General features: G+C 39.2%; 3 protein-coding genes across 13 annotated transcripts in view; all 3 read right to left on the bottom strand.

Moving 5' to 3' along the window:
- Positions 1 to 8747, bottom strand: part of cars2 (cysteinyl-tRNA synthetase 2, mitochondrial) — a 9396-nt gene extending 649 nt beyond the window's left edge. Inside the window, exons 1-14 of one of the 2 annotated variants that reach the window (XM_056739806.1) lie at positions 8081 to 8747; positions 7958 to 8008; positions 7741 to 7858; positions 6227 to 6298; positions 6042 to 6147; positions 5885 to 5965; positions 5491 to 5620; positions 4567 to 4700; positions 4343 to 4410; positions 4177 to 4243; positions 1166 to 1304; positions 913 to 1036; positions 659 to 754; positions 1 to 221 (exon numbers count right to left, since the gene is read on the bottom strand). The exon at positions 1 to 221 is cut by the window's left edge and continues 4 nt beyond it. In XM_056739806.1, coding sequence (XP_056595784.1) covers positions 1 to 221; positions 659 to 754; positions 913 to 1036; positions 1166 to 1304; positions 4177 to 4243; positions 4343 to 4410; positions 4567 to 4700; positions 5491 to 5620; positions 5885 to 5965; positions 6042 to 6147; positions 6227 to 6298; positions 7741 to 7858; positions 7958 to 8008; positions 8081 to 8364 — 1691 coding nt within the window. In that variant the 5' untranslated portion in view covers positions 8365 to 8747. The remainder of the gene's footprint in view (positions 222 to 658; positions 755 to 912; positions 1037 to 1165; positions 1305 to 4176; positions 4244 to 4342; positions 4411 to 4566; positions 4701 to 5490; positions 5621 to 5884; positions 5966 to 6041; positions 6148 to 6226; positions 6299 to 7740; positions 7859 to 7957; positions 8009 to 8080) is intronic. The other variant, XM_056739815.1, reaches the window with a different exon arrangement.
- A 546-nt stretch (positions 8748 to 9293) lies between these two features.
- On the bottom strand, positions 9294 to 11999 carry LOC130414125 (CD209 antigen-like protein C). Of its 3 annotated transcripts, XM_056739865.1 has the most exons (6): positions 11728 to 11997; positions 11435 to 11574; positions 10957 to 11059; positions 10617 to 10741; positions 10432 to 10538; positions 9294 to 10342 (listed from the first exon to the last, which is right to left on the bottom strand). In XM_056739865.1, the coding sequence occupies exons 1-6, from the start codon at positions 11843 to 11845 to the stop codon at positions 10192 to 10194; spliced, it is 744 nt and encodes a 247-aa protein (XP_056595843.1). In that variant the 5' UTR covers positions 11846 to 11997; the 3' UTR covers positions 9294 to 10191. The 3 variants fall into 3 exon arrangements, with proteins under 3 accessions (XP_056595843.1, XP_056595838.1, XP_056595853.1); XM_056739860.1 differs by having other exon boundaries at positions 10957 to 11574; positions 11728 to 11999; XM_056739875.1 differs by lacking the exon at positions 11435 to 11574 and having other exon boundaries at positions 10957 to 11079; positions 11728 to 11994.
- A 13433-nt stretch (positions 12000 to 25432) lies between these two features.
- Positions 25433 to 71742, bottom strand: trim2a (tripartite motif containing 2a). 8 transcript variants are annotated; one of them, XM_056770726.1, is made up of 17 exons: positions 71493 to 71742; positions 70809 to 71046; positions 70369 to 70507; positions 70137 to 70281; positions 69838 to 69962; positions 66225 to 66425; positions 63369 to 63526; positions 62957 to 63191; positions 59741 to 59892; positions 47985 to 48165; positions 44338 to 45064; positions 44067 to 44167; positions 43797 to 43964; positions 43485 to 43653; positions 29694 to 29764; positions 29481 to 29621; positions 25433 to 28130 (listed from the first exon to the last, which is right to left on the bottom strand). In XM_056770726.1, exons 7-17 carry the CDS (start codon positions 63500 to 63502, stop codon positions 27978 to 27980), a joined length of 2232 nt encoding a protein of 743 aa, XP_056626704.1. In that variant the 5' UTR covers positions 63503 to 63526; positions 66225 to 66425; positions 69838 to 69962; positions 70137 to 70281; positions 70369 to 70507; positions 70809 to 71046; positions 71493 to 71742; the 3' UTR covers positions 25433 to 27977. The 8 variants fall into 8 exon arrangements, with proteins under 8 accessions (XP_056626704.1, XP_056626694.1, XP_056626721.1 ...); XM_056770716.1 differs by lacking the exon at positions 66225 to 66425 and having other exon boundaries at positions 70369 to 71046; XM_056770743.1 differs by lacking the exons at positions 69838 to 69962; positions 70137 to 70281; positions 70369 to 70507; positions 70809 to 71046; positions 71493 to 71742 and adding exons at positions 67768 to 67818; positions 67926 to 69814.
- Between the last annotated feature and the right edge of the window lie 347 nt (positions 71743 to 72089).

The following is a 72089-nucleotide window of genomic DNA, read 5'->3' as shown; positions in this document are numbered from 1 at the left end:
ATGTGCACTCCAAGAGGTGCTAGATTATTCCGTAGAACATCACAGGCCTTAAGTAGGGGAACTCTATCCGGCCGACAAAGCCTCCTCTGAGTTGCAGTGTTAGAATGGGCGCTATGAAGTTCTTGGTCTTCAACAGACAGAGCAAACTTGCGAACTTCACTCCGAAAATGCACCAACTCTTCCACTAAATTATTCAAAATTCCCGAAGAGTCATGGACTTCCTAAGAGAAACATGAAGGGATTGAATGTGTTTCATGGTATGAAAAAATAAAATATGTTAATCAAACTTCTCAGACTTAATATGAGATATGTTATTGCTTCCGGGCACTCCTTATGGGGATTGGATTTATCACTCTAATGTAACCAACCAATAATTTTCTTTAAATTGTATTAAGCCAAAAAACTGTTGTTTCCTTAAAGAAAGATGATGGATTTTTTGCACAAGGCTGTAATTGATAATCACTGAACTGAGAAATATTTTCACAAAAGCAGAGTCGACAACATGGAATTTAAAAAAACTAAAATTCACAAGCATGACTCTCCTGTGCACGGTTACAGAAAATCAGGTCTTTGCTCATCTCTCTCTGTGTACATTCCATGTAAATGTTATAGTGAGGAAAAGTATGACAAGGGTCAGCTTTTATGTTTCATCTCTCACCGTTAAGTTCAGCAAATCGACCCCAAAAACATCCATGATTTCCCTGACATATGACAACATAGCCCCGAATACAGCAGGACTCCTAGGACCATCACCCTTTAAACACATAGACGGCAAATTTTGTCTGCTGTGTAAAGTTAAACTAGTCTTTAATTCTAATGAAGAGAGTGAATAATAAATATAAACATTTCTGGTATTTAGTTTTACACAATCTATAGAATGTGAGGCCTCAGTGACCTACCCTATCATGTTACCTTAGTGACAGGCTGAAGCTGACAGTTACCATGGTGAATAAGGCTCATAACAGCATCCAAAGCTTTTGGGGTGTCAAAGTCATCAGCAAGAGCGTGCCGAACACTGGCCTGTGTAGCGGACAACCTTGAGCGAAGAACAAAGCAACAGTTTAGTTTTTACTTCAAAACAGTTCAAATAATCAGTTCCCATATTTGCTATATTCAGCCCTTACATTATATACCGGACCCTGTGGATACAGTAAATTGTCTTTACCTCTCCCAGAGAGAACTTTCCTCTACAGACTGGCATTGTAAGTAACCCTTCATGTAGGCTTGTGCACAGTGGCTGAAGGCAGAGATGGTAGACAGGGTGGATCGGGCTTCATTCATGCTAGCATCACTGTATTCGATTCCTGGGGAAGAATAATCGAACTTCAAAATAACTTATTTTTCTTCTTATAAGCAATGGTGTTGTATAATATGGAAAATTAATCCTGCCAAATTTAAATAAATAAATTAAACTATGAAAAGGAAAACCAGATTAACAATTTCATTTTACATAATTTATACAATATGAGCAAAAATGAATTTTTTTTTTTAATTAATTTTCACTAAAATCTCGAGGCAAGACTGCCAGTATGAAAATGGCAAGGCAAATGTGAAAAAGAAATTGCAAAAACATAAAAAAAGGGATATGATCACGCAATAATACTGACACAATTCAAATTAAAATGTTAATGTAAAAAGTTTGATTTTCATTAGGGCTGCCCCAGACTAAAGATTTTCCTAGTCAGCTAGCAGTCCATCAGTTCAGCAATAAGTCGAATAAGTCATTTATGATATTAACATAATAACTTGCGTATATATACATGGAAAAGAATAGTCTAAGGATGGATTCCGGCTGAGAAAATATGTTTTTTTAACACTTCCATATTACAGAGAAATGTTAAATCATAAAAATATAGCGTTTAAATTATAACTGAAGCGCTTAAGACTGCCTTTACATTTAATTAATTTATTAACAAAAATACAGACTGTAACATCAGTTACATGCCAAATAAACTTGTCAACAAAACAACTATGAACATAAAACCCCTTTTTGAATAAAATAAACTGAAAATTTTGTTCTTTTTTAAAGTGGAAAAAATGAAAAAAATAAACAAACCTTAAAAGGCAGCTCTTTAAAAATATTAGTGCAAAATATAAAAAGTATTAATAAAGTAAATAATAAAAGAAGAAAACAGGCCTATGGACCATTCATAAACAACTTTGTGCGAAGCAAGGCAAACAAAATAAATAAAGAGCAAAACACTTAACTGAAAAATTATATTGAAGAGGGAAATTAACGAAAAGGAACGAACGAATAAACGCCGCAAATTCCAAACCTTAGAGTAAATAAGAACAGGCTACAAACAAATACGATTTTGTAAACAACAATGCAAACAAAAAAAGCCAATAAGTTCTTTGATTAAATGGTTTAAAAAATATATATTTGAAACAAAAAGTGGAGCAAATAATTTAACCAAAACAAATACAAATCAAATAGAAGCATTCAAGAAAAATATCTGCGCAAACTGCCATTCAAAGCCGACAGATGAGTCTTGACCAGAAACAACAAATAGAAAAATTTGTCCGAAGTGGATGTGGAGGGGCACTGGATATTATTTTTAATTTTTCTGCCTCCATGTCAACGGTCCCGAATGAAAGTTTGTTTTTGTCGGTAAACTACATTTTATTTAATTCTTCTCTTCTGTATGCTCCTCCTCATAAATGGTCATCAGCATGGATATTTTATCCTGATTTTTCTATTTTGGTGCGGCTCACCCTCCCATGTGCACTGTAGAACCAATGCTGTCATGACCCCTATATTGCGCAGCTTCTGTAGATCAACTTTCTGCCAGATCCAACACTGTGGAGTCTGCACCTTCTCGTTTGTCAGTGTCAAGAAATGATAAGCTCTTAAACTTAGGTCTAAGACAGCAGCTCGCTGGTCGCGAGATTTCCAGTCAATACCTATCTCTTGTCAATTTCTTCTTCGAGTCGATCTTCAGTGCATTTGTGGTCAGGCTGTCATCATCGCGCATCCCCAAATGCCGTATTTATTAACATAGGCACCGTTCTTGTTGAACTTGCGTTGTTTCTTTTGATGTCATACACTGACCAAGCTGGACTGCGCAGTGAATTTTTAACGCGCGTACTGATGTCAGGCGAGTTTTTTTTTGTGACTTATCGACCAAAGAAAACGTATTCGACCAAGCCTCCTTCACATCGACTAGTGTTTAGTCGACAATTTGGGGGCAGTCCTAGCACTTATGTTTAATGAAATTGTTAATCTGGTTTTCATTTTCAGTGAGTGCGATTACATGCACAAAATAAACGGATATATATATATCAAAAATCATCTTATATTAAACCTGGTTTCACATGTTTACATGCATAGTCTGCTTAGTAGGGATGGGTATCATTAAGATTTTATCGATATTGATACCGATGTAAATATAAGTACTATTTTACTTCAATTTACTAAAGTAATTAAATATGCTCCATGGGCGAATTATTAAAAACAATGTTATAACTTTTTATTTTGACGGGTTATTGCAAAAGGGTGTTTGACGGAAGCTTCCTCGTTGTGAAACGCGGACGTTGAAAGCTCCAGAAATGCAACCATGCCACTCTTTTACTCATAAACAAACAAAAAAAGCAGATTACAAATACGCCGCATAAATATAGGTATCGAAAAAAGTTGGTACCCATCCTTACTGTTAAGTAATTAAAAAAATGCAGCGGGAAAATGATCAGAAGCTGAATTTTTATATCTCTTCTCATGTCTGCAGTACATGCATATGCAACAATAGTTCTTCATTTTGACGTTTCTACATCAACTGAATGATTTGAGAGTGGACTTTTATACGTTATCTTACAATAACTTCCGTTTGGGACTTTACTACTGCTCTTTCAGACATGCGCACATAAACAAAACTGAAAGAAAACCGGTAAAGGTGTTAACATGCAGTACAAATTCAGAGTAATGGGCAAAAAACAACCTCTGCCGATCGGGTTTTTGCTCAAGTCGTTTATGACCTTTCCCCGATAAAAGAAAACCGTTTTACGCATTTACATGACCTTCCAAATATCAACATAATCGGCATAAGACTGTGCATGTAAACACGCTCATTGTTTAATTTATTTATTTAAATTTGGAATGATTTACCTTCCGTAGTATAACACACAACATAAGAAATGAGAAATAAAATAAGAAATAATGACATTGCATATTGCATATACCTGATCTGTATTTGGTCAGAAGGCAAAAAAGCCTAAACTCATTGGCAGTGTAGGAGACCAGAAAATCCTACAAAATGTAACGAAGAGAGTTGCAGCAGGGTTAAAATATGTTACAAAATAAAAAAGTTTTCAGTTTTAACTACATCTTTTTTTATTTTTATGTTACCTTTATAGTTATATAATTCTTCAAGGATTTTGACATCTTCTCGGCACTTCCTTTCAAGTGAAGGTGCCCTTGAAAACAAACATTTTTATAGTTTTCTTTTTCAAAGGTATCATTAAACCATTACAAAATGTAATAATACATGTAATAACGCTCTCATTCATTCTATTCATACTAAACCAAATAAACTTCCTATAATATCTTAGACTGAAGACTGAGGTGATTACCTGAGTGCAGGAAGTAGTTTCCCCACTGTTCACACTGATGATACGCCTCTGACTGAGCAATCTCATTCTCATGATGAGGAAAGGCGAGGTCGATGCCTCCCGAGTGGATGTCCAACTGACTCCCAAATACCGAACTACATTTGAGATAAGAAAACAGTTTGTGTGATTAATGGGGTAAGATTGTGATCCTATTTGACATGCATATTTCTGTTGCATTGTAAAAAGGTCTATAAAATTCCTCTATGCCTAGAGAATCACCCTATGTCTAATAACTGTATGCCTAAAAAATAAAAACGAGGGACTGACTACACTTCTAAATAAAGTGAACTTGGATTATGTGACAATGGATCTGAGCGCTTTCACGATAAACCGACGATAAATATCACGTGACTTATGCACAGCTTTTGAGTGAAGTACGGAAAATGCTGCTGCATCCGAATGACAGAAGGCGCTCTCGAGCGGAAACTCCAAATACGTACTCCAGAAGAAGTCCAACACGTTCTAGAATCTAGAAAATGCCTATTGACATCTTTTTATCACTGTTACTCAAGCCTCATCAGATATTTTTATGATAATAAAGTATATTTATAATGATCATGTTTGACGGGTGTTGCTTTTTGAAATGCTTATTATAAGCAACTCAAACTGCTTTTAGATCGAGTAGCATATCCTACAGATCCCAGAGCCGTGCTTCACGGACAAGCTACGCATTCAAAAAAATATCAACACATTTCGCAGCCAGCTCAATTTCCATTGGGATTAGTTTTATCTTGGTTAATTATTGTGCAGCCCTAATGGGTTTCCATACAAAACGAATGCTTACACATAGTAAATGTACAATTCACAAAATTAAAAAAAGACAACAGAAAAAGCAAAGCAAATATGGACAGTGGGAGAGAGATCTTGCTAGAACAGAGTAAATACCTAGCAATTGTAGAACATTCAATGTGCCACCCAGGTCTTCCTTTTCCCCAAGGTGACTCCCAGTAAGGTTCATGAGGTTTAGATGCTTTCCACAAGGCAAAGTCCCTTGCTTCATTTTTATCCTGCATCCCTTAAATAAAAGTAAATTCATTTTTTTTGTTAAATATCTTAAAAAGTAGACATGTTCATTATATGCATTTAAAAAAACAGAACTAAACAATTAAATTATTGACGAAAGTGTTTTGTGATTCAATTATAATGCATATTACATGCAGTGCATATTAACTATACAATAACAAAACAGATCCTCACTTTACTGACATATACTTTATATTGTCTTTATTTAGTATTAGAATTGTAGACAAGGATCTTCAGAGATGATAAGGCACGATACCTGGCTCTCCAACAGCGCCTCCAAGGTTCACAAGCTTGCCATAACGGTTACCAATGGACTTTGTGTCAAAGTAGACATTCCCTGTATCAACATATGTTCAATGTTCAATTTTGTTGTCCCATATTCAAAATTGAAAGATTTGAAAAAAGATAAGCACCTTGACTTGTGACATAGGCGTGTCCATTCCCAATAATGCGCTCTATGAAAGTCACTATCAAAGATATGTTTTCGGTCACTCTCATGTAAACAGCTGGAGGAAGAACCTGGAAAGCACATCTAACAAAAATTAGTAAACGTATTAGAATTTTAGACACAATATACCCTGAAATTATTTCGATTTACCCGCAGAGCCTCCATGTCCTTCTTAAACTCTTCCTCATGCATTCTTGCAAGGACAGTGGGTGACATATTTTCCTGTGAAAGATATGACACAAGAGATACTTACATTAGGGATGGGGAGTCAACTCCAAAGGAGTCGATTCCTAGACTCTTAATGTCCCTAAAGTCAGAATAGACTCAAAGACAGGAATCGACTGTAGCTGATCACATTAATTTCTCAAATTCTCAAACTTCCCTATACTTCGTCTGTCCGTCTTCAAGCTTTTATTTATCTAAACAACTGTTGTAAGACTTTGTAAGTTGCTTTAAATGAAAGCGTTGCACAATGCGAGTCTGTGTGCATAACTGGACAAAAATCTAAATCAAGTTTGAGGAAACAAATTGTAAAGCGTTTCATCAAGCTTAAAAAAGTAAAAATCTGCAACAGCCAGGAAGTCACAAATCATATATTAAGTTCTTGTTGCTGGGTTATTATAGCATATTTGTTGGATTTTAAATGACATAATGATCATTTTAAATACTTTTGTTAAATGCCCAACACAGAAAAAGCAATGAGTTACATTAAGAAAAATAACACAAGGCAGGCTCATAGCTTTTTTTTAAATGTGTTGAACTTAGCCTAGGGTGAATATATAAACTCTTAAAAGAAAATGAATAAATATATTTGTAGGCTTGTTTAGCACACATTTACGAGGCCTCAATTCAAAACAATTAAACGTGGTGTCTTTAAGTACAAAACATATCATATCATTTGTGTAACTGTAACTCTACAAAATTGATGCAATAAAAAAATTATTAAAATTATAAAGGAAACGAAATGTCTTAGCTTTACCATAAGTCTACAGCTACAGTTAAGACCTGGGATAGTCATGTCCTTGCACTGTGTGCACTTGGAAAACCACATCGGTTCAGGACCAGAAAGGAGTAACTGGTCTGACAGCACAAAAAAACGCTCTGTGATGGTGTTCATTGCACAAATGCAAAAGCTTGATTGCCAGCCCAAGGTTCCCAAGCAGATGTTCATTCATTTATTTTATATTCATTATCCTGAGCCCGTTTTGAATGACATCAAAAGGAGTCGAAGTGTCGATTTCATAGACTCCAAAAGTGGGAGTTGTGAATCGCAGTCGACTCCAAAATAACAGGAAACGAACACCCCTAACTTACATTATTCCACAAATTTTAAGAAGCTTGTGTACAAAACTTGCGTAATTGCAGTTTATAACCAAACAGCTTAAAGAGAACCCCACATTAGTAACATATTATTTGTGTACAGTATCTTCTGTGGAACAGAAAATAAGATATTTTGAAAAATGTTGTAGGTTTTGTGTCCAAATACAATGGAAGTCAATGTAGACCAATGTTGTTTGGTTACCAACGTTCTTCAAAATACCTTCTTTTATGTTCTACAGAAAAATATGAGTCAAACAGGTTTACCAGTGACTTCAGTGTGAGCAAATGAGGAAAGCAATTTCATATTGGTGTGAACTACTTCTTTAATATCAGCTGACTTCTACCTCAAGGCTTCTCTGTATGATTTTATCATCAATATCAGTGATGACCATGGCGTGGATAACGTTAACGGCAAAAAATCTGGATAAAATCCTTTGAAGAATGTCAAATCTGACATATGAACTACAAAAAAAAGAGAAAAATTATTCACAGCTTATCAAAAACACGTTAAACAAGCTTGCCTTTTTTCAACATTGATGGATTGCAGGCAGACAAACTTACCAAGCATGACCGAGATGCGCGTGATCATAAACGGTGGGTCCACAGCTATACCTAAATAAAAAACATGTTTTTAATATAACTGCAAAACTCGCTATTATCGCGAGCGGTAACTGCGTGTCTTACCAGGTTGCAATTCGTTCTCGTGCCAAAACCAAAGTCTCTTTCTGTTTGGTAAGACTGTTGTACATCTTTATACCGGTGTCATAGCCCACTGGTTTGTGCCACTTCTTTTCCACAGGGTTGTACAAATTGCGGCTTGACACCAAGCACGTTTTTGGGATTTCATTTATGATCCCATGCCTGATTCTGAAGCCTGTTTTGACTAAACTTGTATTTGTAGTGAATATTTTAAAAAAACCCATATTTATTCTAAAGTCGCTGGTGGTTACACAAGTCCGAAGATGCATGTATGACACGAACGTTACGATATGTCAACGTTTACTACATTTTTGGATTGGTGGCATATGATTGATCTGCATAGGGAGATTCGAACAGGTGTTTATATCCTATCTTTCTCGACGTGTCTACATAGCCTGTTTAATTGTTGTATCCATCGAAAAGCAGACTCGTCCACTGGTGGCAAACTTCAGCTCAAGGACATCGAACTGTATCACGTGCCCCCACAGTATCCGGTCGCTCTAAGATGTACGGAAATACTCTCTCTTATAGAAATTAAAATGTTCTATTATTTAGTTTTATCCGCTTTCAACCGATCGAGATATCCACGGAGATACACAAATGTCAACACAGAGATTCTTTTAGTAAGAGCCTTTTGCTTTGTTTTCCTCTTCACAGCGGTTGACAGACAGGTAGTGGTACACATCCGCCATCTACTGGCATGGAGTATAAAGCCGAATTCAACTTAATGTCAAGTATGCTTATGCACACAGCATTTGTTCTTGGTAACAGAAGCTTTCAGAGCACAGAAGACACAATCGGACAGACACCAATAGAATGAACGTCTAAGTCTCCAGTTCACAGACAATTGTAAAGCAGTGGCCCTTTCTTTCGTTCTCTATGGACCCTCAAATTCTGTCCCCCAGCTATTTTTCTGATCTACAAAACGTGAAAAAAATTAAATACTTGATCATGGAAAATGTAGTTCATTGAAACACTGATGTTATAGGCCTAAAGAATATAATTGCCATCACCTTGGCACAATGGTGTGGTTAGCTCAGTGTTTCCATACTGAATAAAAGGTTTACAGAACTTTTACAGAAGGTTATACCACTTTTGTCAGTATTTACTTATTTTACTTGTACAGAAAGAGAAAAAACAGAGTGCACTTAAAAAGTGCTCCTCATGCAATGTGGCATAATTATAGGACCAAACATGATTCAAGTTTTTCTGAAATAACTCTTTATTGCTTGCATGGGAAAACAATGGTCAACAACAAGATGACATGATTTTTGCAATAGTCAGTCAATTGCATAATGACTATAAACAATCAAAGATTGAAAAGTTTGTAAAAGTTAATCTTGTGTGAATACCATATTCATAAACATTATAATAATTCATTGTTTTAATAGGATCTGATAAATACAATAATCCAACTATTAATCATGCAAATTTTATACACATTTATATAACATTAAGAGTTAGATGGTATAGAAAGTATGCACAGTTTAGTGCGTAGCAAAACTGTATGCAAGCACAGGGACATACTAACGCAAAACGGAAGTGGCCGCTGTTGCCTAGACAACACTGTGAGCATGAACTGTGATGAACATCAAAATACATATCTTCTTTGTATTTTTAGTATTTATTCACTCATTATTTCATATGTAATGTTTACTGTTTACTTACATTCAGCCTATTAAATTAGCGAAGCCTCTTTTATTTAATTTCATTAATGCAGCGGGAAGCCATAGATTCACACTTCGGATTTTCACTGGAACAGTAGACCACCCTGGTACTTTGATAAATACTCATTTCAGCAAACTGTGATTTGGGACATACTAATTCTATTTTCGAATACTATTTCGGATGGATAGTATGCAGATTGGGACACAGCAATTGGCAAATTGTCCATCACTCCTCTCACACATCAACAGTCTCCACGGAGAAGCTTCATCATTTTTCAGTTATTAAGCTGTTGTTAAACTGTATCAACATTCAGAAATTAGTTAATGCTAGTTGTGTTGTTCAGTATTTACTGTAAACCACACTAAAAAGTGTATAAAAGTTATTGTAATTGCATAATACAATTAAATAATTTATAAACTTCACTAAATTCATGCCAGACTTTTTTCACAAATCACATAGGAAAGATAGTTGCATTGACTGTCATTCCAGCTCTCCAGCACAGCTTTTCCAAAAACAATAACACCACAGTCATCAGTTCCATTCCTACCGCCGTTGTTAGGCTGTCCTTTCATCCAATAACTGAAACAACACAAATGAAATTATTCAAACCACATTTAATTCAAATGACTGATGTCAGAGTCACTAACCTGCACACCCTAGTTTCATACCTTGTGGTCAATCCTTTGCCATCCACCCATTTCCAGACCCCTTCATTCACTGTGTCAGTGAGTCCAAGCCAAGCTCCCAGGTTACTTATCAAGCCGTGAACAAAAATCTGAAAGATAATTTTGCATGTATCAGGAGGAACTACAGTTTTCTTTATTGTTGCATTCTTGTCAAGATTCACAAATACCATTTCCTCTTTGCTGTTTATGACTACCAGATCTGCTTCACTCTTTATGCAATGCTGTCTGCCAACTCTCCAGTTCATCTTCACAGTAGAGATGGAGTACGTGCTAGACTTGAAGTACTTCCATCCTGCATGTTAACGAACAGAACTTTATCTTATCAAAAACATAATAACATCTCTGATACATTTAGATGTGCTTATTCTGACAAACATGAGCTAGTGCTAATGTTTCAGCTGGTTAAAACTATATGGATCTAATATAAATATTAGCATAATTATTAATATTAATTTATATCTGTCAATCAATACAAGGAACCAATGTCATAATCTGAGATGTGCTTACCAAAATGAGACAGTGCTTTCTGAAGTCCACCTTTCTCCAACTGTAGCTTTTCTCTCTCTTTGGTCAGCATATCTCTTTCTTCAGATAGGTGACTGTTAACTGTCTGTAACCAATTTTTCTCATCTGTAACGTTGTTACACCAATATTGTATTTGGTCTCTGTGCTCAGCCATGGCCTTATATCTACTTTCTGATTGATCTTTTTCTGTGGTCAGGTTGTTACTAAATATCCGCAACTTGTCTTTATCTTTGACCAGATTACTGATAAGTGATTGGAGCTGATTTTTTCCTTCAGTTATGTTGACAGTTATGTTCTGTAATAGATCTCTCTCTTCAACACAACTGCTGTAGCTAACCTGAATTAAACGGTAATTGTTTTCCAACTGCTCATTCTCCAAGCTAAGATTGTTCAACCTGACTAGGTGCTGATCTGTGGCAAGAGCATTAGATAGAAGATATTCAGTTCTTTCGTCACTCACGTAGTTATAATTGGTTTGTATGCGTTTGTATTCAACATAAAGCATAATGATAGCTGCCAGCAGTACTACACACAACAGTCCAAGAAACTGTGCAGCCACTCTGTAGCATCTGTAGCGTCTGTTCCAAGTTATTTTACAACCTTAGAAAAAGTGTAACATGAGTGAATTTGAGGTTTTACAAGAAGACCATTTAACAAATGTGCTCAAGAAATTAAAAATACTGTACAATTATAAACATCTTCAAATCAATGTAACTAAAATAAGAGTCGACCATAAACATTGAAGTATGTTACCTTTGTGCAGTTTGTCACTGTTTTTGTTAGTCATGACATCTTCACATGAAGTTCCAAACTCAATTATACTTTTCCTATCCTCACAAACAGAGAACTTTGCCAGGGTAATCTCAGACATATTCAGTCTTCACTACAAACTGATCTGAAGTTATTTGTTCTTATTGTACACTATGTCATTCAGCTTTAAACGCTCAACTGAAGTAAACTAATGGGCCTTACTTTTTATAAGGTTGTGCTAGAGAAAAGGACAATGACGTAGGACACATGGGTTCATTAACCTGGTTCCATGTTCTAAATCAGGCCTACTATATACATTACATCCACATTTTATAAGTAGATAACTTCGCACTGTACTATGTATTTATAAGTTATTTAAACAACCCCTATGAACTAAACAGATCTAAAAAGTAATTTGTTAATAATTGACTAATGCGCTTAGATAAATCTTAAATGACATATTTCAACAATTTTACCCATTTTATTTGCACTTATACTGAACATTCTCTACGCTTTTAATGATATTTCATTGTTGTTAAATATTTTAATTACTTTCTATTGAGCTAAACAAGATTATGTTTTATCACTGTCAGTTTACACTTGCAAGGAAGGGGTTTTCAAAGTTATTGACACAAGGTTGTTACGTTTTTACATAGTTGATTCAGCAGATTGAAAATGCAAATCACTGACAAAACACTTTCATTTAAAAAATAATACTCACCAAAAGTAGAGTCATTGAGAAATATTAGGAAAGTAGGAAACACAAAAATATTCAAAATGGCTGCACTATAATTTCGAAAGCACTACTCTCTTAAATTCTGTGAGTGTGCCACTGATACTGTGATCATAAATGATTGTCACCCTTGGGAGAAGGACAACCATACAAAACACATAAAACAGTAAAAATCAAAAAAGTTTGAGCTTGCGGCAGGACAAGAGGAGAAAAAAGTACTCATGTCTTTGAGTGAACTGTTGTTGGAAGAGACAGGTGCCGAGTCGTCATAAAGTTCTTCTGTAAAAATTCAGAAAATTCTAGATCATTATACTACCATAGAAGCCTTTAATATCAATGTTTGGACAGTATAAAAGGCTATATGCCCTTAAATGGACCCTTTTACTATATACGGTAAATGACTTACTAACAAAGAATTCAATTCATACTGTTTATTTGTTATGATAAATGGCTGTATTTTGATGAATGTAAGGGTCTATGATTGGATCACAATTTATCTGCTACAGTGCTGCTCAAAAAGTTATACACCCATTGCAGAATCTGGAAATGGCTGAAAATTTGGGTAAGAGGAATTTTGAAATTTAAGGTTTATTTGTAATGTTATCATGCGGTGAGCAAATTATCACTAAAAAAAATGTTAACATAAAGTCTTCATAATAATAACAGAATTTCGAAATAGACCAGGGCAAAAGTTTGCACATAATTCTTAATGCTGTATATGATGTTACCTGTCATGGAATATCCAGGAACCAATGACAAAAGTATGCACGTAACAAAAACACTTTAATAAAGGAAATAAGACCAGTATAATGCACATAGGTTAACTTTGAAAATAACGTTTAAGACTATAGACAAAGATACAGGGAACACAGGAGTGAATATACACAGTTCTTTTTTTTGTGATCAACATTTTTTATTAGTTCAAAATACAACGAAAACACTCACAAAACCAACAACAAAAAAAAAAGGGAGAGAAGAAGAAAAACAAAATAACAACATTATAAAACAAAAGACAAAATAAATCACTCAAAAGATAAAATAAATAACAAAACATCCAGACAGAAAAGTGGGCAACAGACCTGCTTCCTGCTTTGTGATGGAAGAGGAAAGAGAATATAAGTGACTATAATTTATTCACATATTCTAGTATATCGGACCAAAGGTTGTGCCAGGCATCAATAGTAACAGGTTTAGCCTTATTAAGACGTGCTGTTGTATGTTCAAAGGACACTATATTTATAAGATTATGAATTCAATATGTTTTTTTACACATAGTTGGTGTGAACCAGTTCTGTATTATTGCTTTTTTAGCAGATGTGAAACCAGTAAACAGCATTTTCTTTTTTATCAGACCTACGTCCAGATCAGAGTCATCACTAAGAAGATATAAACTTGGATTTGCATCATAGTCAATATGTAATAGAGAGGATAAAGTAGAATTAACAAAGGTCCACATAGTAGAAACAATTGGGCATTCCCAAAACATATGGAGAAAGGTACCTGATATTGTACTATTGCAGATATGGCAATTATATGTTGCTTGTAACTTCATTTTAAACCTCTTGTAGGGGGTAATGTATGCTCTATGAATAACTTTGAAGTGGATAAGACGATGTGCCAGATTTTTAGACGTTAAACCGAGATTTGACCACACCCTCTCCCAGTCAGGTTTTATATTGAGACAGGATAATTCGCAATTCCAGATAGATTGAATAGAGAGAGGTTTAGTCTTGTAATCATTGAGTCTGCCATATATACATGAAACAGATGTCCGACCATGAGGGGGTGCAATCACATCCCACATAGGATGTGGAGAGACTGGAGAGTCCCAGGGAACTCCATAAGCCTTGAGAGCAGATCTAAACTGAAAAAAGACGAAGCACGAAGATGCTGGTAGCAAGAATTTGGTTCTTAGCGCCTGAAGTGAACAGAGGCCCAAAGTATCATACAGATCACCACACGTATTTATGCCCAGTGAGGACCAGGAAGGTTGAACAAATGGACGATTACCACGTAGAAAGTTAGAATTGTGCCATAATGGTGTATTCCTATAAAATTTGAACGGCCCTCCCATCAAACGTTCCTCCCTTTTCCAGATTCTAATAGAATTTGCTACAATAGGACCAAATCTTTGGTTAATAGCTTTCTTTCCTGTACCAGTAAAAGGAATATCTTGTAATCTATGTGGTTTGACAATGTCAGATTCAATCACTTTCCACGAGACTGTAGAGTCAGATTCAACCCAAGTATAGAGAGCCTTGATTTGGAATGACCAGTCGTATTGTTCAAAATTCGGTACAGCCAATCCCCCAGAGTTTATGGAATGCTACAGTGTGGCAAGCTTAATTCTAGGTTGTTTACCATTCCATATAAATTTGGAAATTAAAGTTTTTATCTCCTTAAAATAGTTAAGGGGTGGAAAGAGTGGTAACATAAAAAACAAGAAATTGAGTCGAGGCAACAGATTCATCTTAACTGTAGATATTCTACCTTGGAGGGAAACTTTGAGGCTAAAACCAGTTTGATCTTGATGAATTAAACTGTGAATTACCTTTTCCATGTGAGAGGCAAGAACTTTGGCATATATCTTTGTATCACAAGGAATTAATGAGATAGGCCTGTAACTGGAACAATCTAAAGGATCTTTTCCTTTTTTTTAAAGTAGAGAAATCAGAGAGGTTTTTTGATCCCTATGAAATTTGCCATGCTCAATCGCAAAGGTGAGTGAATCAAGCATAAGAGTTCCTACGATATCCCAGAGTTCTAAGTATAATTCAGGTGGGATACCATCTAAGCCTGGTGACTTGCCCTTCTGAAGATGTTTTAAGGATTCATAGAGCTCTTTCAGGCTTAGAGGGGTATCCAGGGTTTCCTTTTCCAATCCTGAAATCTGGGCCAGTTCTAATCTAAACTCAGCAAAAAAAGAAACGTCTTCTGACTTTCAACTGTTTTTACTTTCAGTAAACTTAATATGTGTAAATATTTGTATGAACACTAAAAGTGTCAACACCATAAGACATAGACTAACAATGTTTCACAGACATGTGACTAACAGAAATAGAATAATGTGTCCCTGAATGAAGGTAGGCTCAAAATCAAAAGTACCAGTCAGTATCTGGTGTGGCCACCAGCTGCTTGAAGTACTGCAGTGCATCTCCTGCTCTGGTCCATGGACTGGACCAGATTTGTCAGTTCTTGCTGTGAGATGTTACCCCACTCTTCCACCAAGGCAGTTGCAAGTTCCTGGACATTTCTGGGGGGAATGGCCCTAGCCCTCACCCTGCGATCCAACAGGTCCCAGACATGCTCAATGGGATTGAGATCCGGGCTCTTCGCTGGCCATGGCAGAACACTGACATTGCTGTCATGCCGAAACTCACGCACAGAACGAGCAGTATTGCTGGTGGCATTGTCCTGCTGGAGGATCTTGTCCGGATGAGCATGCATAAACCACATGAGGGAGGAGGATGTCTTCCCTGTACTGCAAGGCATTGAGATTGCCTGCAATGAAAACAAGCTCAGTCCGATGGTGATGTGATATACCGCCCCAGACCATGACGGACCCCCCACCTCCAAATCTATCCCGCTCCAGGGTACAGGCCCCGGTGTAACACTCATTCCTTCGACGATAAACACGAATCCGTCCATCACCCTTGGTGAGACAAAACCGTGACTCATCAGTGAAGAGCACTTTTTGCCACTCCTGTCTGGTCCAGCGAAGGTGGGTTTGTGGCCATAGGCAGCGTTGTTGCTGGTGATGTCTGGTAAGGACCTGCCTTACAACAGGCCTACAAGCCCTCAGTCCAGCCTCTCTCAGCCTATTGCGGACAATCTGAGCACTGATGGAGGGATTGTGTGTTCCTAGTGTGACTCGGGCAGTTGTTGTGGCCATCCTGTACCTGTCACGAAGGTGTGATATTCGGATGTACCGATCCTGTGCAGGTGTTGTTACACGTGGTCCTCCACTGCGAGGATGATCAGCTGTCCTTACTGTCACCCTGTAGCGCTGTCTTAGGCGTCTCACAGTGCGGACATGGCAATTTATTGCCCTAGACACATCAGCAGTCCTCATGCCTCCCTGCAGCATGCCTAATGCACGTTCACGCAGATGAGCAGGGACCCTGGGCATCTTTCTTTGAGTGTTTTTCACAGTCGGTAGACAAGTCTCTTTAGTGTCCTGCGTTTTTAGAACTGTGACCTTAAATGCCTACTCTCTGTAAGCTGTTAAGGTCTTAACGACCATTCCACAGGTGCATGTTAATTAATTGATTATGGTTAATTGAACATGCATGGAAAACATTGTTTAAACCCTTTACATTGAAGATCTGTAAAGTTATTTGGATTTATACAACATTATTGTTGAAATACACAGTCCTGAAAAAGGGACGTTTCTTTTTTTGCTGATTTTATTTAGGTAATTCTTGCAAGATGATTCATCAAAACTGGTTTAAATATGCAATTAATCACCTTGGGATTAGTAGAAATCTGATCATCTGGTGATTATATTGCACTGATATAGGCCTTTGACTCACATTCCTTCAACCTAAGGGCCAACAAGTAACTCGGTCTCTCTGCCTCCAAATAGTACTTCTGCCTAGTCCTATGCAGAATGAACTCTGCTTTTGAAGGTGAAAGCATATCATATTCTTTGTTTAAAGAGGATAATATTGCAGCTTGAGAATCTGAAAATTGTTATTGTTGTAGATCTTGTAGTGATGGTCCAGTGTATTTTCCAGTTGTACAAGCTAGCGAGTTTTGGCTTTGGCAAGTTTAGAAGAAAATGCGATGCAGAACCCCCGTATCGCACATTTAGTCGTTTCCCATAGAATTTGAGCGTCAACACCACAGGGCGTGTTAATGGCTAGAAACTCCTTTAAATGTGCTTTCAGAGAGTTAATGAATGCCAAATTACCGAGTAGTGATGTGTTAAAGCGCCATCTAGGGGCCTTCGCCCTACTACTGGAGAGATGGATTTTACATAACACAGCCGAATGATCAGAGACTAAAATTGGTAATATAGAGATATAAGAGTTAGATGAAATTAAGGCTGGGTTTAGGAATTGTGACGAGTCACCCCTGGCGCTATCAGTGTCGCCATGGAGACAGAGGCAATTGTTCACGAACGAACAGATACCAATTACCAGCGGCTACAAAAGCCGCTGGTACACAAGCAGAAGGTGACAAACATCTCCCGCAGACTTGAGCGCCACTGAGACATTGTGTATGCTTGTGTTCTACAGGAACGGACGTTTAGAAACCGGACCGGGAGCACGCCAGCGAACCCGGAAGTACTGAAGCCGAGAAGGCCAGTTCACACCACTTCCAAGAGGGGAAGTGAGGAAGAATAAGACGAGACGCCAGTTAATCACGCGTTTTGGAAGTATCTCACCTCAGTGGCAAATTCAAGCAAAAGCTGTGTAATAAATTACCCTTCGGGGGTGGTTAATTGTATTTTTGTGTGCGTGTCGTTGCTTCGCCCGTCACAGAATATATAATCTATCCTCGAGAAAGTTTTATGCCTATTAGAAAAAAAGTGAAATCCTTACGCGCAGTGTTTTGAGTTCGCCATAGATCAATTATGTTAAGTTCTTCAATGAATTTATTCAATAGCTTGGAGGATGGATTAGCTGTTGCATCTGGGCAAAATTTGTCTAATGTAGGATCCAAAACAGCGTTAAAGTCACCTCCCACCACTAAAGAGCAATCAATCTCATTCAGTAAGGTATTGGAGATTTTTGTGAAGAACGCTCTATCTTTTGGGCAGTAAATAGATGCCAATGCTATCCTTTCATTATACAGTTTGAAACGGATAAAGACCAATCTGCCCTCATCATCACTCCCTGTATGTTCAATAGTTCAGTGCAACTTTCTGTTAACCATGATAAGCACCTCTTTGGTCTTATTAAGGGCGCAGGAAAAAGCCGCCAATTTATAATGCTTGTTCTGAAAACGTTCTACATGAAATTGTTTTAGGTGTGTCTCCTGTAAAAGGGCACAAGATACAGTGTTGCGGTGTAGGTATGCGGAGATTGCAGAGTTTAGGCCGTTCACATTCAGTGATAGAATATTCAAACTATCCATTGCACATTAACAGCAATATGCTAGGTCTTATTGAAGAGAGCACATACACAAACCAATAAAATAATACCTGAGTGTCACTACATACACTGTATAACAATTCGTCCATAGAGTTAAAACACAAATTGAAACACAAATTATTGGGGCAGCGGTGTCTGTTGCAAGGGGTAATCTTAAGTAAAAAAATAGAAAGACATATAACTATATACACAAACCAAAACAGACCGCACATCAACAAACATGTAGGTCTGTATGAACTCAAAAGATTTCGGATACGTGGCCAGTCCACTACAACGCAAGCCATATCCTACGGTTAGCCCGCTAAGGCAAATTTTCGTTTGTCATCGAACATACTCTTACAAGCCCAAGGAAATTGTCAGTCTTACCAGTCAACGGACTGTTATTTGTGAGGAAAGATAATATCCAATATCCCAACAGGAGGTTAGCAGGTATCCATGTGACTTAGTCAGATATCCATGTTTCTCCCATTGTTGTCTTCACCCGTGCAATTTAGATCCTCCCGAGCCCTGACGTTAGAAGTTGTAATGTAGATGCGGTGATCCCGGTATTTTGGAGAGCTTCAGCATAAGTTTTCCGTGTCTGAGCCAGTGAGCTGAAAAAATCTTCCGCTTTTTGAGGAAGATCAAACATCATATTCTCTCCCTTGTGTTGCAGCTTGAGTACCGCCGGATAGACGAGGAAGGGCCGTAAGACCCTGTGCTGTCATTTTCTTCAGGATTGGGTTAAAACTCTTTCTCTTAGCCGTTGTAGTTGGACTAAAGTCGGGAAAAAACAGCAGCGTGACATTGTCGTGTGGGTATTTAACCGGGTACGCCTGCCGAGCACTTTTAAGGATCTCCGACCTGTCCTGCCATCTCAGAGCCCGTGGCCATCCTGGGTTATTTTGTCTTCCATCATACATACGATGAGCTTGATCGATCACGATGTCTCGGCCTCTGAGGGATGGTATCCATTTGGAAAGGTTAGCTCTGAGGAAACCAGCTGCATCGGAGCCCTCTGCACCTTCTGGCAACCCCACCAGTCGAACATTGTTTCTCCTGCTTCTATCCTCAATATCCGTCAACTTATCCGTAAGTTGTTGAAGTTGTTGTTTTAGATTAGAGACCGTACGGTTATCCTCACGTGCATCCGCCTGAACTGAATCTATCCGTTCCCGTGTTTGTTTCATCGCGTTAGCTAGATTTTGGAATTCTGCTTTTATAGTTTTAATAGAGTCATTGGTCGTTCGTATGTCTGTGTGCAGGTCACACAACGCAGGGGTCAAGATAGCGTCCATTGCTTCACTTACTGCACAAGCTACCATTGAATCAAGGATACGTCGCTGCTCATCCAATGCTAATTTGATACTATTAGCAATCGCGGAGTCTAGATCCTCCCTGGAGATGGTGTCTTTGAATTTCTTCTTAATTGGCGATTGTTCAAGTTCTCTTTTCCGATCGCCCTTGACTCCTGAAGTATTCATGGTGGGTTAGGTAGAGATAGAATCGAAATTTACTGACAGGATTATAGAATATTTGACAAAGCGAGCGGAGCAAATGGCTAAGCGTGCATTGTTGCCGAAGGGTCACGTGATCTCGAATATACATAGTTCTGATGATGGGGCTGATGACTGGCAGGTTTGGGTGATTGCAAACGAGGAACTGGTGCGCGAATGTGGACGAGCGTGGGTGATGAAGTCCAAGGGGAAGACACTGGGAGAGACATGTTTTGTCATAGTTGTTTAAGGGTTTTTTGTTTGTCCCGAGTCATTAAACTTCAGAAAAATCATCCAGGTCCTTCAGAATCTTTGCTTTTTCAATATTTCTGTATTTTTGACACATTTTTCCAGCATATTAGCTTTATCGGACTGGGTGTTATAATCCTACTATTTCAGCACAATTTAATTGACTAATACGATATTTCCCATGCCTTCTGCATGACTGGGGGGCAATCAGGAATATGAATAGAGGAAAGGAGGTCCCAGGTTTCAATGGGTTCATCAGGCAGGCATCCTCTGTTTTAGGGGAATCTTTGATTATAGAAATATATAGCATATATATTTACTTACCTTTCCTTGCAATTATCAGAGAGACATCTCATGAGATGTGTGTCCGATCACACTTTCATCACATCTATTGTTCTGGGGGAAAGATGCCCTTTGGTGTGTTGCTGCAGATAATGCCCCTCAGGTGTGCACTTCACCCTCATTGGGTGTTTCGGCCCTTTATCACAAGACACCCCTCAGCCAAGGGATGTCATCTGGTAGCCCATGCTGTGTCCATCCGTCTCAACCAAGGCTAGTGGCTTCTTCTTTCTTCACCACTGGGCAGTTCTTGATTATCCTCCACTGGACCTGTCCTCTGAACCCCTCTTCCTGTGTCAATTAGCTTATCCGCAGCCTCAAAAATACTTGCTTTGTTAGTGGCTCTGTAGCTCACACCTCAAAGCAACCATACGCCCCAACCCGTGGCTAAGGCTGTTCTAGCCCCACTGGCACCGTAAATGCATGCTCAGTGCCCCCGGTCCGATATGGAATAACATCAGAATACATTAGCAAACTCAACGCAACCATATGCGCCACACCCATTGGCAAAGGCTATTCTAGCCCCACTGGCACCGTTAATGCATGCTCAGTGCCCTCGTTTCTGTATGGCTTAACATTTCAATGTTACAAGCTTTTTTCCGCTTTGGATAAAAGCATCTGCCAAAATGCCTGGATGAATTACAACACCGTTTTATTATGTGGTCATTTGGCACCCACACTGTGTATTTCCGTTTCAACCACAGCCTGGGGCTGCTTCTCTTTGACTACCGTCCATGTCATGTCCTCTGATTCCCACTTCCTTAAGCAGCCTTGGAGTGGAATTGGAAACAAAGCCCCAACAGCCCACCAGGAACACTGTCGCTGTCCATCACCAATCTTCAGCCTCCACTGCCAAGTTGGCATACCGAAGATTCTTCCTTTCAAATCCTTCCTTAATGACCTCTTCCCAAGGTACAGTTAGCTGAACCATGATGACTTTCCTACTGGAGCTGGACCACAGAACCATGTCCGGCCTCAGATTCATCGCTACGATTTTCAAGGGGAAAGTAGGTCTGTGGTTTAAATCAACTCGCCTTTCCCAATCCCTGACTATCCTCAGCAGACCTGAATCTGTGGATAAGCGCTTGGACCGCTTTTTCTGCATCTCCCCAATAAAGGGTTGCTTTTTTAGCAAGTTGGCCTGGGCATTTTGGGGGATGGCATTTGCTGCCACTCTCTTGGTCTCTACTGCTGCAGCCAAGCACTTTGGTACTTGATTTTGGCGTCATGTGTATCTCCCCTGTGTCAAGCTCTTCTTAACACCCACAAGAATATGTTTAAGGTTTACTGGAGCTGTACATAGGTGGCAGGCTGGATCTTGTCCAGACCAAACATGTAGATTTGTTGGTGAGGCCAGCACATCATATGTAGCTATTATGATTAAACTTAGCCAGTTTGTTGCCATACTCCACAGCTCACTCCAAGTGATATTGCGCGGTTCAATGCCTTATAATGGGCCTTCCTTTTTATAAGGTTGTGCTAGAGAAAAGGACAATGACTTGGGAGACATGGGTTCATTAACCTGGTTCCATGTTCTAAATCAGGCCTAGTATATACATGACATCCACATTTTATAAGTAGATAACTTCGCACTGTACTGTATATGTATTTATAAGTTATTTAAACAACCCCTCTGTACTAAACAGATCTAAAAAGTATTTTGTTAATAACTGACTAATGCGCTTAGATTAATCTTAAATTACATATTTCAACAGTTTTACCCATTTTATTTGCACTTGCAACATTCTCTATTCTTTTAATGATATTTCAATGTTGTTAAATATTTTAATTACTTTCTATTGAGCTAAACAAAGATTATGTTTTATCACTGTCAGTTTACACTTGTAAGGAAGGGTTTTTCAAAGTTATTGACACAAGGTTGTTATGTTTTTACATAGTTGATTCAGCAGATTGAAAATGAAAATCACCGACAAAGCACTTTCATTTAAAAAATAATACTCACAAAAAGTAGAGTCAAAGATCAAAGATACAGGGAACACAGGAGTGAATATACACAGTTCTGATGATGGGGCTGATGACTGGCAGGTGTGGGTGATTGCAAACGAGGAACTGGAGCAGGAATGTGGACGAGCGTGGGTGATGAAGTCCAAGGGGAAAACACTGGGAGAGACATGTTTTGTCATGTTTAAGGGTTTCTTGTTTGTCCTGAGTCATTAAACTGTCCAGTGATCTTCAGAAAAATCATCCAGGTCCTCCAGAATCTTTGCTTTTTCAATATTTCTGTATTTTTGACATGTCCAGCATATTCGCTTTATCGGGCTGGGTGTTATAATCCTACTATTTCAGCACAGTTTAATTGCCCAATATGACATTTCCCACGCCTTCTGCATGACTGGGGGGCGATCAGGAATATAAATAGTGGAAAGGAGGTCCCAGGTTTCAATGGGTTCATCAGGCAGGCATCCTCTGTTTTAGGGGAATCTTTGATTATAGAAATATATAGCATATTTAATTGTGAACAAAAAGCGAGATGTCAGCTCGCCAGTGTGACAGTTTTTTTATTTCTTTCTTCCGACCAACATCAGAAGAACGTAGTGTGAAAGCGATGTAAAAAGAACGTCCCGTCCAAGCAAGGAAACACAAGCAATTTATTCCACCATCTAAACCGCTGCAACCCTTTGGAATATACATCATGTCGCCAATCTACCTCAAGTCAACAAACAACCCACAAGCAGTACACGATGGAGAGGTACTCGGTAACAATGCCATATGATAAATCTTCAAAGCGATATAATGACATAACCCATGCAATAGCGTACTTCATTGCAAAAGAAATGCTGCCGTTCCACATGGTGGAGAAGTCAGGCTTTTGTTTACTGTTATAAGGGTTTGTTGGTATTGCTTATTACAGATGCTGTTGTTGATCTACCTCAAAGTTTGCCTTGATTGTTCCATGTTTACATTAAATTAAGTGGAAACATTTTGTAACATTTTAAGTTCAAAGTTAAAGTTCGTTTAAACGTTTATCTTAATATAAGTAGAGTAAGACATAAAAAAGATATTTTGTTTTACTTTTTAATGCTAAAACTAATTGTATTTGCTGTACTGCTTAATAATGTGGGTCAGTAAAGATACAGTGGTTAAATACTTACTGTTCTACTTGTCATTTTTACTTTAAAAAAAAGGTCAATAATTATTGATATCGAACGATATGAAGCATCATATCGTTGATATATTTTTTAGCCATATCGCCCAGCCCTAGCTCACACAACTTTTTTGTTAGTCTTTGTTGGTTGTTTTAACCTATTAAGAGCTGGCAACATGTTACTTTAACAGATCCTGAGAACTGCTAACCATACACACATTTGATTTAGCAACATACACATTATTTATTTTATTTATTTAGTCTCATTCTCTCTTGCTTTATCAATATGTCATGAGTGTACACAGATTTTTTATCAATTTAAATACTATTTAAATATTTAAAAAACAAATAAATAAAATGATAACTAGTAGGGCTGCAGGTGCCCCTGGGTGGGCGATCTGATCCTGAAGCATAGACAGCAAAATAATTAAAGATCGCCGGGCCTTTCCTTCACTACTTAGGCTAATGTACATTGCGGAAACCCTGATTAATCCTCAGTTTTGCCTCTGTTTGTTGCCTTTCGTAGTGACAGTGAGGGGAACATATGGGTCATATGGATCGGGTCAATATGAATCTGAGGGGGTTCATGTTCCCCCGTCCCTAGTGCCATCTGCGCACCTGCTCTTCATTACAGAACGACTGACCAACTATGGATCCAGCTGTAGGATGGCACCCGGCTATGCTTCTTTTCATGCTCCTCCAGGACCCACGCTCCCTTAAGTATCACACCATTGAAATCTTAAATCTTGTACCAGATACTCACTACCCAGATCAGTCACTGATTGCTTGTACCGAGCCACGCTAAATTATCCACTCAAGACATAACTTGCTCAGTTTGATCCTCAAGGGAGATTTATGGACTTTGTAGAGTTGGCCCCGGTGTAGAACGGCTCCGCCTTCGCCGTGGGTGAGGTGGAGGTCGCCCCTAAATATTTTGGGGGGACACTAAGCCGGCTGAGCCCACATTGGGGATGGCCATACCCGTTGAGCCCGTTCTCAAGATGGCCACGAGTCCAGAGCCTGCTCGCAAGATGGCCACAAGTCCAGAGCCTGCACACAAGATGGCCTCCACGCCAGAGCCTGCCAGCCTTCTGTTCCAGTGCCCTGTTCCTGTTTATTATCCTTGTTGATTTTGGCACAGTTTGTTTTTCCTCTGTGAGTTTTTCGTTCCTGCTTGGCTGTCTCTGTTATCCCCTGTATTTTACCTCATTGTGGGTTTTTGTTTTGTGTTTTCGTGTCCTTTAATTTAAGTATTTTGTTTAACCTCACCTCCGTGTGCCTGTAATTGGGTTCAAGAAATGTGCTTTATTACAATGCCACAAACTGCATTTCATACTGTAAACAATTTCAGGACAAACATTTGCATTGGCCACAGCCATTCTAGTTACTGAAGCCTATTTTTATAACAGTATTTGAAATAACACCTTCAAATGTGTGACAGGCGAATTTAATTATCATTGATTTGTTATAAAAAGTGAGAGAGAGATTCATTTTGGAATGAAGGTAAAATTTTGTATTGTATGAATATTTTGTGCAAACAAGCATTCAGTTTATATTACTTGATGTAAATATGCATTGGCTGTATACAAGAGGATAGACATAACACAGAGATGATTTACTTTAGGAAACCTGAAAATGTACTGTGTCATGAACTGGGGAAGAGACAAGGCAGGAGAACCCAATTGCAGGCAGAGGCAGGACGACAGGAGGGGGTTAACAGGTAGTTTATTATACAAATAACACTAACAAAACAGGCAAACCAAAAACCCACGAGGGGGAAAACAATACAGGATAAATAATAAAGTTAACAAAGAGACTCACTGACTAAAACTACAAAAACAAACACTTGAAACAAACACTGGACTACACTTACTAAGACTGGGGAACACGAACAAGGAACAAGGAACAAGGAACAAGGAACAAGGAACAAGGAACAAGGAACAAGGAACAAGGAACAAGGAACAAGGAACAAGGAACAAGGAACATCCAAATAGCAAAACGCATACAAGGCAAGGTAAGACACGGGCAAGGTAACACTTATAGCAAACAGCGTACTGGTACAACTTACAATGAACGCACACAGGACAAAGAAACATGAGGACTCTTATAGGGGAGATAATTAACACAAACTAGGAAACAGGAGGGTAGGGAACAATGACGCAGACTAGAGAGAGAGAGAGTATGGCGGCAAATAAGTGTCAAAATCGTCTCTCTCCCACATGAAACAAAGGATTCTGTATGATTCCACCTCTAGACCAAGAAATACCTGACAAGGTGAGTTGGAATCATGACAGTACTGTATGTATCAAACACAAACACATTTTTGTTTGTTAATAACACAAAACAATCACTGTTAAATACATAAACAACAATGATTTATGCAAGTGTTCTCACAACCATATTTTTTTTTACTTTTAAGCTCCCTTTTCACTCATTTTCATTGGTAGCTTGTGTGTCACAAAGGGTTTTGCTGCATACAGACATCAAGTGAATTAAAGGGATACCCCTCCCAAAAATGAACAATCTGTTATCATTGTTCCAAACCTGTATACATTTCTTTGTTCTGTTTAACAAAATGAAAGATATTTCTGGGACACCACTGACTACCATAGTAGTAACAATTAAAACGGTAGTCAAAACTGCCCTAGAACTGTTTGCTTTCCTAAATTACTAAAAATATCAAATTTTGTGTTCAACAGAACAACAAAAAAAATGCTACAATATCTTTTTCTAATATTGTAGTCAATGAGATCCCAGAAATGTCAGTTGCTAACATTTTTCCAAATACCTTTTTTTTGTGTTAATCCGTACAAAGAAATGAATACAACTTTAGGATGAATAAATGATGACAGAATTTTCATTTTTGGGTCCCTGTACATGTGGTACATTATTGGTTATAAGGTAGTCATTTCTATTAATAATACACATAAACTCCCCAGGGGCCCGTTTCAATAAGGAGGTAACAATTTGATAAATGTACCAATAAACTAATAAATGAATCATTAAATGAATGAAACAACAGAAATAAGACAGAAATAATATAAAAAATTGTATTTTCTCACTCGCGATAAGTGCTCCAGTTACTCAACTGAGACGTCATGATGTAGGTCATGCTGTAGGTCAACAGACTCTTGTGCAAAGTTAGATTGATCACCAGTTTGAACCCTGCTCTCAGCAGATTTGAGTTGGAGTTGCTGCACATCGAAAATACTTGTTTATTACCTTTATCACTTAATTTCTGCTTGTATGTCTGTATTTATTAATTTCTTTATTCATGCACATTATTTATACACTTTATTAAGTAACTTTTCATTGTCCATAGAAAATTATGCTCTGGTGTAATACACGTAAGATGGCTTATGTTATTGATGTTAGCATGGATGAGATATATTTTGATATATCTAATTTCACTGTAGAGAAAAACGGTACAGTTTTAATAAAAATGCACAGGAAAATTACAAAATTCCACTCAGCCCTAAATTGCTCTCCTGAAATCAAAGTACATCCCAATGAAGTACAAACCCCAATGGGTTTGACATACCTCACATTCTGAAACAGAAAACCCAGAGTTTCCCTCATAGCAGGCTTAATATACTTCTCACTTTTTTTCACTAAACCTCCTTTCTGAAACGGGCCCCTGGTTGAGATCAAAAATTTACTTTCTTCAATAAATACAATCACAGTTAAAAAAAAAATTGTGCAGCAATAGTAAAGAACACACAGATAAGCTGTTTTCTGTAGAATTCTGCCTGCGTATCAAGTGCTTTGTTCCTTGCATATTGTGTGTTAGTTAAAGTCATTAGACAGACATTCATGCATGACAATGGATCCATACACAGATTATATCAAACGCAATTGTGTGCATCACAGTGATCAGTACAGTCAGAAGAGCATATAAAATGGCATATTAAATAATCCTGATGGTGCTATTTTAAACTAAGAAATATTCTGTCCCAACGTAGATGACAAAAGTTTGATATTTTGGGGTGTTGGTATTTGTACTTGTGTGCATGTGTATGCATTTCTACCATAGCATAACTTAACACAGCTTTATATATAAAAATCCTTAACTGCAAAACCAAAGATAGCAATTAGTGTAGGATTGTCTAGTTTTGCAAATGTATAAGTAAAAAAATGAAAAAGCCATGAATGAGGCCACAAATAAACAACTGTGTTCTGCGAGTGTCCCATTTGGCACAAAAGTGGCAGCTTTAAAGAATGAGTGCAAATATCCTTTTGTGGATAGGAGAGTGCTACTGAAGATAGCGATAAACTTTAAAACAGTGATTTCCAGAGTCTGCCACGACAACGTGGCCATCAGATGTGAGAGCCAGTCCCTGCGGGCCATACAGAGGGTCTGCCGATGTATTGATATAGGAAAGGAAGGATCCACTGCTGTCAAACACCTGGAGTTTCACAGATGGATGATAAGGAGATGTTAAATTGGAACTAAAATTTGATCAAGGGCCCTTTCTTAAATTGACACGTCCAGTTGAAACATTTTACCCATATACACTGACCAAAATTATAAACACAACACTTTTGTTTTCGCCCCCATTGAGCTGAACTCAAAGATCTAAGACTTTTTCTATATACACAAAAGGCCTATTTCTCACAAATATTGTTCAAAAAGATGTCTAAATCTGTTAGCGAGCACTTGTCCTTTGTCGAGATAATCCATCCACCTCACAGGTGTGGCATATCAAGATGCTGATTAGATATGATGATTATTGTACAGGTGTGCCTTAGGCTGGCCACATTAAAATGGCCACTTTAAATTGTGCAGATTTATCACACAGCACAATGCCACAGATGTTGCAAGTTTTGAGGGAGCGTACAATAGGCATGCTGACTTCAGAATCTCCACCAGAGCTGTAGTCCATGATTTGAATGTTAATTTCTCTACCCTAAGCCGTCTCCAAAGGCGTTCCAGAGAATTTTGCTAATGTCAACGTTGTGGATCGAGTGGCCTATGATGGCGGTGGTGTCATGGTATGGGCAGGCGTATGTTATGGACAACGAACACAGGTGCATTTTATTGATGGCATTTTGAATGCACAGAGATACCGTGATGAGATCCTGAGGCCAATTGTTATACCATTCATCCACGACCATCACCTCATGTTGCAGCATCATAATGCAAAAGCCCCATGTTGCAAGGATCTGTACACAATTCCTGGAAGCTGAAAACATCCCAGTTCTTGCATGGCCAGCATACTCACCGGAAAAGTCACCCATTAAGCAAGTTTGGGATGCTCTGGATCGGAGTATGGTACAGGCGTGTTCCAGTTCCTGCCAATATCCAGCAACTTTGCTTAGCCATTGTAGAGGAGTGGACCACAGGATACAATCAACAACCTGGTAAACTCTATGTGAAGGAGATGTGTTCCACTGCGGGGGGCAAATGATGGTCACACCAGATACTGACTGGTTTTCAGACCCCCCAATACAGTAAAATTGCACATTTTGGAGTGGCCTTTTATTGCAGTCAGCCTAAGGCACACCTTTGCAATAATCATGCTGTCTAATAAGCATCAGCATCACACCTGTGAGGTGGATTATCTCGGAAAAAGGAGAAGTTCTCACTAACACAGATTTAGACAGATTTGTGAACAATATTTGAGGGAAATAGGCCTTTTGTGTACGTAGAAAAAGTCTTAGATCTTTGAGTTCACCTCATGACAAATGGGGTAAAAACAAAAGTCTTGCGTTTATAATTTTGGTCAGTGTACAAGGTGGTCTCCAGCTTTTAGTACCTGTATTCGGCTGTTGCCCCAATCAGCCACTATGATATTCCCATTGACATCCACAGCAACACCAGTGGGTGCATTGAACTGCCCATTTCCTTCCCCGTTTGACCCAAACTTCAGTAGAAACTCCCCCTCTGGACTAAACACCTGCAGATGGAAAACACAGTATGTTTTAAAATGTATAGTATTTTCAGAAAATGCTGAAAAAGCCATTTTTACCTTAACAGAATGATTATGAAAGTCCGTCACGATTATTTCATTATTTTGATTGACTGCAGCAAAATGAGGTCCTGTAAAAATAAAACAAATATAATGAGAAACGTTATACTGTAGGTTGTAAATCATCAGAGGCTGAAAGTGAGATTTCACAAAGTAAAACGAGTTAAAATTCATAAGATTACTTAACTGTATCTTCATGTCCAGTTTCAGAAATATTACACAAACTGACTTCTGACTACACATTCTTAACCTGATAGCAAACATACTTCTGTAAGATTTGTCTTACATGCATTCACATAACTGCAAGATGTATTTTGCTTATAATGTCTAACAGACATACTCAGATACAAAAAATGATATAAAGATAATACAATGTAATTCGCTTAGGATAAAAGCGTCTGCCAAATGCATAAATGTAAATGTGATATGTTTATTTAGAATGTATATAAAACTGTCTTTCTAAGATGTTTATCAGATGTTTTAACACAGCAGGTGTTTTGCAGGTCTTTAGCAGACATACCTGTGCTATCTGGGTATTGTACAGCATTAGTCCATTTAAGTGTATAAGAACCCCCATATGTATAAGATAATCTCCATATGCATCTTTGGACTCAGTTTCTCCTTCTAAGAAGCTCATAAATCACTTCCATGGTTACTAGCCTGATAATTAGTGCATAAATAAATATTGCAACTAATTCAGTTAAAAGAATTATATTTAAATGAATGGCAACTTTGTGAAAACAAGCAGCATTACAGGAGAATACACATAAAAGATAGGTGATTTACTTAAAGGTGTCATGAACTGGACTTGTTTATTGTTTTATACTGTTGTTTGAGGCCTACTTTTGACGTTCAGTGGTTTTTAGATTCAATACGTCACAGACATAAACACGGATATAAGAATAAACATGCATTCAGAGTACTTGTATATGACAGGTATGTAAAGATCAGCAACCAGGTATTATTACGTTGTGAGTAGCAATTTCTGCATAACCTCATTGTCTTAAAAATGTGTGTGTGTATGTGCATCCATGCATGCGCTCACGCATGAAATTCACGAGGAAACTCCATCACCCACTCCCCTACCATTCTCAATATTACTTTGATAGAACAGTTTTTTAGGCAGACTTTCTCCACTCTGAATATTAATCACTGTAAAGAGAGATTGAAAGTAGGAAAGGAAGGTGACGGGAACCGGCAGACATTTAAATAAACATTTAATCAAATTAAATCAAAAGTAAAAAGACAGCCGGCCGCCCCTCACGGTCGACGGCCGGCGAATACAACATAAATACAAACATAAACACGTTCAGGCCCGGTCCTCTCTCTTCGACGGTCCGGTCGCTCGTTCTCTTATATGTTCCTGATCTCCTACGTGATTCGAGACCGGTGGGCGCACAGCTGGCTCTCATTAACATTACTCACCGGTCTCGAACCACGGTCTCGCCCCGCCTACTCCACTACATACGACGAGACTAGACAACGGAGACGAGAGCTCTCGAAGCGACCGGAAAGAGAGAGTTAAAAAAAAATTATAGTCCGGTCTACTCCACTCCAATTATAGTCCAGCCTACTCCACTACAATCACATCCAATAGTACCTACCTGTTTGAAAGTGCAATTTTAATTGGATAAATTATGCATATATTTGTAAAAAGCAAAGTATGTACAGTTTTGTTATACTTTGCATATCTATGATTAACTGTCTCTTTTACATCTTATGTAAATTAATTATTTTCATCTTTAATGTATTTAATTTTTGTTCTATATGTTTATTTTTCCATTTCCTGTGTTTGTCTGTACTGTTTTTTTTATTCTGAGCTCCTTAAACCACAACACGATGATTGTCTGTCTGTGCAAATAAAGCTTCTTAGATTGTTTTTCTGATCCATTGCTCTTATAAAACTATTATACTCTTATTGCTCTTATACAGTGTGTTATACACACATTTTATTGCAATTATATAGTTACATGTATATAGATTTATTTAAACTTTGTCACTTGTTTTATGTACGGAAAATGTCTATTGTTTTAAGTTATGGCCCTCTTAAATTGGCATACCTCACAGTATTGTGAGTATTTTTCCATTTTAAGAATATATCCAAATTACGTCATATGCTGTCACTGTCAGATGCAGAGAAATTAATTCATGCATTCATGACATCAAGACTAGATTACTGTAATGCACTTCTAGGTGGTTGCCCTGCGGGCCTATTACAAAAACTGCAACTGGTTCAAAACCCGGCAGCTCGAGTTCTTACTCGTACAAAAAAGTATGAGCATATAACCCCGGTTCGGTCAACCTTGCACTGGTTACCTATAAAGCATCGCATTAACTTTAAGATCTTGCTTATTACCTATAAAGCCCTACATCAGGGCTATTCAAATCTTACCCTGGAGGGCCGGAGCACTGCAGAGTTTAGATCCAACCCTGATCAAACTTGCACACCTGTGATTTTCTAGCGATACTGAACAGCTTGATTAGCTTGCTCAGGTGTGTTTGATCAGGGCTGGAGCAAAACTCTGCAGTGCTCCGGCCCTCCAGGGTAAGATTTGAATAGCCCTGCCCTACATGGTCTAGCACCGCAGTATTTGAATGAACTTCTATTGTATTACAGACCTCCACGTACATTACGCTCTCAGGCGTCCTGTCAGTTTGTAATATCTAGAATTTCAAAATCAAGTGCAGGTGGTAGATCCATTTCTTATCTAGCGCCTAAACTTTGGAATATTCTTCCCTGCACTGTCCGGGAAGCAGACACACTCTGTCAGTTTAAATCTAGACTAAAGACTCATCTTTTTAATCTTGCATACACTACACCTCCATAATATTAATCCTCAGAGGATTTAGGCTGCATTATTTAGATCAACCGGAACCAGGAACACATCCAACAACAAATGATGTACTTGTTGCATCAAAGAGTGCAGAACAGTACTCTACTCTCAGCCAGTCTTGTCTCTTTGTTCCAAGGTTACCGCAGGATGCAGTTCATGCCCAGACCTGATGGCAGAGCTGAGAATGGGAAGCGGTGACCTGACAAGAGCTAAGAGGATAGAGCTGGATAAAGGACACGACAACTTTGTTCTTCCTACAACATTTCAAATGCTATTAGATTGTTAATGATAATCTTAAATCCTTAATTTTTATATTTTTATGAAGCCTTGTTGTGCAAGCACTGTTGAGCTTGTGCAGAGGCAGCAGCTTTTGCCAGAGGGGAACTGGAATCCCCTGGTTGGGCCTGGGTTCCCCTGAGGTTTTTTTTCTCGATGGGAGTTTTGGGTTCCTCACCACCGTTTGCATATTGTTTTGCACTATCTGCCTGGCCGGGGGGGCTGCTTTAGAATTCATACTTGTATTCAATGTGTCTCATGTACAGCTGCTTTGTAACAATTTTAATGCACAATCATTTGTTTTCCTCTAAATTAGTTTAATCACAAATAATATTTGCAAAACTCCCTGTGTGGTCAAGTGATTACACATATACATATACATCAGATATAATATTATATAATATAATTATAGATATAATGTTTTCACAATTTAAAGTGGATGATTGCCAAAACTGTGCTGCCAAAATCTGTGATCCACGCTTTAGTCCAGTTGGTTATGGTAATGCACCTTAAATTGGTTTGCCAACCGCAATAAACTCTAAAGAAGAAGACTCTTGAAAGAAGGCGGTTTGGTTTATTTCGAAAAGTGACGGAGTAGTTTGAGTTTGGCTAAAATCAGCTAGTAGTCTAAGAGGTAGTAGGGTTAAAGTTAGGCTTTACCCTAAAGGCAGTTTCTACACTTGAGTTGTGCTGTGTTATGCCTCTTGCTGGGAGATTGATAGCAAAATCATCAAGCCCCCAACTATTGATATTATAATTATCTTGTCATTTAAAAATAAACCGTTTTCCCCCCCAAAGACGACTTATTATTCATTATAGAAAATGTATTGTGAGCCAACAAAGTTTAGAGAAAATGTTTTAAAAAAGCTGACGCTGCCTGACAACATGTTTTTAAAGGCTGGCAGGTAAAGAGTTAACGTTGGGTGAGTTTTGTGTCACTATTTCATGCAACTACAGGAACAATGTGTAACAAGAGCTGCAAGCAGCACCACCGGGGCCAAGCCCAAAGTTTGCACCGCTTTACCCAGCATACCCACCACACCCAGCCCAAACTTCCCACCGCACGCCCACACTTCCCCCAGCGTCCCCACGACACGAAATGAGACAGTAGAGCAAAAGTAGCAGAAATACAGTGTATTGATACTCTTTTTATGTTTGCCACACAGTCCACTCATCTGCTCGATAAAGTGAATTTAGTTGTTCTCATAGATAGCTTCTTATACATCATCAAGAAAAAAAATATTGACGTTTGTACTGGCAGCTTAGCTAACCTCTATCAGCCCTGGAAAGGACATGGAGCACGGGGACAATTCTAGGTGGCCTGGAATCAATGGAGTCATACATTTATAATATTAATTTAATTATTTTAATATTCTACCCGATCTCCTTGCACTGTCTATCTAGAGTACGAGTTTATGTTTGTATTTGGCTTGCTATTTATACGTATTCATTACATTTTACGTGCATATGATACATTAACATTAAGTAATTTAGCAGCATTTAGCATTTTTATCCAAATTAACTTAAAAAGAGTTCAGGGAGCAATAAAGTGGTATGTCATACAGGAGCAAAACAATATTGGTTAAGATAGTGTGTGTAAATTACACCTGCGTATCAAATGCATGCAAATTTCTGTAGCTTGCCACATACAAACATAAAATCGTGCTATTGATAAGCACCATCTTAAGTCATCAAATAATGATTTGAGTTTCGGGGATTAGAAAAAATTGATATATAACAGTGCTTTACTGAACCATACTGTGTTTTGAGATTTTAAAATAAAATAAGTTAATTTCATGAAGCTATTTGAATGACACATGCCATGGTATTATTTTGGTATAAAACTAAATAGGAAAAAAAGCAATAAATATCCATTTAAAACTGACTACAGTATAGGAAATAAAAAAGTAGTGCAAACAGATATAAGAACAAGCCACAAACTATTTTATCAAAACGTAAAATAATCTACAATATAAATAACCTATTAAAAGTAAAGTATTTTCTTAAAAACGTTATTGTAAAATATTTTGAAAATGTAGAATATAAATGCTTAAACTTGAACAAACTAATAACCACTTAAAAGAGACATATCAATGGAAATAATTATGCCTGCTTTTCATCTTAAAACTCTGAGGTCAGAACGAAAAATATAGCCAAGTATAGCCTATTAGGCTAAATGAACGAATGAATAAAAAAAAACTGAAATACTGCATTAATAAAGACACCTACCTACGCATCTCATTCAGTCATCATAAGTTTAAAGAGGGTAAACTTTACACGTACATTATAAACACTTTGCGATGAGGTGTACAGGTCTGTTAGATCCTTATGGGTCCCGGCGGCTTCAGGTCTAAAACGTTGACAAAAGATCGTGTCCGATATGGCATTGCGTCTCTGGTAATTTAAAACGAATTTGCTTTTACTGAATCGACTTGAGACACAAATTAAATCAGATTAATTGTTATGTAAACAACAAAATATTTGTTACACCAAAATTTGCAAAACATAATTAGGTTTATACCGTAATTGACATTTTTGCATTTTATTAACAGACAGCAACTCAAGCAGTTTGTCGCACATTTTGGGGAACACCATCTTACAGCTGTTAGATCCATAACGCCGTGAGGTATCTTGCTTGGCTGCAGGCTGCAAGACATTTCGGGTCTAGTCTGGCTCTAAAGAAAGTGCTTTCTATTTGTATCTGGTCAATTTTATTTGGCCTGCTCAAGAAGTTCGCTTGGCTAAAAGATAGTTTTTTCTATTTTTTATTAACAAAATAAAAACGACGAACGTTTCCACAATTCCACAACATCCAGCATTTTTCTGAGTGTCGCAAACTAAAACAAGATCATGTGAGGAAAATAAAAAGAAAGTCTGTAGAGATTGCTGCTATGTCATTGAAACAGAAGCACATACTGAGAGAGGTGCCTACGTGTTAAAATCGGAGCAGTTATCAGTGGGATGCTGGTTGAGATCTCAGTACTTGACCGACAATTAAACACAATAAATGTCCTGTAAACATTGATGATGCATAATATTTATGTGAACATGATTGGTTGAAGTAAAACATAACCTAATTCCTTCTAGCCAGAGCAGGAGGGCATTCATAGTCTGAGCATAATAGGCCTAGAGTGTGTCTGTGCAAACTACTGGCAGTGCAAGCGTCAGTTGAATTTCTGAAAATGTTTATGATGTACCCCTCCTTGAACTGCCACCTTACCGTAGTGGAGGGGTTTGAGTACCCGAAAGACCCTAGGAGCTATGTTGTCCGGGGCTATATGCCCCTGGTAGGGTCTCCCAAGGCAAACAGGTCCTAGGCGACGGGTCAGACCAAGAGCGGTTAAAAAAAAACCCATATGATGACCACAATTTCGAGGACCGTGACGTCGCCCGGTATGGCGCAGCCGGGGCCCCACCCTGGAGCCAGGCCCGGGGTTGGGGCTCGTATGCGAGCGCCTGGTGGTCGGACCTCCCCCCATGGGGTCCGGCCGGGCTCAGCCCGAAGGAGCGACGTGGGGCCACCCTCCCGTGGATTCACCACCTACAGGAGGGACCGTAAGGGGCCGGTGCAAAGTGGAACGGGTGGTAGTCGAAGGCGGGGGCCTCGACAACCCGATCCCTGGACGCGGAATCTAGCTCTAGGGACATGGAACGTCACCTCTCTGACGGGGAAGGAGCCGGAGCTTGTGCGTGAGGTTCAGAGATTCCGACTAGAGATAGTCGGGATCACCTCTACGCACAGCTTGGGCTCTGGAACCACACTCCTCGAGGGAGGATGGACTCTTTACCACTCTGGAGTTGCCAAGGGTGAGAGGCGGCGGGCTGGTGTGGGTTTGCTTATAGCCCCCCAGCTCAGCCACCATGTGTTGGAGTTTACCCCGGTGAACGAGAGGGTCGCTTCCCTGCGCCTCCGGGTCGGGGATAGGTCTCTCACTGTCGTTTGCGCCTATGGGCCAAATGGCAGTGTAGAGTACCCGGCCTTCTTGGAGTCTCTGGGAGGGGTGCTGGAAAGTGCCCCGACTGGGGACTCCGTCGTTCTGCTGGGTGACTTCAACGCCCACGTGGGCAGCGACAGTGACACCTGGAGGGGCGTGATTGGGAGGAACGGCCCCCCTGATCTGAACCCGAGTGGTGTTCTGTTATTGGACTTCTGTGCGAGTTACAGTTTGGCCATAACGAACACCATGTTCAAGCATAAGGGTGCCCATCAGTGCACATGGCACCAGGACACCCTTGGCCGGAGGTCAATGATCGACTTTGTTGTTGTTTCATCTGACCTACGGCCGTATGTCTTGGACACTCTGGTGAAGACAGGGGCGGAGCTGTCAACCGATCACCACCTGGTGGTGAGTTGGATCCGATGGCGGGGGAGGAAGCTGGACAGACTCGGCAGACCCAAACGTACTGTGAGGGTCTGTTGGGAACGTTTGGCCGAATCGCCTGTCAGAGAGATCTTCAACTTCCACCTCCGGCAGAGCTTCGACCAGATCCCGAGGGAGTCTGGAGATATTGAGTCCGAGTGGACCATGTTTTCCACCTCCATTGTCAACGCAGCCACTCGGAGCTGTGGCCGTAAGGTCTCTGGTGCCTGTCGAGGCGGCAATCCCCGAACCCGGTGGTGGACACCGGAAGTAAGGGATGCCGTCAAGCTGAAGAAGGAGTCCTATCGGGCCTGGCTGGCTTGTGGGACTCCCGAGGCAGCTGACAGGTACCGACAGGCCAAGCGGACTGCAGCCCGGGTGGTTGGGGAGGCAAAAACTCGGGCCTGGGAGGAGTTCGGCGAGGCCATGGAGAAGGACTATCGGTCGGCCTCGAAGAGATTCTGGCAAACCGTCCGACGCCTCAGGAGGGGGAAGCAATGCCCCACCAACGCTGTTTACAGTGGAGGGGAGCAGCTGTTGACCTCGACCGGGGATATCATCGGGCGGTGGAAGGAATACTTCGAGGATCTCCTCAATCCCGCCGTCACGTCTTCCATTGAGGAAGCAGAGGCCGAGGGCTCAGAGGCGGACTCGCCCATCACCCGGGATGAAGTCACCGAGGTAGTCAAGAAACTCCTCGGTGGCAGGGCACCGGGGGTGGATGAGATCCGTCCTGAGTACCTCAAGTCTCTGGATGTTGTGGGGCTGTCTTGGCTGACACGCCTCTGCAGCATCGCGTGGCGGTCGGGGACAGTGCCCTTGGACTGGCAGACCGGGGTGGTGGTCCCCCTTTTTAAGAAGGGGGACCGGAGGGTGTGCTCCAATTACCGGGGATCACACTTCTCAGCTTCCCCGGGAAAGTCTATGCCAGGGTACTGGAGAGGAGAATCCGGCCGATAGTAGAACCTCGGATTCAGGAGGAACAGTGTGGTTTCCGTCCCGGTCGTGGAACACTGGACCAGCTCTATACCCTCTTCAGGGTGCTGGAGGGTTCATGGGAGTTTGCCCAACCAATCCACATGTGTTTTGTGGATTTGGAGAAGGCATTCGACTGTGTCCCTCGCAGCATCTTGTGGAGGGTGCTCCGGGAGTATGGGATTCGGGACCCTTTGCTAAGGGCCATCCGGTCCCTGTACGACCGGAGCAGGAGCTTGGTTCGCATTGCCGGCAGTAAGTCAGACTTGTTTCCGGTGCATGTTGGACTCCGGCAGGGCTGCCCTTTGTCGCCGGTTCTGTTCATAATTTTTATGGACAGAATTTCTAGGCGCAGCCAGGGGCCGGAGGGCGTCGGGTTTGGTGACCACGCGATTGCATCTCTGCTCTTTGCGGATGATGTCATCGTGCTGGCCCCATCAGACCAGGACCTTCAGCATGCACTGGGACGGTTTGCAGCCGAGTGTGAAGCGGCTGGGATGAGAATCAGCACCTCCAAATCTGAGGCCATGGTTCTCAGACGGAAAAGGGTGGCTTGCTCACTTCAGGTAGGTGGAGAGTTCCTGCCTCAAGTGGAGGAGTTCAAGTATCTGGGGGTCTTGTTCACGAGTGAGGGAAGGATGGAGCGGGAGATTGACAGACGGATCGGTGCAGCTTCTGCAGTAATGCAGTCGCTGTACCGGTCTGTCGTGGTGAAGAAGGAGCTGAGCCGCAAAGCGAAGCTCTCGATTTACCGGTCAATCTACGTTCCTACTCTCACCTATGGTCATGAGCTGTGGGTCATGACCGAAAGGACAAGATCCCGGATACAGGCGGCCGAAATGAGCTTTCTCCGCAGGGTGGCCGGGCGATCCCTTAGAGATAGGGTGAGAAGCTCGGTCACTCGGGAGGAGCTCAGAGTAGATCTGCTGCTCCTCCACATCGAGAGGGGCCAGCTGAGGTGGCTCGGGCATCTTTTCCGGATGCCCCCTGGACGCCTTCCCGGTAAGGTGTTCCGGGCATGTCCCACCGGGAGAAGACCCCGGGGAAGACCTAGGACACGCTGGAGGGACAATGTCTCCCGGCTGGCCTGGGAACGCCTCGGTGTCCCCCCGGAAGAGCTGGAGGAAGTGGCTAGGGAGAGGGAAGTCTGGGCATCCCTGCTTAGACTGCTGCCCCCGCGACCCGGCCCCGGATAAGCGGTAGAAAATGGATGGATGGATGGATGTTTATGATGTATAAGAAGCTATCTATGAGAACAACTAAATTCAGTTTATCGAGCAGATGAGTGGACTGTGGCAAACATATAAAAAGTATCTGCATTTCTTGATTTGATCTACGTCAGAACCGACTTATGCCACCTGCTGGTGAAGCGGTCAGGCAGCAGGAAGAGATCATGCATTTGTAGAATCGGCGCTCTATTGCTTTTCCCTGGGATTCCCGATGTGAAACTTTGAATTTCAAGCCGAATTTGAACCCCTGAATTTGTGGAAGCGAATTTTTAAAGCGAAATAATAAGGACTGAAAATTATCTGTCGAATATTAAAGGTTGAATTTAAAAACAAGTTGAATTTTTTTAATGAAATTTAAAAGGTGAATTTTGATTTTTTAATTTTTAGACGGTGATACCGAGTGTGAAATGTTTCAATTTGAAATATTCACAGCTTAAATGCACAACCATATTGAATTGCAGAACCTTAACATGCAAGAACTGTTAATACAATGCATTTTTTTTCAGTTAGTGCTATTCAGCACAACTCTTTGCTTCAAACACATTTGTCACTATTTTAATTCCATAATCCTCTCAGTTGGCTTGCTTCACCAAACACCGTTCAAGGGTTATAAAAAAATATAAAAGAGTTATATCTCACGAACACAGGTATTGATGACAGATGTCAGAAGTGGCAATGGAAGACAGAATGACAAGACTTGTTTCTATTTGTATGTATTTACATGTATTGTAAACCGCTTTAAGTTGTACTAAGTATATTGCTCTTTTTATTTGCAATTGCAATGCAATTTTATTTCATTACTTAAATTATATTACATTTTGTTTGTTGACATACATGCACTATTTGTGTGATGCTACTTTAGAGGAATCCGTAGACACCCATATCACGATTTTCTGATAAACATTTTAAAAGTTAGAGGGGAAAAAAAATCGTCCCCCTTTTTGACAAGGACCCCCATTCCGAGTTCTAGCTGACACTTATCAAGTGTCGTATCGATGAATCGAACATTAACCGAGTTACAGCCTTCAATATATTTTTGGGTCAACTTAGAAAAGTTTGTGCCATCATAACTTTTGAGCAACAGCGAAAATCTCAATTCTGGAGCATCAAGTCTATGCGGCTCTGTCCAAAGATCATCTTAGCCGATTTCCGTGACAATCTATCAAAATTTCTAGGACAAGTATTGTAAAAACGCATTACTGTACTTTTCAAGATGGCCGCTACTGTAATGGGCAGACTCTTAGCGTGAGGCATGGAATGCGATGAGTGTGACGAGTGCATGACGTGTGGTGAGTAGAAATTTGTACATCCCCGGGTACAAAAGTTACAGCTGTTTGAAAAGTGCATTTTTGATCTGTTGGTGGTGCTATAGGGTGATTGCTATAGGCCCCATACTTGGTATTTAATATTAGGTTGTTGCTTTTTCTACGTTTTTAATATTCATATCTCTTCTCTTCAGATGCTTTGAACAGGTCTAGCCCAAAAGCAACAGATTCAGACTTTAATGCAGCAATGGCGGAACACAAAAGACAATTGTACAAAAGGTTCTGCCCACATTGGCTTTCAACGCGCTGTTGCGTGTTCAGAATGTTAACTGTTTTGTTTTACTTGGTGATATGTTACTTGGTGATATGTTACATGAAGACTGTTTAATTTTATTATTATTATTGCGTTTGCGCTGTGGTGGAAATGAGATTATCCGTAAATAAAGATATAAATATTATAAAAGCTTACCCGCAAAAAAGGACGTATTAAACTGTGGTTTGTGATGGCCAGGATTTAAGCCACACAATTCTGATACCATTATCTTTGCATTGATTGATAAATAAAAGGACATTACTATATTGGTTGGGTTTAAGATCTTTTATTTTGTCATTGTACTGAGTCAGTGCACGGGCTTAGTTATGTGGCTTAAGATCAAAACATTAAAACCAGTTAAAATTTCTCTGTGGCTAGAATCTGATTTATAAAAACATAGCTCAAATTGTTAAAGTTCATTTTATAGTTAAGATGACTTGAAATGTTTAATACCTGGTGTGTTGTTATAATGGACCAGCCTTCTGACAAAGAGATTCAAACAGGAAGTTGATCTGTTTTATGGGAATTCTAAGGAAATGAGACTGTAGAAACTTTTAAGAATTAGAGGGGACATTGGAAAATGTGATGTCTTGATCAATGTGAGTTTGTTTAATATAATTATTTTTGCATTGACTAAAGTTATCCATGGCTCTAAATTTAGTCAAATGTATTTTGTTCATTTCAGGTTTTGTGTTGTTACTGTTGTGAAAATTTGTATTGTTTGTTCTCCCCTTGTTGTTTTCATGGTGCTGTATGTTTTGTCTAGAGAGGTGTTACTTGTTGTACCCTGAGAAAGGTGGTGTTGGATTTTTGTTCTCTGTTAGTGAGAGGCTAAAGCATAATGAGTCCTTTTTGTGTACCAGATCTTTCCTGATCTAATTTGAATGGAATACAATTTTTCATCTTTTTCCTCTCTGATGAGGCTTGATCACATTTTATCTTGCGTAAGCAGGATTTAATAAAAACTGTTACACTTGAAGACTACTTTGCTCCCTGTTTTGTGGCGATGGAATCAATTCTTTGTTGTGATTTGCTAAGGCTCATGGCAGAACCATCACATGGTTATGGAACGTTTTAAAAACAATCAAACGATCGTATAAGGACAGAAAACACTTTTTTTATTATAATGTGTTCTTCTAATATCAGACATAGCTTTAGACTAGCAGAAAAAGTTTGTTGTAATGATTTTTGTTCTAATGATTTAATGATTACTTTACTGTGCTGCAAATGTCCTGCATTTGGTTCAATTCTCTGCCTATATCTCTTTTTTATATTATAAACGTGACTAACCCTTGTTTTAATCTTTAATGTGGTGCCTCTTGTCGTGTAATAATGAATTTATCACATTGAATATCACTGTTTCACAGTACATGTGGTTAAGTACTGAAGGCGCAAACTTTCCTTTTGCATTTAAGTCTTGTCTAAGACAAGTGCTCCTAGCGGAAATTCCGCAAACTAGTTTCACATGTACATCTTTTTTAGCTGTTGCCCTTCCCCAACGGCAGCATTCAACGTGGCGGTAGAGAGCATTCTGGTTGACTACCTACTGTATGAGCCCGCAAAATTACAGAGATGCCGATTCTCACAGGACATCTGTGTTTGTCAAAATACGGTAGGTCATTTGTGGGGGAATTTTTACACTACAAATTATTGACATGGCCGATTCGCACGGGATTAAGATCACAGACAACCTCTGCAAGTATTACAAACGACTAGAGGTCCCCAGGTAATACTTATACCATGCAAACAAGGGCTATCATGGCATATCAAGCGATCTTTAACAAAGCAATGGGGACACATAGTACAAAAATGTTTTACCCTCATAAGATTTCTGCGCCATTCCTATCGGACCCAATATTGACAGCATAGCACTTGTTTTTTCACAATTGTCTCCACAAATCCAGTGTCGACCTGTGCCTTGTTCACAAGGGAATCCACTCTTAAATGAAGCGAACAACCGCTCAATGTTTTATCCAAGAGAGCTGGAACGTCTTTAAAAATAAACTTCAACCAGACATTACTAATGTCGGAATCCGAAGGAAATTATCCAGCGACTGTGTTCTTCCACAACCAGGCACTGACTGCACAATATTTAACATTTTTATCTTTAATGGCATGTTAATTGTTTGCTCGCTCTATCTGATTTCGCGCAACTTGTTTTACTACAGTACTGTCATGCGCGAACCATTGGGCGGGGCTTGAGATGTAGTCGTTGATATTCTTCAGTGGAGGTGGTGTTCAACGTATCTAAGACAAGTGCATTCCAGGACCTGGCATTCGCTGGGCCTTGTGTCAATAACAGTTGTAATTTCAGTAACAAGGGCATTTCAGTTCTGACACTTACAGGATGTTCGCTTGAATACGATTCCCTCTTAAATAACAAACGCTTGGGTTTAAATTGTTATCTTAATTCATGACTCTTTTAAATGTACTGCAGAGGATGAATATACCTACAAATATGTACATTACCAAAGAATGTATAATGGGAATATGCATGTTCTCAAATTGGTTACGTTAAATGGTCATCAAGATACATACCTGCAAATTGCTTGTCACCATTTCCTCTGTTGCCAAATTTGGAGACAAGTTTTCCATTAGCTTGAAAAATTAAGACGCAGCAAGCCTTATTGTCAACCACAATAATGTGACCATTTCTGTCTACTGATACACCCTTTGGACCCATCAGCTTCCCTGAGCCAATTTTAGTCTAGAAAAATAAGGATGCAAGAGAAAAAAGAATTCACCTTGAAGAAACATACCGTAACAAAGTTGCTTAAACTTTACATGAAGTTTATATACACACATTTACACACATCTGGTAAGAAAGATTGATGGTCTTACTGTTCTTACCTTATACTTCCCATCACTGGAGAACATACTGACCCATTTGTTATCATAGTCAGCAATTATGATTTCACCATTGGGGTGCACAGCAGCACCAGTGGGCCGTTGAAGCTGTCCTGGGGATCGGCCTCTCACTCCAAAGCGACTCTTAAAGTGCCCATCATTTGAAAATATCTATGAAGCATTCAATTCAGATTTTTTAAAACAATACATAAAATGTAGAAATTGTTCTCTTGAAATTGTTTCAGCTGAGATCAAGCAATCAGAACCTCATACCTGAACACACTGATTGTTACTATCCGCTATTAAGACCTTTCCAGCAAAAGCAGCCACTCCCTGCAGATTAGTAAATTCACCCTTATTTCTGCCTTTTGTTCCTTTTGGAGCAAAAATAAACAAATGAGTTTATTTAACGTGTCAGTGACTCAAGACATTAAGTTCAGTCTCAATTCAACTTAATACACATGTAGTAAATGTATCCACACAGACTAATCCTTATGATTCAAGCACTGAATAGATAAACACAAACGTTTTGTGCTCAGCATACCGATCCTGAACATGAGGTCATCTTCAATTGGGTTTTCTTTCCGTTTGCAGCTACTATACATGCTGGCAGGCCGCTTGATGGCTCGCTGTTTCACATGGCTGCTTCCTGGAGATTTGAGGCGTCTCTTGTCTCCGTCTTCAGATGCAGAAATGTCTGCCGATTTGTTGGCACGTATGCTGAATGGACTACCTCTAATGTGCTGATCGTACAAATTCAAGGAGAGGGTGAAGCGCCCCTCACAGGGTACCACGTATACAAACTCATAAGTGCCATTTTTATGATCAATGACTTCACCTGCTACCACTATGGGCCCATCAGTAGCAGAAAGGTTAGCTGTGAGCAAAGCATTTCCTGCCCGACACAGGCTGCCATCTTTGTCTTTCGTCGTTATGGTAACAGAGGTGGGCTGCCCGACAACACAGTGTCTCAATCCATCACCGGTGGCAATTGTTTCAGCAGCAATAGCATTGGTGGTTACTATAGCACCAAGGTTGTGGATGGATTTACGAAGCCCTTCGGTCTCTACCAAGAAGTCCAGCTGGTTGTTCTCTTCTGGCTGAAGTGGGAGCACCTGATTAGCCAGCTCATCAAGACGCTCGCTCATCTGCTTCTTCACTAACAGGACTTCAGCTTCAGAGCCATGGTTAAGAGCCTGCTCTGTAAAACTGCAGCTGCTGATCATGCTCTCCTGACCCTGCAGCAATGACTCCAACTGCATCTGCAACACCTGCGATGAGAAACAAGTGACTTTCAGTCATTAATGCACAAAGAGACAACAGACAAAGCCAAACAAGACTTCCTGACTGCAGCACTGGCTAAAGGCGTCTTCATACAGTATATTCATGCATGCAAAAGTCTTTAGGGGCTGCTCATGCATAACATGGTTTTCCATTCTACTGAGCTACTTACTTTTCCTTTGATTTTGCCAGATGGACATGTTTAACCATTGCGCTCATGACTTGGGTAGTGCGACCTTTACAGCAAACATGAGCATCACATTTTTAAGACAGACACGCAGTGGTTCTCATTAATGTCCAGAATCGTGGACCCATCAGAAGCCCCAGGGGCGGGCAAGCACTGCAAGCATTTGTTTACAGTAGCATGACGGCATGGCAATATTTTTAATTTCTGTAATTGCATCACATTTCCTTCTGAAGAGTTTGTCTCACACTTTAGATGCCAAGACCCTTTTGAGGGAACGCTCATGTATGGTGGAAAAAATTAGGATTTGGGAATTTCATTGTGGATTGTTAGGATTTGAATGTAAAGCAAATAAAAGAAATTTTTAATTTAACAAACGTGCAAACTTGCAAAACAAAGTCAGCTTTAAATGAACAACAATTCCTCATACATACATTTGATATAAAGCAACTGATATACAGTACTGTAAAGCCATTACATTTCAGATAAAGATGACTTGTGTGTGGGTGCCAAATGTATGTATTAAAAATATATTAAATGATGGTATATAATAAAATATAATAAAATATACAGAATAATATATTGTGTAAATATATTACAATATATGTATTACAGAATAATACATAAGGAATTGCCGCTTTTCATATATTGAAAAAATAATACAAAATATTTACTTATATGTCACAATATATGTAATTTTATAATCAGTCATATACTTTATAATATTTGGATGTACATGTAATATATGGTACTAGATGTGTAAAAAATATTGACCATAATATATTTACTCATGCCATACATACACACATATTTATGGAAATATATATTTCTTATATTTAACAACCATTTATAATATGCATGTTTCATATTTTAAAACATAGTTTACAATGTCATGAGCTTACCTGCTCATACTAAAGCACTGCACTGAGAATTGCCCAGCCATTACTTTTTAAATAAATTAATATGTAATTCGCCAATCGTTATCCTAACCACAGGCTCTACTCTTCAACACCACGGTAACCCCACAAATTTAAACATACTAAAAAACCTAAACTCAATTTCAAAACTAATACAACATTAAAAACTAACAGATCCCCCATTGTATTAATATTCAGCAAAAAGACATGACATAACATCTACATTTAAACATTTCAATCTCCTTTTTCAGTCAGAAGCAAAGCATGCTGGGAACTAGAAATCTGCTTTAACTCATTCTGTGATTGTGTCCATATACTGTATGTGTATAATATACAATCACATTTATATGGGAACATCTATGTGCAATATATACTTAATAAAACATCAAATGTGATGAATATTAGATTTATTTTTATCTTTGCTTCTAATATATTTATATGTTCAATATATAGCCACATATTGTCAATAAATATATTGCTGTATATTGAAAAATATAAGCACAAGCTTTGAATATATGGAAATGTATTATGTAATATGTCACATTATATTTAGCAGTTATTCCCATATATTTTTGTTCTGTAAGAGTGCCCAATATTAAGCTCTGTGTTATCAGTTAGCATAAATAAATACATATACTAACTTTACATTTTGACGCAAATAAGTCGTTATCTACACTAGCTTTACATTTTAAGAGACTATAAAATAAGAACTTTGATAACATACTCTGAAAAAATACTACATAAATTAAACTGTGGCACAGAATCTTAACTCACCTCAACTTGTTTATCACACTTCCCCTCCATTATACTACCTATTCACTAAAATCCGGTCATGTGCTTCTTTTATTTACTTTGTGTTTAAAGGCTCAGGTGACTGAGCAGTTTGTCTAGTTCCCACGTGAATCATTCACATGACACACCTCCAGCTAAACATTACAAAAGATTTACTTCCAGATAACCGTACATTCTAAACAAATTTGGTTCTTAAAAGGTTCCTTTAATGATGGTAAAGGTTCTTTGTAGGACCTTGTCTTCTGAAGAACCCCTTTCCTGCTGAAATGGTTCTTTGTATTGGGAAAGGGCTCTTTATTGCTGCCTATTTTGGTATAAAGAAAATCTGTTATTTAGAAGCTGCCTCCTGATTGGTTGTTTGTCCAAAATGAAATCCCAAATCCGACACAGGTAAGCTTCAGACTGTTTTTAATTATATATTTGATGTTTTTTTTATAATTTAAGATATTCTATGATTCATTTATGGGACCAATTACATTTCATGTAATTCAGTGTTACATTCAAAGGTAAGTAATCAAAAAATTTCGAAAGAATCTTTAGCCAAACATTATCTTTGTTACCAAAAACATGTTTATACTGCAGGAGTCAGCTCAACCAAACTTCTGCAATGACATAGGCTTTATATATGAGAGTGAACTCTACACTAACATCAGCTTGTTTTGTCTCCATGTCTCATCTTCAGGCTCCTGAAAACACCTGAGACTGACATGGTTTACATGGTTTGCTTATTGTTCATATAAGGTAAATGGGAAATAGAAAATGATAAAAAAACAGAAAAATGTAATGATCTAATTAATGAATAAAAACACCTAAATTAAAACCCCTCCTGTTTTCTGATAAAGAAAGGAGTCTTAATAGCACCACTGAGGTTCTATATAGTACTTTTCAAGGCATGGCGCTTTATGGAACCTTATAAAAGGGCTCTATAAAGCACTAAAAAAGGTTCTGCTATTGTTACAAGCCGAAGAACCCTTCTTTGGTACTATTTATAACCATTTTTCTTAAGATTGTACTAGCCTTCTGTTTGAGTCCATAGTTGACCTCAAGCTCCATTAGAAGAACACTCTTGCGAATGTTGAGGGTCTTCTGAAGTTCTTCAAAAGTAGCGTGAATTACTTCTTCTATTGAACTTTTCTGGTTGGTCAGCTGCTGCAGAATCTCGGACAAAACCTGAAGCGCAGAGTCAATTTCTGGAAGTCTAAAAAGAAAAACAGAGTATGAAAGATAATTTTAGATGTTTTGATGTAAACAGATGTTCTTTTAGTTACATATGAAATCTAAGCTTAAACTAGACTCACTAAAAGAGGGTGGGACATTTATTGCAGGTAATATGTGATCTTTCTTATCTTATCTTAATACAGCATGATAACCTGTCTTTTTAGTTACATAATTGAAATAAAATTGAAACAATTGAATTAATAAAAAAAAAACTAAAAAATGTCACTAAAACTAATAATGTGAGGTTCTGGTGACATTTGAATGGCAACATGAACAACAGCTCCTCGGAGAAAACAGCTTATTCGCCCCAATAAATCAACAAATATAGAAATGTTTGACTTTGTACAGTTTAAAGTCCGAGTAAAATGATAATAAAATATGTGTTCTGAGTTTGTCACACAACAGAAAAGTGTGTTATTAACCACCCAGGCAAATTTGAATGGAGAAAAAAAAACATCCAAGTAAATAAAATAAGTTAAAATAAATCTTGGAAAAATAAGAAGGACTCTCCGCTCTTAAATGCTGGGGGCATGTCTGCTGTTGGCGCTGAAGCCACGCCCACTGCCGTCGCTCAACCAACGTCGAGTCCCCAGCCCAATAGGCTATAGGTGAATAATGTGAATATGTTTTATTGAAGGATTTGCTTTCAAATGTGTGCGATATACTGAGGAAGAAACAGTATTGTGGTGAGGAGCCGGAAGGTGGCCGGAAGACTGTAGAGAGCATGCAGGTAAGACAGCTTTGTCTATTTGTAGTGGTTTTCTCTTGAGCTGATAAGGTAGATGCTGAGATTGCTGATAGGCAACTAGCCGGATGGATAATCTGTTCGTGCTCGTCTCAAATTTTTTTTATTAAACATTATTCACTGACGAACGTTGTGATGACAATTGTTGGCTAATTCTTGGTCTTGAGGCAGAACCAAAACAGAATTTCCTGTTTTATGTGGGGAGAGATGTTTTGGCCTTGCGGCTTTCCATAATCTCCCCGAGTATCGTCTATGTTTCGCGCCCTTTCATCTCATTTTCACCTGGTTATGTAGTTGATCCCCGCTGCCTGCAATTGGGTTCTTCCCCTTGCATAACTCATAACAGCGAGCGGTTTTATTGATTTGTTTATTGATTCGTGTTTCTAATCGCACTCAATTTAGTCACACAGACCTTAAAATGGCATGTCCGTTTATTCAGGAACCCGTAGATGAAGAAGCTGCATTAATTCGCAGAGATTTACATTTATGTCGGGAGAGAATTGTGAGGCACGGTTTGGACGTTTCATCTTAACTTTTTAAGGCCAGTTTAAGAATTTAACATTTCCCAATCAGGCATCCTACTAGCAAGAGCATTTTATTTCTTTATACTTTCCTGAATGAATGATGTTATTGTATTTCATATTTAGCTGCTGCCAAGTTTTTTTTATTGCAGAAGGATTGCACCTACATGAGAGCGAGAGAGAGAGAGATAGAAAGAGAGCGAGAGAGAGAGAGAGAGAGAGAGAGAGCGAGAGAGCGAGAGAGTTAAATATAATTCCCATTTTCACAGTTTCAACAAAATAAATATAAAAGTGATTGACATATAAACTTGCGCATTAACACGTGAAGCAATTTTCTCCCACACCAACTCTCTTTCTTTTGCTGCTGCGGCTGTGTTGCTCTTTTTTCTAAATATGTACGATTGTAACAGTAGGCCTACCTTCAATTCGATTGGCGAGAAATAAACAGAGCGCTTTTTGTCACGTGCCATTGACATGGTGAATTGCGCTATCTTCACTCAATTGATGATGGCTTTTCATGGCCATGCTGCACGCGCATAACCTAGGATGAACTTACTCAGAGTGGATTGAACTAACTCAAATCAGCTGGTCTGAAACTGAAAACTCAGAGTAGCGATTCTGTGAGTAAATCAACTCAAGAGTTCAGATTTTAACTCTGTGTTGGTTGAACTTCCTTATTGAAACGGGCCCCTGATGTGTTTGTATCCTTGCACTTGGTCTTAAGATAAGTGTATTTTATTATCATTACTTATCATTGTCGTTGCCAACTTATTTATTAAGATTCTAAACCAAAATTGATAGTTAATTTAATGTCGTTAGCATAGCATTAGTTTGCTTTCTGTTTACACTGTGGAATATCATCTTGCCTCTAGTTTGTCTTGTGTGCTAACTGTTTCTCTTTTTAAGCGTATATATAGAATTCATCAAGCAACCTTGGTAATGGGTTTACTATTTTTAGATGTTGAAATCATATCTACATTTGAATCTCTTTCATTGCACAACAAAAATAGATTTGCCCTTTGTAAACTTGCATTTTTGAAAAACTTTGGGGGGATAAAGTTGTGTTTATAAATAAGACTAAATGTGCAAAAATAAAAATTAATTGAATGGAAGTTTTTTTATTTCATAATTGCACATCAAAAGACATTCTAAGACACCCAACTACAGGATAATATTAAGATTATCATACCAGAGAACGCCTCTTACGTCATCTCACCAGAAAACAGAAGTAAACAAAGGGACATCGCAGTTAATTTCCCATGATCTATTGTTCCTATTATGAAAAAAGTGTAGTTCCACCATAGATGAAGGAAATGCAGCGGTTATGCAACAGGTCTAGAGTGTGTTTATTCTGTGTGTGTAACTGTACCATTTTAACTGTACTATGGCGTATCAGCGGTGAAAAAAAATGTTTCTGTAGCAAATAGTAGCAAGGGATTTATACGTTACTGTAGCAAAACTGTAGCGAGGTGTGTAACATTAAATCCTGGAATGATGTGTCTTTGTCGCTCTCTGAATGATTCTGTCTGTCAGTCCAAAGATGCGGGAACATATTTTGAGCAGGGGGTAGTTCTGACTGTGCTTTGGCCGAGCTGCTGAAGTTTAATGTTAATAAATAACGGAAGAAAACAATTGTCGCTGCCGAGAAGAAAGATGAATGCCAATGTGATTATAAGATACAGCATAAAAACAAACACAAATAAACGCATGTTATATGCGGTACATTTAAAACCAACGCGACTTCTTCCCAGCTCTTTTCCTTATCTATGCGGTTGTGGTATGTTTTTGAGGATACATTATAAAGACGGTCATGTTGTTGCCACAAGTTGTTCCTCCATCTCCACTGTCCAACGTACCCTTGAAGGAGCTTTTGCGGTCAACAATTTTAAAGGTCTGTCAGTCATCTCCGTCACCTTGCAGATGTGTCTCTCATTGTCTGTAGCGAAAGTACCAATGTCATCACCCCGATTTAAAATCCTAAATATCAAACATGTTTGATAAGATCGGGGCGGCTAAGATTTCTCTCGGAAGATCGGGAGGTGTAAGATTCAATCTGTGAACGCCTCACATTACGTGATAATCTGGGCTGGACCTCAGACCCAATCGTGGTTCTGGACCTGATTTTTTCAAAGATTCTCTGGAGGGGAAATTGGGGTAAAATCTGGCCGCGAATCCTGTAATCTGAGCCAGGTTTAAATCAGAATTGCTCTTCAAATCCGGTGAGGAATGGCTTCTATTGCTATTATTGTAACTTGAACCTCCTTTCATATGTTAAATTTAGCCTTCTCTGTTAGCTGCAAGGGTTTCATATGCGATAAATGCAGGGAAATATTTAGGCTGATAGAGAAGATTTTAGAATTAGAGAATCGCATCCAATCTTCATCTGAGGATAGTAAGAGTGTAAAGACCGTAGAAAACAGTTAGGATGCGAGCAACGTTAGCGCACACAGCTCAGTTCCGGTTGAAAATCCCCAGATAGTTATTCAAGCTGGCACAAGTGATGTTCGACTCTGTCAATCGGAGATCACCAAAGATAATATTAAAGAATTGTGTGAGCTTGCAAGCACAATGTCAGACACTTTAATATTCCCTGGCCCCCTCACTGCTTATCGTGGTGATGAGATTTATAGCAGATTATCATCACCAAATGGCTGGTTGTCTGAGTGGTGCCTGCAGAATGACATAGTTTTTAAAAATAACTGGAAGAGTTTTGAGGGCAGACCTGACCTGTTGAAACGAGACGATCTCCATCCCTCCTGGGATGGGGCTTCCCTCCTGTATAGAAATATAGCACAAAGTCTTAATAATGATAAAACTTGACTCTCTGGGGTCCAGGTCAGGGAAAAGATAGAATGCCTTAACCAACTGTCTGCTTGCCATCTCACGTCACAGAATACACAAAATGTACAACATGTAATACTCCCTTCTCCCAAACATCATAAAAAAGAGACTCTGTCTGTCCCCTGGATTAACAAACACAAAATAATGTGTAAACCTCTTGAAAGTAATTTAATAAACGTTAAACAAATCAAACATGAAGAAAATACAGATTATCAAGTGTTACAACTCAGATTAGATCTCTCTCTAATAAAGCACTTTTTGTTAACGATATGATAACAGATAATAAAATAGATATGCTTGTTTGACAGAAACATGGCTAAAACCAAATGATTATATTACTTTAAATGAATCTGTCCCCCAAGATTATTATTATAAACACGAGCCTCGTCTAAAAGGCAGAGGGGGAGGTTTTGTGCACTTTACAATAATTATTTTAGCATCTCCCTGAAGTCTAACTCTAAATACAATTCTTTTGAAGTCATGGTACTTCATGTATCAACACCTTATACTAATGACAAATTATTATTTAAATTTATTCTAGCTATTGTATATAGGCCTCCAGGACACCACACAGATTTTATTAAAGAATTTTGTGGGTTCTTATCAGAACTAGTACTGGCCGCAGATAGAGTCATTGTCGTTGGTGACTTTAACATCCATGTAGATAACAATACAGATGCCTTAGGAATGGCTTTCAAAGACACTCTTAACTCCATGGGCGTTAGTCAACACGTGTCAGGACCCACTCAACTTTGTTATGATACTTTAAATCCTTCAGCAGAGTGAAGACATTTCAGGTGTTCTCTAAAGAAAGCGGTCCGAAAAATGGAGCGCAACTTTAAGAAAACTAAATTAGAGATATTTCGTACAGCATGGAAGAATAGTACTCAAAAATACAGTTGAAAGAAAAAGTATGCAAACCCTTTGGTCTTACTTGGAATTCTTCATAAATTGGTCATAAAATGTGTTCTGATCTTCATCTAAGTTACAACAATAGAGAAACACAGTCTGCTTAAACTAATACCGCACAAACATTATACGTTTTCATGTTTTTATTGAACACAACATGTAAACATTCATAGTACAGGGTGGAAAAAGTATGTGAAACCCTAGGCTAATGACTTCTCCAAGAGCTAATTGGAGCCAGGAGTCAGCCAACCTGGAGTCCAATCAATGTGATGAGATTGGATGTGTTGATTAAAGCTGGCCTGTCCATTAAAAAACACACACCAGTTTTGAGTTTGCTGTTCTGAAGAAGCGTTGTCTGATGTGAACCATGCTGTAGTAGAGTAGGCGGGTCGAGACTGTGGTTTGAGTCCGGTGAGTAGTTGTGAATTAGCGCCAGCTGTGCGCACACCGGGCTCGAATCACGTAGGAGATAGGGAGCATATAAAAGGAACAAGTGACCGGACCGTCGATGAGAGAGGACCAGGCCCGAACATATGTTAAGTTTGTATTTGTATTTATATTTATGTTTATGTTTTATTCGCCGGCGGTCGTCCGTGAGGGGCCGCCGGCTGTTTTTATTTCTGTTATTAAATGTTTTGAATGTCTTCCGGTTCCCGACTTCTTCCTTCCATTTTATGGAGATGTGTATTACACATGCCTCGCACAAAAGAGCTCTCAGAAGACCTACGGTCAAGAATGATTGACTTACACAAAGCTGGAAAGGGCTACAAAAGTATATCTAAAAGCCTTGATGTCCATGTGTCCACGGTAAGACAGATTGTCTACAAATGGAGAAAGTTCAGCACTGTTGCTACACTCCCTAGGCATGGTCGTCCTGTAAAGATGACTGCAAGAGCACAGCGCAGAATGCTCAATGAGGTGAAGAAGAATCCTAGAGTGTCAGCTAAACACTTACAGAAATCTCTGGCACATGCTAGCCACTGCCGTTCCAAAAAAAACATTGCAGCACGTTTGAACTTTGCAAAAGAGCACCTGCATGTTCCAGAGCACTACTGGCAAAACATTCTGTGGACAGATGAAACCAAAATTGAGTTGTTTGGAAAGAACACACAACGCTATGTGTGGAGAACAAAAGGCACAGCACACCAACATGAAAACCTCATCCCAACTGTGAAATATGGTGGAGGGGGCATTATGGTTTGGGGCTGCTTTGCTGCATCAGGGCCTGGACGGATTACTGTCATCGATGGAAAAAAGAATTCCAAAGTTTATCAAGACATTTTGCAGGAAAACTTAAGACCATCTGTCCGCCAACTGAAGCTTAACAGAGGATGGATGATGCAACAGGACAACGACCCAAAGCATAGAAGTAAATCAACAACAGAATGGCTTCAATGGAAGAAAATACGCCTTCTGGAGTGGGCCAGTCAGAGTCCTGACCTCAACCCGATTGAGATGCTGTGGCATGACCTCAAGAGAGCGATTCACACCAGACATCCCAAGAATATTGCTGAACTGAAACACTTTTGTAAAGAGGAATGGTCCAAAATTTCTCCTGACCGTTGTGCAGGTCTGATCTGCAACTATAGGAAACGTTTGGTTGATGTTATTGCTGCCAAAGGAGGGTCAACCAGTTATTAAACCCAAAGGTTCACATACTTTTTCCACCATGCACTATGAATGTTTACATGTTGTGTTCAATAAAAACATGAAAAAGTATATTGTTTGTGCGGTATTAGTTTAAGCAGACTGTGTTTCTCTATTGTTGTGACTTAGATGAAGATCAGAACACATTTTATGACCAATTTTTGAAGAAATCCAAGTAAGCCCAAAGGGTTCACATACTTTTTCTTTCAACTGTACATGAAAGCCATAAAAATGTCTAGATCCGCCTACTTTTCATGACTAATAGAAAACCAGCACAACCCTACGTTTTTATTTAACATTGTGGCTAAATTAACAAAAAATAAATCATCAGCGACTTCAGATTCTGGATATCAGCATAACAGTGACGAATGTATGCACTACTTCACAAGTAAAATCCAAGATATTAGAGAAAAAATATCACAATGCAACCAGAAATGAAACCCGCTGAACAAACTTATTACAGCAACCCTAAGAAGAAAATGCAATTATTTTCTACCGTAAATCACGCTGAACTGTCTAAAATCATTGTGGCAAGGGGGCGTGGTTTAGTGACGTCTGTGCCGGGGAAGAGAGACACGGAAAAACTGTAAGCAAGTAGGTCATTGCAGATTAAGATCACCTGCGTCTCATTACAGTGATTTGTGAGGAGACAACTTAAAAGGCTCACAGTTCGGAGGAGAGTAGAGAGAGAGACGGACTGGGAGACGTGACCTGCAAGAAAGTGGACCGTATCCAGAGTGGAATCTTACTGACCAGATCCAGAAAAGTCAAAGAAATTTATGATAAATTTATGATAATTTATGATAAATTTATGATAATTTATGATAGTGATGTCTGTGCCTCCCCGGTTCTGTCAACCTTGCACTGGTTACCTATATCGCATTGACTTTAAGATATTGCTTATTACCTAAAAAGTCCTACATAGTTTAGCTCCGCAGTATTTGAGTATTTGTATTACAGTTCTTTACGTGCATTACGCTCTCAGGCATACTGTCAGTTGGTAATACCTAGAATTTCAAAATCAAGTGCAGGTGGTAGATCCTTTTCCTATCTAGCGCATATACTTTTGAATAGTCTTCCTTGCACTGTGCGGGAGGCAGAAACAGTCTGTCAGTTTAAATTTAGACTAAAGACGCATCTTTTTAATATTACATACACTACCCTTCCATAATATAAATCCTCTAAGGGTTTAGGTTGCATTAGTTAGATCAACTGGGACCAGTAATATTTCCAACAGCAACTGTTGTACTTGTTGCATCAAGTGCAGAACAGTACTCTACTCTCAGCCAGTCTTGTCTCATTGTTCCAAGGTTACCACAGCGAGCAGGATGCAGTTCATCCCCAGATCTGATGGCAGTGCGGAGAATGGGAAGCGGCAACCTGACAAGAGCTAGATAAAGAAGGACACGGTGACTTGACACGACTTAACTACAAAATTTCAAATGCTATTTGATTATTAATGATAATATTTATTTTTATTTAGGCTTGTTGTGCAAGCACTGTCGAGCTTGTCTAGAGGCAGCAGCTTTTGCCAGAGGGGAACTCCTGAGTTTTGTTTTCTCGATTGGAATTTTTGGTTCCTTGCCACCGTTTGCATACTGTATTGCACTATTTGCCTGGCCAGGGGGGCTGCTTAAGAATTTTAAAGTTTTACATAATTAACATTGCATACAGGAATTTATAGTCTGTTTCATATTTGACCTGTGTTTCTCTCTCCTTTATCTTAAATGTGTGCTTTCACTGTGTGTGTGTGCGTGTGTGCGTGTGTGCGTGTGTGCGTGCGTGCGTGCGTGCTTGCCTTGATTGAGTGTGACTAAAGAAGCTTTTGATTGTTGTTTCTTAAAACGGACAACCTCCTAAACTTATGTGGTAAGTCAAGAATATAATGTTTAGCCTAAACATAATATTTATTCATCTCTCAATAAATATCTCCTTTAATTCTCAATTTTGTGTTGAAATCTTTGATTATTTATTTAATGTACTACAGTATAAGTCTAAATAAAATAGCCGATTGTGATGTACAGTGCTGTTTTGAGTTTTATAACTGTTATGCTGTGCTTTATAAATATTTGATTAGAAAATTACTCCAATTATGCAATTTTATCTTTAATTACAGATAAATACAAATTAATGTAATCCTCCATATTAGGACTGTTTGCTCATGAGGACGTGCTCATCATGTCCCAGAAACGTTATTTGCGTGTAACAGTGGCTCTCGAAGGTAGTACATATGTATAATCGTTAGATGCGATGTGAATAATTTCAAGTAGACCCTCGTCCTCCACTACATTAACTGGCCTACATGCTGTAGCCACCCAATTAGCTAACGATGAGGTGAGTCTATTGCTTGTGGAGTTGTCCATCCGTCTCCGCTGAAAACAATCGAGTGTTGTCTGACTTTGGCGAGGGGGCAGAGACCTCTCTGCATCAGTTGTATGTTTTGCCATCAAGTGATATTTTAAACTCGACGTGCTGCGGTGATAACTTAATTCACATCGACAATAAATGCAGATAACTTTTATCTTGTCGACAGAACCATCAGACATCGTTTTATATATTAATTTTCCTTTTTCTTTCTCCATTTCTGTTTGCTGATGCATGTCCATTTCCTGAACTACGGGCAAGGCCAAGGGCCTACATCAAACGCAACATTTATAAAGTAAAGTAATAATTTATAACTTTATTACTTTACCTCTTCCGCAAACATGATTTCTTGTTCGAGTCTGATTGGTGTATCAGCGGTACCATCAGCGGTGGAGCTGAAGACAACATATCCCATCATTCCACGCATCTACGCTGCATCATCAAGCTACGGGATTTTTGTTGTTTTGATCTTGCACCCTCTAGCAGCGATTTCTACAAACTGTTCCTTTAATAGAAGAGGTGCACTGCTGGTATAAAATATATATGCAACAGCTCTCCTACGCAGGTACAAGATGGTGGAGCTAGTGCTATTGCTCATCTGAGTGATGCAGCAAGTTTAAAGGAGCCAGTCTTTGCTGTTTTTGAGGCTTTGATTATGTTTTTTGAGTGTTTAACAATGGATATTCATGTTTCTAATTAAAAAACGCTCCCGCCCATTCCATATCAGCGAGCTTCCGCTTCTTAGGCTGTTGTGATTGGTCGATGCCCCTCTCAGTACATGTGTATTCATAAACCTTGGCTTTGAGCAATAAATAGTAACAATGGCGTCAACTTAACTTTATCAGTTAAAAACATGAAAATCCATCGAAGTGTAATAGAGGTCTGCTAGTGCATGTGCAAACGTCAATCTTTGTAAGAGATCACAATTTTTTCCTACCATGGTGAGGGAAATGACACCGGACTGAATAGCGTCAGACCGGTTATATTCCATTCCATTTTCTACCGCTTATCCGAACTACCTCGGGTCACGGGGGAGCCTGTGCCTATCTCAGGAGTCATTGGGCATCAAGGCAGGATACACCCTGGATGGAGTGCCAACCCATCGCAGGGCACACACACTCACTCATTCACTCATTCACGCACTCACACCCTACGGACAATTTTTCCAGAGATGCCAATCAACCTACCATGCATGTCTTTGGACCAGGGGAGGAAACCGGAGTACCCGGAGGAAACCCCCACCGGTTATATTAATTAACAATATTAACAGAAGCGTTAGTTTTTCCTTTTTATATTGGACCAGAGTTGGATAATAAAACAAGCAGATTGACCAGGAGACATTTGCAAGCAGGACTTCAAAGGATGTTACATAGAAGTGTTTAAGAGGTAAGCGCACACACAAACAATATCAGTGTATTACTCAGAACAGCTTTCAAAGCAGATGTTAAAGTCTTAAAAGCTGTTATTTGACCGTTGGTTATCTAAGAATGTTTGTAGCTGTATTCTTATTACCAGCTGTAGGACTGTGGTGAAAGTGAAAGTGAAATAGCATGTAGCTTAGTAAAATGTTTACAATCTCTGATAACCAAACACTACTCCAGCGGCTCTTCCACTTCTCTAAGGAAGGCCTGGCCCATTTTTTTGCATATTCCTTCCGGCGGAGGTTATTAAAAGCACTCGGAATAGTGACATCATGTGCCTGGGAAGTAGAGGCCTGTAGTCCTATTCCAGCCATTCTCTGTAGTCCTTGAAAACCAAATTATGTTAAAGACAATTTCCCGTTCAATGCAGTTTGCATTGAACTTTGAGCTTTATCATTTTGCAGGTATTATTTATGCACTAACAGCAACATTAGAAACTAACTTAAGGTTGAAAAAAGCAATCGGAGGGAACGTGGCCTTTAACAAAAGTCCTGGAGGAGATAAGGGACTTTCTTAAAGACACTTACAGGGATCATATGACACGGCTAAAAATTATATTTTTGTTTGTTTTAGATGTAATTACATTTTTTTTGTAACTGATATAAGGTTCAAAGACACTGTATTTCCAACATACCGTGCATGTTTATATCTCTTCTTTGCCCTGCCTCTCGAAAACATACAGATTTTTTGCAAAGCTTATCCCTCTGAAAAGTGAGGTGTGCTGTGATTGGCCAGTTAACCTGTGCATCGTATTGGTCTAATACGGAAATGTGACGCCTCTTACCATATTTGGAACCTCAGGTTCCAAAGCAGTTGTGCTGTCAGGTACGCCCACCTTACTTGTGTATATATTTGAGCTGTCTTTGTCAAATCATATCACGAACTGACGTAGATTTGTGGGGGTGTGGTTTCACAAGACGATTCAAGCAGGTCTGGGTGAGCATTTGCTTTAAGATACAATGCATCTTTTGTTCCAGCACTTTAATTTTTTGAAATTGTATGTTTCTAATACATGCATGGGCAACTTAAACACACCAAAGAAACTGAAAAATACGTATTGTGCCAAATTACCTCTTTAAAATAATTTTGTTTATGTGCAGGACGCACCTGTTTTTGACAGAATTCAGCTGCTCCTGTAGGGAGGCCTTGTGTTGTTCGAGAACATCTTTGAGTGGGACCGTAGCATGTTTTGCATGTTCTCCACAGGTGCACTCCTCACACATGGCTGTCTCACATGGTGGACAGTAGAACTCCATTACCTGAGAGCAAAATTAAAAAATACTAAATTTCTTAACTTGCCATGTAAATCGGGTCAAACTGCAGAAGGAACAGCATACATTGCATATAATATATCCAGTTATACCAATGTCTCGGTTACGACTGTAACCTCTGTTCCCTGATGGATGACATGTTTTGTCGACAGAATGGGAACCTATCCTCTCCAAGACTTGAGAACCTATGCTCTCCGAGTGTAATTTCAAAAGGCCAATGAACTTGTCTCTGCCCCTAGCATACAGGTATAAAGGAAGATGATGTGCCCATTCATTCAGCTTTTGCTGAGGAACCTGGGATCGCTTCCCTGCAGCATATGGCAAAGAGTTGTGGCATGAGGGACACAACGTCTCGTTCCCTACATGAGTGAACAGAGGTTACAGTCGTCACCAAGATGTGACGTGCCCTGAGCCAGTGCCCACGAGGAGACACAAGAGATCTTGGGATCGGTACGCCAAGGTGATGTTGTCCATGGTCCAGTGCGCCAATCTCTGTTTGAAGACAGCTCTCCCCTTCTGCTGTCCTCCAAAACAGACAAAGAGCTGTTCAGAGCTTCAGAAGCTCTGAGTGCGGTCCAAGTAGAGGCGCAGGTCGCGAACTGGACACAACACTGAAGTGGTTGGGTCATCCTGCCCAGGGGGGAGCGCCTGCAAGTTCACCACCTGGTCCCTGAAGGGAGTGATGGGAACTTTGGGCGCGTAACCAGACTGGGGTCTCAGTACCACCTGGGAGTCGACCGGGCCGAACTCTTGGCACTCGGCCGAACTCTGTCCATGCGGGGAGACGCACGTGCTTTCCCTGAATGAGAGGAAGGAATCCTTCAAAGCAAGTCAAGCAGCCAGAAACTCCAGGCAATTTGTTGGCCATTGCAGGCAGGGATCTGTCCAGATCATGCTTGTTGCACACAGCACCCCAGCCGAGTAGGGAGGCGTCTGTAGTTACCACGATGCGCAGCAAAACCTCCCCGATTGGGACTCCACCCTGGAAATGGACATGTCTGTCCAAGGAGCTAGGGTGCAACGGCAGTGAGACGGCAGTTCCAGGCAATGATAAGAGTTGCTCTGCGCTGGGAAGAGCCCATTGAGCGGTAGTGTTTGCAGTAATGTTATTTTAAATACATTGATGCGCAAAACCTCTTTAAGAAGCTTGTTGATGAACAGTAAACAAAGAACAACTGTAAGCATTTTATATTATTCTGTCAGGGATTTGAGCTGAAGAACCCAGACGCAGGCAGACGCAGGCAGACGCGGGGATTCATGGGTTAATCGAAGGTTTATTGATAAACATAAAACAGGAACAAAACAAAGACCCACGATGGGGTATAACTAAACAAACAGAAAACAGGTTGAAGACTAACTGACTATTAACCGAACCTAACAACACAGGACTTGAACTAAAACTTACTAGGATTAGACAGCAGTGACAAAAACAGGAACAAGGATTTTCAAGGGGATACAGAACGTCAGATTTCCAGGAACAGGACAAGATACAGGCACAAGAGACAATCCACGAGCAAAGGACAAAAGACTTGAGGATCATTTAAAGGGGAGACAGACAAAAGATAATAAACAAGGAATAGGTGATGTGTGTTAAACACTAAGGGAAACACCGACGAGACACGAGAAAGCACATGGCAAGCCAATATATAAACAAAGCCATGTCTTCTCACACAAAACCCAAGGCTATGCCATGTCTCCACAGCAAAACAAAGAATAAACATGACATGATGGTGGAATCTTGACATTATTCAATGCACCAAAAATTTTGAAGTAGATTTTTGCTTAAAGAGAATAACATGAGTAAAATAAAGAGAATTGCAATAAAATAATTTTTAATCTGTTTTTAAAGTGTTTTTTATGTTATGCCATCAGAACCGAACCGAAAACCGTGGGTGAAACACTGGGGTAGGTATTGAACCGTGTGCTAACTGTATTGTTGCATCCCGATTCCTCATGTACTTCCGGACAAAATTACAAGTGGGCGATGTGCAGCTTGACCCTGCGCTCACAACCCAGAAACCAGGAATCCAGCCGCGAGCCTAATGGGGATGGCGGTGCAGCGCACTGCGGCCTGGCAAAGCATGGCTGACATCTCTGCATCAGCCTCCTCTTTTGCCCAACCGCCGGTGGGCAGGAGCTCCAGAGAATCCTCAGCATCAGATGCCAAAAGGCAGCTCTCCGATCTCTCTGCACTGCATGCTATATGATGGTCCGCAAAGCCGTGGCTGGCAGAGCGACATCCTTGGGAACCCTCATATCACTCGCCGAAGCAGTCGTCCTCACCGAGGCGGCAGTCAATTTCGTACAGTAAGCAGACGGAGACTCAGAGAGAACATAGCCAGCCGTTACCGCAACACCTTAACCAACATGTTCTCGCAGACGGAGCATGTCGGGTAGACAAATGCAACCTGTGCATGCTTGGAGCCCCAAGCATGCGATATAAGTATCATGATTGTTGATGAAAGAGTCGCAGTTGCCATCAGACAACGCACGCTGTGGGAGAGCATGGAAATTTGCTCTTAGACTACGGTGACTCGCTGCCAAAATGCCCAGGGGATCTCTGTTGAAAATAGAAGGGACAGCTCCGCTGCGCGCGTCGTAGATCCAGCAGATATTCTCAAAGAGAAAAAATGCTCAGCATACAACAATAATGCCTTGAAGGTTCTGAAGAACCAATCTGAATGAATGGGCACTCTATCTTCCTTTATACCCGTATGCATGGGGGAGACTCATTATCCAAGTTCATTGCCTTTTGAAATTCCTCAGGGAGAGGATAGGTTCTCAAGTTCAAACACCATTCAGTCGACACAACGTCGAGAGACCGACAGAAAGGGAACCCACAACAATACTTTACATCATGCTTGCTAGCTTGGAAAAACTTTCTTACCAAACTGCTGAAGAATATGACAAGAATGCCAAATGTGAGGTTTGTTTTTGTTTTTACTTGCCTGAAGGAAAATATTTCTTGACAAACATATTTGTGTTCTAATGATTAATGTGTAATTGACCTTGTGGGGTTTTATCGTATGTTGTGTTACTGTGCAAGTCTTACATTTCCTCCATGATTGGGACAAGAAAGTAGTTGTCCAGTGGTCACTATGTTGATAGTCTCTGTGCAGTCCTCGCCTAGGTTAGTGTCTGAGCTTCTCTTAAGCACCTCCATCAAGTTGGTAATGTAGAAGTTGCTCTGGAGTGCCGCCACACCCTTCTCCGGCAGGATGGAGGTCTGACGGCACACCGGGCAGGACAGAGTCAAACTGTGGGCGGGTATGTAGTTCTGTAGACACCTGGAGCAGGGCAAATGGGTTATAAAAATGAGGACCTCAGTGGTGGTAACTGTAAAATCAACAGCATTTCCAGGCATCGTACAGTATATAAAACATACCTCTTTTTCTGCATGCTTTGCTTACAAAACAAATACATAAGAATCTGAGCAATATAAGAGAGCATCAGGATGTAAGTACCTTTCACAGAAGGTGTGAAGACAGGGGAGGACTTTGGGGTTGTTGTACCTATCCAGACAGATGCTGCAAATCAAGAATTGTTTGTCGATCTGACGTACCATAGGGCTGGGGAGGGTAGAAGCTTCAGTGGCCATCCTAACACTGTCTCAGCCAGCACCCTGTTGAAATTAGTAAAGCAGAGGATTTACCGTATATAAAATGCATGGCAATTATAAAAGAGAAATGCAGGGTAGATGTTTTCTGGGAAAGGCCAACAAGATACATTTCTAGTCTGAGGACAAGCACAAAAACAATAGTGCAAAATGCAATGGAAAAGTTTTTGTCAATATACTGCAATCCTACTTTTATTCATTTTTGTAATTTGAATTTATTTTGGATATGTTTGTGCAAACCACGGTTCAACCTCCGCCAAGTAACATGGCATCATGCAACTTCAAAAAAATGTTACATATCTGGTATACTCTGCCAATAAATAAATAAATACGTAAAGACCTCAAATAAGTCAGGATTAAGGCTTCCTACAAACTAGAGAAAGCTCGAAAATATTAAAAATAAGGTCTGTATTTAATTAAATCAACCTGGTAATACTTGGATTGCAGAAAAGTGCAAAAATTGGATTGCAGAAAATGCAACAATTTAAAGCACATTGGGTTGGTGATTTTTATAGCCTGAAGCTAAAGAATTAATTTTATTTTATTACATTTTATATTATATTTTATATTGTTATCTTTATCAGGTTTGTAGACCTCTGAGAGTTGTGTTCTACAGGACTTCTAAGAAAAGAAATAATACTTTCACTAAATATTTCATTAGGCTTTTATTACATTGCATATGATGCAGAAAGCAGACCCAGGAAAACACAACTTGAACTTAAACAAAATGGATAGTACAGTTGATGCTGGGTTTAATTATTGTTTGGAAATGTGTTGTTTTATTGTTACCACATCAAAATTATTAAGAACAGGTACACATGACTGGAATGGTGAGAAATCATTTACTATGTTTCACATCAGTGTGGATGGGCAATTACTAGTGGCTTGCCAGTAAGGATACATGGGTTGTGCATTCATTATTGTAGTAGTGCATTATGGAAGTGAATGAGTGCATGCTATAGTGTACACAATGGTGTAATGTCAACTACAAATAGTTGTCTCCATAAAAAGTATATAATTATATAAAAAATATAATTTAAATCATTATTTTTTGCACAATACTTGGCACCAAATACCAGGTGGTGAAGTTTTAGATTTAAGAACAGAAAGACACTTTTAATTCTTTTTTATTTCTTGTTTAATCATTTAATGCAGCAGTGCATTCCGGGGTATGTCAATGTTCCCCTGGTGAAAACCATTTGCGTTACAGACATTGTCCAAAATGGCAAAAATGCAAGATATGCATTTCATCACATTGTGTACCCTAGTAATTTAACCTTACTACTTAACAACTTCTAAAAGAAAATGACTGGTGGCCTCAGGCCGTATAGTTTTGACAAGAAATTGTATAGAAAACATCAACACACTGGATCTGCGATTAAGACATTAGACATGGTTCACATGACATTTTCAGAGCAGATTAGTTTGCAATGTAGGGCATGTCAAAACTGCAGATCAGTGAGATGCAGAAAAGCAGGACACACTGATAGTCGAGCACCCAAGGGCATCCCCTCCATTTTTCTGCTTTAAAATAGCTAATCTTGGACCACATCTCCATAGAAACAGCATTTAATGTAAGGTGGTTGTGAATATCTGAATCAGAGCATAAAAATGTATTTTTTCACATAGTGTAATTCAGAGCATAAGAAGGATGACCTTCCACGTAAAGCAGCTACCTACATCATGTATTTAAAGATGCATTAATTTCCACATAAGGATAACACATTCAAAGTTTAACTTGCCACAGATTCATTCAATTAACAGGTCCATAGTTTTTGTTATTGATCCACTGAGTTACATGTGTTTTTTTTAAAACTTGACAATCATAAAAATCAAGTTCACAGAGGCAAGCAGTAAAACATGGAAACAAGAACACACAAGCATAAATAGCCTTTTAACTGGTATTTGCACAACAAAGAAGACTGACATTACATCAAGTAAATCAAGAATAAAATTATGTAAAAATAAGAATATGTAAAAATGTAGATGTGTAGTAGATTCACAGACAATTATTTGATACTGTGTGAACCTGAAACATAAAAATATCTTTATCACTTGTTGGGAGTTTTCAATCAATGCAACTGACATGGCGCTACGACCTTGTAGCCCAAAAGTTTCCAATAACCATAGCCTTCAATTGGGAAAAAAAAAAATCCATGCAACATGAAATTTATGATACTTCTCAAACCTACACCATGCTAAAACACACCACGTCTCTTGTATAATATAAGACATCTGGTAAGACATCCCTGTGACAATACAGAGTGCATTATAAACATGAAAATTGGTCTTTTACTAAAAAGTAACTTTTACAAAAGTAGACAGAATATATTTTAGAAAACACAGCTTTACTGCGATCTAACAATGAGCAACAGAAAAAACTATTTTTCTGTAATGCAAAGCCAAACTTCAAGATCAAATTTAATCAAGAACAGATTCTCTTGCAGCATCATCCATCTTTTCCATCAGAACATCTTTTTACTAAAATTCCACATGTTGATACTTATAAATTCTGTGTTGACAAGCAGAGAGGATATTTAAGGATTGCCAAGCAAAAAAGAGAGATAATAAATATCAAACTAGCATGCTGAATTATTGGATCTGACAGTACTGTGCGTTTACTCACTCTCTCAGGGTCCTCAATAAAGCAACATTATTTTGTCCACTCACAACATTATTCATCAGTTCGCTTTGTAACACTCACTCTTTTGTCAACTCTTAGTCCTTCCTCTCCAACTCTCTAAATGCTAACTCACTGCAGCATGCTCAGCAAAGCATTGTGGGATTGTGATGTAATTCCTGAGAGTTTTGTAGAGAAGGTGATGGTGGGGGGATGATGGCAGATGCTGCCCACACGGGTCAGTTTCTCAGCCAATGGGACATTAGAAGATTAGACAGAGCACTTCTGCAGAAGAAAAAAGGGTGTATCTTATAGAGAGAGAGAGCGAGCAAGCGAGAGACAGAGCAATCCAATGAAACACATGCTTCTGTCAGCACACATCATCAGTGCTGACTCACAGTAAGGCAAAGCATGAACGCTTGGTCAATATAAATGAATTTAATAATAGAGAGCAACAATCAAGATATTATATGATTGTTTATAATTTTTATTACAGTTAATAATGTTATTGCTCACAAGAACTACATAGCCTATAGCATCATGCACAAAACAAGAAACGATGATAAGCCACACCAGGGCCAAAGTTTTTTTTTCAAAGCATTTTGCTCATCCGTGATTCCGTGTATATTTGCATCATAAATCAGGTTCAGTTGTTATACTATACCATATAATATGCAAATGTATGGTTTTCACAGCAGTATTAGGAATTGCTGTATCACAGAAAGCCTGGAATCCCATAATTCACACAGATTCACATAATTTTAAGATGCCCTGTCACGTACATAATTTTACTATGCTTTCTATTCAATACTATCACCTCAATTAATGGCAACTTTTTTGACTATTGCTAAATTAAAGGAGACATGAATTAAAATCACAATTTTAACCTGAGCTTTTGTTATATAAGAGGGAATCATATTCACGAGAACTGAAAACGCCCTTTTAACTTAGATTACATCTGTTATTGATATTGACAGGCCCAGTGAACGGCATGTTCTGGAATGAACCAATCTATGACGACATTGATAGGTGGAACACCACCTCCACAGAAAGAATATCAACGACTACTTCTGTAGCCCCGCCCACTAGTTCGCGCATGACAATTCTGAAGAAACACAAGTGGCGGGGAACCAGGTAGAGCGAGCAAGCAATAAACAACTTGCAAATTGACCGGCATGCAAATGTCATTCGCCAAATCTCATTGGCCTTTTCTATAGTAGTCAGAGTTGATCGGTTCTCAAGGGCGAAACCCATCTGTCGTTCTCGACACAACGTCTCGTTCCCTCCGTCAGGGAACTGAGGTTACATACGTAACCAAGACGTTATCCAATCAAAGCGGTGGGCGTTTACTTATTAAGTCTTCAAAACCGAGCATTTGTAGAGCTGGCCTTAAACCCGGTTAGGAAATAGCCTATTACTTATTGATTTTGATGTTTTTGAATGTAAAAATCATGCAAACGTCATAAGTAGACCTCATACAACAGTATAAAACATTAAACAACCCCAGTTCATCACACCTTTAAGCAAATATTCCTCCCCCAAACAAGATCTGTCTGGACCAAAAAGGTAAATAGTAATAAAAGTGACTGACCACAGTTTTAACAGATCCTTTTTCTCTGACATATACCTCTTATCCAGATACTACAGTAGGGATTATAACCTTTAACCATCAATTTATCTGGGGAACGATAAAAATAGAAAGAAAACAACACAGAAACACAGTTAGTACGAGTGTCAAAATACAAATGCATACATTTTGGCAAACACTTCTGTCGGTTTACTCACTATTCTAAATTATAGACAAATCCTAGTTTCTTCAGGATACAGCCAGCAAAGCATTACTCCCAAACATCCAGTCCACCTCCGCTTTGCTGTGTTGTTCTACAGCGACAGTCCATCCAACCACTGTGCTCCTCAAACAACTGAACTCAGCATCTTTGTTTATGACCTGACCTGGCAAAACTCCACATTAACGTTACACAACTGGACTGATGACTAACACTGTGAGCACATCAATCCAACCAACAAAAGCAGAAACAATGGTGACTGAATATTTCTGCTCTACCGTATGTTCAAGTCAAATCTATACATCTATACATTAATAAATACCTAATTATTGATATAAATAAACAGTAGTAATAAATAATAACGAAGCCTTTTAACTTATTTACGATACAGCATAGCCTAGAGTATATATCCACTATACTGCTTTAATTGACCAGTGTCTAAGATTAAGGAGGCTCAATTGATGGAAATAAATATACAGTAGCCAGCCTTGTGGAGGGGCAGTTCTTTTCCTCAAAAAGTGAACCTTTTTGTAGTTTACCCCCACATTTATTATTTAATTTTGAGGTTCAAATACTTGTATGCTCTAACACTGGGTTAACACCAAACGTGAATTAAATGTTTTGCGCGTGTGAATTACAGACAAAATGCAAAGACGCGAATAGATGCAAACTTGCGGCAGGCGATGCGAATGATGCGAATCGGGCCGCACGTCTTCCTCAAAGTTTGAAAATATTTGTCAGATCGCGTCATTCACGCGAAAATAACGAACTTTTCCCGCGAGTAATAAAGAGCGATTTTTCGTTACATAAAAAATACCTATTTAATGAGAAGCCTACAAAGCAGCGGCAGCAAAATTATACTACAGCACTAAAGTATAATCTTAAAAGAATAACCATGAAAATAAAATCATATAATTAACAACAAAATTAATTTTCTCACACAGATCTTCCTCACCTTCTATCTTGCATTGACACTAAACATAATATAAGCCACTACCTTCTGGTATGTGTGTGCACACATCATTACATTATTTATCATTTTTTTCTGAGTATGCATATCTAAAAGTGTGTGGTTTGCAGGCCAAGACGCCAAAATGATCTTGTTTGTGAGCAGCATCTCTTAACTCTCTAGTACTGCACAATTTCCATCTGAAATAGCCAGACTGACAGGTTGAATACAGTGCACACCTGTTTTGTACCTAATAAGCGATTCTGGCAGTTGCATGGGGCCTCCGAGGCCACTAGGGGCCTCTGCCGTGCGTGAAAATGTAATTTACTTGCTCGTTGTGTCAGTGTCATTCATCATGTGCGTTAGTTTTAAACTGTGCAAAGATTAAGAAGGAAAAGGTGGCACTATCAGTCTGGTGCCAAGAAGAGGAAGAAGAGGAAAGAAGATGAGAAAAGAGAGGATTGAGAAAAGGGTAAGTGTTCAATTAAAAATGTCAATTTTAACAAGACACTGTAAATAAAACATTGTTGAAAATAAGCTGTGTGTACTTGTAAAAGTTCTGTACAAGGACTATCCACTCAGTAAACATACTAAATGGAATTTTACTTTAAAATAAAATATGCTTAATGTGTATTGTGAGGGTTAGTGTGGAAGGGGACAGAATAATTTAAACAATGTGTGTGTGTCGTGTGTTTGTCTCCGTGCATCCGTGTGTGTGCGTGCACGTGGGTGTGTTTTGCACCTTAGTGTCACGTTTGAAGTATTTTCTAAAGAATAAATTTAGAGCTGGTGAAAATGCAGGTCAGTTAAATAACTTTCTTATAGATCTCAAATGCAACTAAAATAGCCTTTTTATATTAACAATACTACATGTACAAAGCTTTATTAGTAAAACATATTATAAAAAATATAAAGATTAACACAAAAATACTAAATTATCATAATGAGCGATCAAATTTACTTCTGTTTTTCCATCTCTTTTGTGCAGCAGCTGCCTCCGCCTCACATGACAGTCTTGGCCCTGTCTCAGCCTACATTGGCCTTGCTTCCGGCTAATTTGTTGCCTCCACCACATCCTCCAGTGTCCTTAGAATTTTTATTTAAAAGATTAATTTACTAATTCACAAATACAGTAAAACTGACTGTAGTGTATGTTATTACTTTTGATGTTCTGCTTGTAACCTCTTTCTTTTGAATAAACTGATTGCACACTTTAAGCTTTCTGAGTTATGTTGTGTGTGTTTACAAATCAGAACTTACATTATGCATTTGGCAGATGCTTTTTTCCAAAGTGAGTTAAATTAATTACATTATACTATACATTCTGTGTATGTCAATCCCTGGGATCAAACCCATGGTCTCGGTGTTGCTAGAACCATGCTCTAACCACTGAGCTACAGGAACTCTGTAAAGGGATAATATTGTGTTGTTAATTTGACATTGTCAGATTGTCAGTGTAATATAATCTGTGTAAGGTTAGTATGTTGTGTACATTAGATGATGGAGGGCCTCATTTTGTCATCAGTTTAGGGCCCCCAAAATGCTAGGGCCGGCCCTGGTTGAATATGATGCCAGGTTACCAAAAGCTGCCATTATCACAACCATGTGTGAATGTATGCTGGCATCTTAGTCTAAAAATATAGCAGAGTGATCTTTAGAGTTAAAAGTTTTGAGTGATTAGATTAGATTATTAGATTCAACTTTATTGTCATTACACATATACAAGTACAATGTAACGAAATGTAGTTTAGGTCTAACCAGAAGTGCAATTAGAAAGTGCAGGATATACAGTGTGAATAAATACAGAATACAATATTAGGAAAATACTATACAATGGGCATGTACTATGAAAATATATTAGGAGAATAAACAACACCAGTGAGATCTGTAGAAACTGCTGATAATCGTTGGGGAATACAAAAAAACACATACCCATATCACAGCGGCATAGTTTCCTTGAATAGACGTCAGTGCACAATCTGCAAGCGAAGATAAACTCTTTCCAGACATGCAGGAAGGGTGCAGATCAGTGAAATTACAATGAATCATCCCAGTACGAAAAAACTAGTTTTGTTTAAATATGTTAACGTATGCTGATGGCCATACATATCATGATAGGATTTAAGTTCTGTGGTTATTGTAGGTATTATTCTTCACTGATGTGCTATTCCTGATAATCAAATGAAAAAAGTATGACAGGCAATTGGTAAAACAAGGTTATAGGTCCAGAATGTTGGCAATACATTTATACAGTATATATTAGGTAGTATAAAGTAGCCCGTGAGCTGACTAACGTTACATATTCTGCCATACAGTAGATTGCAGTCAGATAAGCTCAAGTAGGTGTCGACACAAATGCTTTCTTGATTCTTGTGGGATTTTTTAATAACAAAACGCCAATAAATAAGTTGCAAAGTTGCAAAACCTAAATACGCCAGCACGGGAATTTAAGTTACAAACCATATAAAATATGAATAGGATTTAGTGCAAAAAAGTTCAGGGTGTAAATAAATAAGTGTCGGTGGCACGCAGAAGATTATAACATTTTTCCATAAAATCTTAAATCATCGTTAGACAAGTCTTCCGTTTTCTCTATAACGACTGTAAAATACTTACGTGCTCTCCATGATTGTTGTCTGCTCAAGCCGCCAATTCCAACAAATACAACAGTCCGTTTTTCGCAGTATGTCCACATAATAGTTTCCTATAAGGAATCGTGAGGTGAGGATCACAGAAACTCTCATCGCAGTCGGTTGCTGTCAAAAGCAAACGGGAGGAGCCTAATATAGTGACCAATCAGAGCGCTCCACTGAATGTAAGGATGTACGTTGTGTTATTGAGGAATTTTGGCTTGTTTTTTGTTTGTTTGTTTCTGCCTAATACTTGTGACGAAATACCAAAAGCTGTCTTTAACCAACTATTAACTAAGTGCTACATTAACCAAGAAGATTTTTGGAGGAATGCTAATAACCAGATAGATTTTGCCCCCTTTTGACTACCAAAGCCAATAGCATAAATACATTGGTAGTCAAAAGTGTCAGTGAACTGTTTGCTGTCCAACATTCTTCAAAATGACCTCTTTTGTGTTCAAAAGAACAAAAATGATAACGTAATTTTTCCTACTATTGGGAGTCAAAGGGGGGCAAGATCATTTTGGTTATAAGCATTCTTCCAAATATCTTTCTCTGTGTTCATCATAACAAATATGTGTAA

Source organism: Triplophysa dalaica, chromosome 2 (assembly GCF_015846415.1).
Source record: "Triplophysa dalaica isolate WHDGS20190420 chromosome 2, ASM1584641v1, whole genome shotgun sequence".
Lineage (NCBI taxonomy): Eukaryota > Metazoa > Chordata > Actinopteri > Cypriniformes > Nemacheilidae > Triplophysa > Triplophysa dalaica.
Note: the sequence above shows the minus strand (reverse complement) of the source record. Positions and strands in the feature narration are given on the sequence as shown.

Coding starts and splice junctions, on each gene's coding strand:
- LOC130414125 (XM_056739860.1), bottom strand. CDS start 11,845: ATGTCTGAGATTACCCTGGCAAAGTTCTCTGTTTGTGAGGATAGGAAA. Junction 11,575..11,727: donor CAGTGACAAACTGCACAAAG/GTAACATACTTC, acceptor ACTTTTTCTAAG/GTTGTAAAATAACTTGGAAC. Junction 10,742..10,956: donor GAAAGCACTGTCTCATTTTG/GTAAGCACATCT, acceptor GTTAACATGCAG/GATGGAAGTACTTCAAGTCT.
- trim2a (XM_056770716.1), bottom strand. CDS start 63,502: ATGGCCACTGAAGCTTCTACCCTCCCCAGCCCTATGGTACGTCAGATC. Junction 48,166..59,740: donor CTGAATTCTGTCAAAAACAG/GTGCGTCCTGCA, acceptor TTTTCTTTTTAG/ACTTCCAGAAATTGACTCTG. Junction 43,965..44,066: donor GTAACAATCAGTGTGTTCAG/GTATGAGGTTCT, acceptor AATGCTTCATAG/ATATTTTCAAATGATGGGCA.